Source organism: Gossypium hirsutum, chromosome D11, assembly GCF_007990345.1.
Source record: "Gossypium hirsutum isolate 1008001.06 chromosome D11, Gossypium_hirsutum_v2.1, whole genome shotgun sequence".
Classification (NCBI taxonomy): Eukaryota; Viridiplantae; Streptophyta; class Magnoliopsida; order Malvales; family Malvaceae; genus Gossypium; species Gossypium hirsutum.
This window is the reverse complement of record NC_053447.1, coordinates 10,572,507-10,643,510: the sequence shown is the minus strand read 5'-3', so window position 1 is coordinate 10,643,510 and position 71,004 is coordinate 10,572,507. Positions and strand designations below refer to the sequence as shown.

At 33.0% G+C, this 71,004-nt stretch overlaps 9 protein-coding genes across 14 annotated transcripts in view; 1 reads left to right on the top strand and 8 right to left on the bottom strand.

The window, feature by feature from the left end:
* The window catches only part of LOC107912314 (ATP-dependent Clp protease proteolytic subunit 5, chloroplastic), a 3,662-nt gene extending 228 nt beyond the window's left edge, over positions 1-3,434 (bottom strand). Inside the window, exons 1-9 of one of the 3 annotated variants that reach the window (XM_016840423.2) lie at positions 2,990-3,434; positions 2,586-2,705; positions 2,364-2,478; positions 2,178-2,270; positions 2,018-2,063; positions 1,848-1,920; positions 576-610; positions 383-471; positions 1-171 (exon numbers count right to left, since the gene is read on the bottom strand). The exon at positions 1-171 is cut by the window's left edge and continues 228 nt beyond it. In XM_016840423.2, coding sequence (XP_016695912.1) covers positions 1-171; positions 383-471; positions 576-610; positions 1,848-1,920; positions 2,018-2,063; positions 2,178-2,270; positions 2,364-2,478; positions 2,586-2,705; positions 2,990-3,117 — 870 coding nt within the window. In that variant the 5' untranslated portion in view covers positions 3,118-3,434. Of the gene's footprint in view, positions 235-382; positions 472-575; positions 611-1,847; positions 1,921-2,017; positions 2,064-2,177; positions 2,271-2,363; positions 2,479-2,585; positions 2,706-2,989 lie in introns of all 3 variants that reach the window. The other 2 variants (XM_016840424.2, XM_041106007.1) reach the window with 2 other exon arrangements.
* Positions 3,435-9,714: 6,280 nt separating this feature from the next.
* On the bottom strand, positions 9,715-10,392 carry LOC107910935 (uncharacterized). Its single transcript, XM_016838849.1, has one exon. The coding sequence runs from the start codon at positions 10,390-10,392 to the stop codon at positions 9,715-9,717; it is 678 nt and encodes a 225-aa protein (XP_016694338.1).
* An 8,645-nt stretch (positions 10,393-19,037) lies between these two features.
* LOC107911278 (uncharacterized) lies at positions 19,038-21,025 on the bottom strand. Its single transcript, XM_016839148.2, has 2 exons — positions 20,365-21,025; positions 19,038-19,168 (listed from the first exon to the last, which is right to left on the bottom strand). Exons 1-2 carry the CDS (start codon positions 21,023-21,025, stop codon positions 19,038-19,040), a joined length of 792 nt encoding a protein of 263 aa, XP_016694637.2.
* Positions 21,026-32,412: 11,387 nt separating this feature from the next.
* Positions 32,413-33,096, top strand: LOC107910934 (uncharacterized). The gene has a single exon (XM_016838848.1). It carries the CDS (start codon positions 32,413-32,415, stop codon positions 33,094-33,096), a length of 684 nt encoding a protein of 227 aa, XP_016694337.1.
* Positions 33,097-41,187: 8,091 nt separating this feature from the next.
* LOC107910933 (uncharacterized) lies at positions 41,188-42,006 on the bottom strand. The gene has a single exon (XM_016838847.1). It carries the CDS (start codon positions 42,004-42,006, stop codon positions 41,188-41,190), a length of 819 nt encoding a protein of 272 aa, XP_016694336.1.
* A 5,982-nt stretch (positions 42,007-47,988) lies between these two features.
* On the bottom strand, positions 47,989-48,939 carry LOC107911334 (uncharacterized). The gene has a single exon (XM_016839190.2). It carries the CDS (start codon positions 48,885-48,887, stop codon positions 48,045-48,047), a length of 843 nt encoding a protein of 280 aa, XP_016694679.2. The 5' UTR covers positions 48,888-48,939; the 3' UTR covers positions 47,989-48,044.
* Positions 48,940-56,286: 7,347 nt separating this feature from the next.
* On the bottom strand, positions 56,287-58,526 carry LOC107912312 (beta-carotene isomerase D27, chloroplastic). Of its 2 annotated transcripts, XM_016840418.2 has the most exons (9): positions 58,115-58,515; positions 57,954-58,040; positions 57,741-57,845; positions 57,561-57,660; positions 57,374-57,465; positions 57,210-57,290; positions 57,043-57,111; positions 56,809-56,934; positions 56,465-56,682 (listed from the first exon to the last, which is right to left on the bottom strand). In XM_016840418.2, exons 1-8 carry the CDS (start codon positions 58,256-58,258, stop codon positions 56,833-56,835), a joined length of 780 nt encoding a protein of 259 aa, XP_016695907.1. In that variant the 5' UTR covers positions 58,259-58,515; the 3' UTR covers positions 56,465-56,682; positions 56,809-56,832. The 2 variants fall into 2 exon arrangements, with proteins under 2 accessions (XP_016695906.1, XP_016695907.1); XM_016840417.2 differs by lacking the exon at positions 56,809-56,934 and having other exon boundaries at positions 56,287-56,682; positions 58,115-58,526.
* A 551-nt stretch (positions 58,527-59,077) lies between these two features.
* Positions 59,078-63,148, bottom strand: LOC107912313 (peptidyl-prolyl cis-trans isomerase CYP21-4). Of its 2 annotated transcripts, none has more exons than XM_041106006.1 (8): positions 62,966-63,148; positions 62,217-62,400; positions 61,969-62,008; positions 61,638-61,688; positions 60,837-60,922; positions 60,015-60,152; positions 59,735-59,885; positions 59,078-59,618 (listed from the first exon to the last, which is right to left on the bottom strand). In XM_041106006.1, the coding sequence occupies exons 2-8, from the start codon at positions 62,366-62,368 to the stop codon at positions 59,601-59,603; spliced, it is 636 nt and encodes a 211-aa protein (XP_040961940.1). In that variant the 5' UTR covers positions 62,369-62,400; positions 62,966-63,148; the 3' UTR covers positions 59,078-59,600. The 2 variants fall into 2 exon arrangements, with proteins under 2 accessions (XP_040961940.1, XP_016695910.1); XM_016840421.2 differs by having other exon boundaries at positions 59,078-59,544.
* Positions 63,149-65,630: 2,482 nt separating this feature from the next.
* LOC107912311 (ribonucleases P/MRP protein subunit POP1) lies at positions 65,631-70,312 on the bottom strand. Of its 2 annotated transcripts, XM_016840416.2 has the most exons (11): positions 69,659-70,312; positions 69,467-69,563; positions 69,244-69,351; positions 68,931-69,161; positions 68,632-68,750; positions 68,027-68,548; positions 67,353-67,461; positions 66,916-67,270; positions 66,684-66,776; positions 66,168-66,335; positions 65,631-66,043 (listed from the first exon to the last, which is right to left on the bottom strand). In XM_016840416.2, exons 1-11 carry the CDS (start codon positions 70,114-70,116, stop codon positions 65,991-65,993), a joined length of 2,313 nt encoding a protein of 770 aa, XP_016695905.1. In that variant the 5' UTR covers positions 70,117-70,312; the 3' UTR covers positions 65,631-65,990. The 2 variants fall into 2 exon arrangements, with proteins under 2 accessions (XP_016695905.1, XP_016695904.1); XM_016840415.2 differs by having other exon boundaries at positions 66,684-67,270.
* Between the last annotated feature and the right edge of the window lie 692 nt (positions 70,313-71,004).

Genomic DNA, 71,004 nt, shown 5'->3' with positions numbered 1-71,004 from the left:
TGCTTTCAAAGGATTCATGATAAGACCATCAATAAGTCCATACTCCTTTGCTTCTTTTGCGCTCATGAAAAAATCACGGTCTGTATCCTGGTTAATCTTCTCCAAACTTTGACCAGTGTGGTAAGCAAGATATCCGTTTAAATTTGCCTTATGGTGCAGCATTTCATTCGCCTGACAACTCGTGTGTAACAGTCAGGGTGTTGTACAACAACTGAACAAGATTGAAGCTACATGCTAAACAGTTCAACAAATCAAAACTGTTGATATCTAGCCATGAAGGCATACAGCATACCACTGCTGCATTGTTTTAATCTTTTCTACTCTTTTCTCCCCTTAAAAACAAAGTTTAAAAAACATGAGGTTTGCCAAGACAAATGCGTACCTGGATATCAATATCAGTTTGACCTCCTTGAGCTCCACCAAGAGGCTGATGTATCATTATCCTCGAATTAGGTAAACTGTATCGTTTTCCTGGGGGTTTCAAGAAAAACAAAGGGTAAACTACACTTTGTAGACTGGAGGGAACCATACCAAACAACAGAGCTATGAATGTACAAATCACCAACGTTAGATACCTTTAGTTCCAGCACTAAGAAGAAAAGCTCCCATGCTGCTCATTTAAGAACAAAATACATCTTTTATCAAAAAAACAAACAAACAACAAAATACATCTCATTAATCATAGCAAACAACTGCATCCACATGCGCATAGAAAATATTACTCCCAAGAACATCCGCAGACATCTTACTCTAGAAATATATTTCATATCAAAGGATTTGCGATTTCTAACATTCATCATTAGGCTCTTGCACTAAACACATTACTTTCTCATATAACTAACAGAAGTCAAGCTACATCCCGATCCTTACTTCTAAGCATTTAGGAAGGATTACATAAAAAATATAAGACTATTTCGTCAGAATGTTGTCTGCGTGCCTATGCCAGAATTTAGATTAACAGGAGCAACTAAGAGATTTATAAAAGTCTTGAAACTGCCTTATATCATCCATCTCAAATTGACAGCAAGTAACCAATAATTACAATTAGAGCATTCCATCACAAAAAGGAAAGTCATTTCAATATTAATAAAAATGCTTTAAGCATTTCATTCACATAGAATTGAGTATCAGCTTATTTGAGGAATGTCAATCCACAACATGCAGGGTAGGGTTCTTTTCTGCAAAAAGAGCACACAGTTAAGAACCAGCCCATCCTCCAATCCTTCACCCATCCTTACCACCCTCATACCAATTGCTACTGCTTTTCCCTTTACCCATCTTGTGCCAAAGAATCAGTTTCCAACCCAGCCCCTAGTGCTCATAAAATCTGTTATCATGCATAATGATGTACAATCAAAACTGAGTGCAAGTCATCTGGCAAGATGCAGCCGTACAGGCTACTATGAAGATATAAATGCCAGAATTAGGCCTTACTCTATAACATTCTGGCACCTGGGACACCAACCAAATGCATATAACCTTTTCCAAAAGCAGTGAGTAAACTAAATGTGGCTTTGAAATGCAAAGCTCAGGTATCAAGTGGGGGAGACATTAAAAATAAAACAATCTCTATCACCATGCCCCTTCTATCTCAAACAAATTGGAGTATTACAACCAATTTGGCCAAAAATATATTTTACACGCATTAAGAAATATTCTCAGCAAGAATAGAATGTCAGAATGAACCAAACAACGTGGTTTAAGTTACAAAGTTAAGACCAATAAATAGTCCATAAATAATAGAAAAAGCAGCTATAGTTGCAAAACTAATGCTTTCTAATGTTCCATACTGAGATGTAAAAATAATTGCATCATAAATAGAAACAGTTGCATCAATGAATTTATACCTAGCAGCAAGTCCGACACACACAGTCGAGACATCAGGCCGGATATGCCTCATAGTGTCAAATATGGCCATACCTAAGAAAATTCAGAACAGGCAGGTAAAGAAAATGCCTATTGCTTGATATTTGAAACAAACCAGTACGATCACAAATACATTTGATAGGTACATTACCAGCTGTAACTGACCCTCCAGGGGAATTCACATACATGACAATGTCCTGTTGACGAGATAAAAAAGAAGAAGCTCAAGTATTAACTTTCACACTGGAATTCAAGCTTCCTTATTTTGTTAATGAAAACCAAAGAGACGGTAAGCACAGAACCAAACAGACCTTCTCAGGATCAACAGCATCAAGATAAAGAAGCTGAGCTACAATAATGTTTGCCATATCATCATCAACAGCTCCACCACAGCGAATTATTCTCTTAACAATCAAAGAAACAACCAATACAAGAAAATAATAAGAGAGAAAACTAAGTCTAGTGAAGCCAAATTCACAACCAAAACAAATCTGTACATATTGGAATAGCTGGGTAATAACACTCTGAAATCGCTCTTGCACCATTGGAGGGGCACCCTGCCCTTGTGCATATGCAGGGAAATAAGGTGACGACGGGATTTGCAAATCATCCCTGCATATTTACAAAATAACATCTCTGATGTTTTATCACATTTTTTTTATTAGAAAAAAAAAGTTAGACAACATAGGGTTGTATTTTCATTCCAGTTCTTTTTGTACCTTATTGACCAAATTCCATGTCGAGAGCTTTTCTCTGGAGCCCAAAACTCACCTGTGTAGACAGCCTTTGGCTGAGAACCCCTCGCATTCTTTTGATTACTAAATAGCTTCTTCAGTTTCCTGAAAGTAAAAAGAACAACAAAAAGAAGAGTACTTTTCAAACTTTAGCCAATTAGGTAAAAAGGAAAAAGGAAAAAAAAAAACACACATCAGGATTACAATCCGGCTTGCACCCTTTCTAAAGAAACAAACATTAATTCAAGACATGGGTTTTAATTAACGTTGGAAGAACAGAAAATCTACCTCCTTGATTCTAGAACCTCGAATCAAACGTTTAATTGAAATCTAAAACTTCATTACATTTTCCTAGTTTGGATAAGAGAAAGAGAAAGAAACGAAAATACCTGGGAGGAAGGGGATGGAAAGGAAGAGATAAGTTATGAGAGTCAAGATTGGTGCTTGATTTTGAAGAGAAGGGCAGGCTAGTCAACCGAAGAGACGATGCCGATGTCGAAATGCACGTGTGCGCCATTCTTATCTTTAACTAACCTGTCTGTCAGAACAACCAAGATGGGAGAACTTGTTTCAGCCAATTTTGGAGGCCTGTTCTTCTGGGTTTTTGGCAATGGCGAGGGAACGATAAGGGTAGCGTAGTGTGTAGCTCTCCGTGGAAGTGTAGTAGACCAAGGAACTAGTTTTTTCTTGGAACAGCGACTTCCTCAATATCTTTTCCCGGGCAGAGACGAGTGACAGCAGCAAATCTTGTTGTTTGACCCGATTTTTAATTACGGACGGGTACTGATTTCAACCCATTTAGTTTTTATTTTTTAAGTTTGACAAAATAGAATCAAAGGAAAAATACAAATATATGTGTATAATTATAAGTATCAAATTATTGTAACACTAATTTTTTAAGGAATCACAAAAATAAAATTAAATTAATACGGTTGTTTAAGAATTGGTATAGTCCAGATAAAACTCAACAAACTGAATTAATTAAGTTAAATCTACATATGAAAATTACACATAGTGTAACCTTAAGATTCACACATAAAATAAAAAATAAAAAATCTCAAACCTGAATACTCAAGAATATGCATCTATATGCTTAATCACTTATATATTACACTTTTTTTAGTAATAAAATTTCACTAATTTAAGGGGAGCAAAACTTGTGTATATCAAAAATTGGAATGAATACATAGTTTAACCAAGTTGAAAGTTATGCCATTATAGATATCATCTTGGGTGGATTTTGTTATGTTGTACATTAGCAGAAAGATTCAGCTTGCAACCGTAGACTACAAAGGGGAATCGTGATACTTGTATGGGTTAGTGGACGATCAGAATAAAGCAAAAACTGGAAATTGAATCAGTTTTATACCTACCTAGAGGCCGAGAGGGAAACCGTATGCCGTCCCTATAAGACCCATCACCATTCTAATGGTATTTAATGCAAGCATCTCATCTTTAACAGCCTTCTCCTGTATATAAATAAAACAAGGTTCGAGTAAATCAGCCAACATGATACTATCAAATATAATTAAAATACATAAATGTTCTAAAAAATAATTTTAAATCATTATTAAAGTAATTATAGAATATTTCATTTCCGAAAAGTGATTGTAATTATTAAATTGGCGCAAACATTGAATGTTGAATGTTGTACATCAACGGTTTTAACAATCTAATAATTAAAATAAATTTTTTAAATAGTTCAATGATCATTTTGTAACTTTTTGAAGTTGAGTGACCAAAACGTAATAGTTTAGTGACCTCGGGTATAATTTACCCAAAATTTTCTAGGATTTTGTGGATACCATATTTAGTTAATTGAGTTTTTTTTTAATTTCCATATTCTTTTAATTGTTAATAGAGATTTAATTATTTACTGATAATATTGTAATTAACTATTAATCTAACAAAACCTAAAAAAAAATTGAAAAATGACTTTACATTTTAGGTCTAGAATGAATAGGAATGAATAACTCTTGATCTACTTTAAATAAGTCAAGCTTTGATTTGTAATTAGGATAGGAATATACCTAATTAACATGGGTAGCCAAAATTTGAGTTTGTTTATAATCAATTTGGTCCAAATTATTGGCATAAGAATATAACTCAATAATTAAATTAAGTTAGTTCTTTAATTATTTGAAAGAAAATTAAGTAAATATAGTACCCAAGTGGTTAATAAACCCTGTTAGGATAATTTGAATGGAGATAAAATATTTAGCTAATGTATTGGATGAAAATGAAATCCTTGATTGTTTATTTAAAATGTATTGTCCATTTACTTGGATATATTATAGAATAATAGTTAGTAATTAGCATTATAATTAGTAATAATTTTTTTGTGAAAATTATGTTTTTATATCACTTGTTTTAATATATATATTTACGTGTGTGATATTCGACTAATACATATTATTATAAAGTGGAGCTTTTTTATTAGACAATATGATAATAAGAGTTTTCGCAAAAAAAGAAATGAAAAAAAAGTGATAAGATTTTCGTTGAAATCATTTTTTTATAAATTGAGGATATTTTGTAACACCCCCTACCTGTATCCGTTGTCGGAATAGGGCACGAGGCATTACCGGAGTTTACTGAACATTTTCAATAATTCTGAGTCATTTATTATTCATATTCTGAAAATAATCATAACGTCCCTCTATTGGGCCCTCGAAGCCCAAAACATTCATTAGGAACCTACTGAGATTAAATGGAATCATAGAGAATTTTTCGCAAAATCCTAAATATATATATATAGATTTTAGAATTTTTTTTTCCGAATTAGGTGCAGGACTCATACGGGCGTATCACATAACAAATCTTTTCATAAGAAATTGCATAACTGAAACCTTTCCACTCTTTCATAAGCTCAATTATATTTTCATCTAAGCACTTACCATTCCAATGTACCTTATAATTAAACATATTACCATTCAACAGTAATTTGGCTCTTGCCAAAACTTCAAGCAACAACATTGGTCAGCGTACTTTAATATTGACAAACTTATTTTCTCGCCATGTCTCACTTAAATTTATTACTCGTCTTAATACACATAATTTTCCTTGTATCAACGTATCAAAGATAATCTCATATTTACATGTCATGATACATATCATTTTCTTATTGTTTCTTCTTAAATATAAATCATTCAATTCATTATGACAATATTTCATGTACCATAATTTTTATAAGTTCAATGTATATTTATTCCAGTAGCAGTTCATAATCTTGAATATGCATAATTATCAGGCAAGTTTCACATACATGTATTTTCCATGTCATATTTCAGTATATCAAATAATTATCATTTCTATGTATTTCAAGTTTAATTTCATGATTTTAAGTACTTATCATTTTCTATTTTTATCCCATTGAATTTCTCAGAATTTTGATGGATTTTTAGGGGTACACTTTAGTGTACAAATTCGGGCCCGTCAATTCATATTCATGTGCGCACATTTTCCAATTCAGAGAGCACACTCTCGCAAACCTCATTTCTTACAGCGGGATTACCAGTCTAGGCTAAATCCCCTGTAAGAGAGCACACTCCCGCTAATCTCATTTCTTACAGTGGGATTACCAGTCCAGACTAAATCCCCTGTAATATAAATTCATAGAGTATTGTCGGGATTACCAGTCTAGGCTAAATCCCCTGCAATGACAATTACTCTAATGAGCTTGGATCTGAATTACCAGTTCAGGCTAAATTCAGACCCTAATTCGAATTACCCGTCTGGGCTAAATCTATTTTCCACATATTCTTCGGGAGGGCTATATCAAGATCACCCGTCCGGGCTAGATCTTTTTCACACATATTCTTTGGGAGGGCTATATCAGGATAGGATCACCCGTCCAAGCTAGATCCTTTTTACCGTCAATTCCTTTTCAAAGATCCATCGAATTTTCCATTCATTCAACCGAGATTTCTTCCCCTTTTTATCAATTATATCAATGTTTCAATGAACATTTAAATCATATTCACATCAATAACATACATTTCAAGCATTTAAGAATATAATTCAGGTTACACGAACTTACCTCGTTACTTGTTCGTGTTTACAATTTCACTAATCCGATATTTTTTCTTTTCCACGTTCAAGTCTCGTATTTGAGTCATTCAGATCTTTATAAATAAATTTAATCGTCATTTTCATTCATTTCATATTCTGATACATTCAATTAGTGCTCTAGGCAAGATTACCATTTTGCCCCTAAGCTTTTAATTAATGACGATTTTAATCCTTAGGATCAGAAAAATAAATTCTTGTAATTTTAATCCTTGGTTTAAGCCTAATTATTCCTATACATGTTGATAACAACCCATGAATTCTATAAAATATCAAAATTTTCATAATTTCAACACTTTTCAATTTAATCCCTAAAACATGTTTTCACCCGATCTTGTTCTAATTTCATTCAATTTTGTAATTTAAATAAATAAAAAATCCATTTCATGCAATTTGGTCATTTTTGAAATTTTTACAAAATTACCCATAAAGTTTTACTTTTATTCAATTTAGTCCTTGAGCCTAAAACGTGCAAATTATCCATGCTAGCTGAATATTCATTCATATATATATATATATTCCTCCTCCTCCTCTCCATTCCACATCCTTAATTTATATAACATGCTTATAAGTAACATTATCTATGATTTCATTATTTACTTGTAAATTTATTCAAAGCTGTCCATTTAAGTCATAGTCACTAAATTATTTTTATATTGAGATAAAAAATCCAAATTAGGATCCGCTAATTTTCCCTGAAACTAGACTCACATATCTTCTTACCATAAAATTTTCATAATTTTTGGTTTATCCAATAAGTACATTTTATTCTTTAAAGTCACCTCTGTTCTGCTGTCTGATAGTTCCGACCCTTCTTCACTAAAACTTAATTATCTCTTTTTACAGAATTTAGATGATGTTCCTGTTTGTTTTTATTGAAAATAGACTCATTTAGGATTTTAAACATATAAATTTAAGCCTCTAATTATTTTTATTAAATTTTTTATGATTTTTAAAATTCAAAATAGGGGAACCCGAATTCATTCTGACCTTGTCTCACAAAATTTATTATATCTCATGATTTACAATTCCATTACTTACAACGTTTCTTCTATGAGAAACTATACTTAATAAGATTTAATTCCATATTTTTTTCATCCTCTAATTTGATTCCCGTAATTTATGGTGATTTTTCAAATTTAACCTACTGTTGCTGTCCAAAATTGTTTTAGTGCAAGATGTTTATTACCATGTTTATAACACCCTTATTTTCCTTCTCTACACTATTTCTCATCACTTTCTCTTATTTTCTCTTAACTAACATATCAAGAACATAGGACCATATATACGAAAACTTTACATTAACATCATTTCCATACTTTTTCAATAATATCAAACTTAAAAATATATTAAAATCTTGATGTTCTTACCTTGTCATATTGATTTCAATCTTTAACTTGATTTTCTCTCTCCTCCAGCTTCTATTTCTTGAATCTAACTTGATATTCTAGCTCTCCATAGTCTCCTTGTTATCTTTCTCTCTTGATGGATATGGAAATTCTTTTGATTTCTAGATGAAAATGGTAATTTTTTGGTGAAAGGACCAAATTGTAAAGAAAAGAAAGTTTCTTTCTCTCTTTTCTGTTCATACGTTGGAATGCATGGGAGAAGATGATGATTCTTCATCTTTCCTTCCATATATATATACACTAAATAAAATAATAATAAATTAATAAAATATCATTTAAAAATCAAATTAAAATATTAATAAACTAATATTTATTTATTTAATTAATCTAAAATATCTCCAACATCATCATTATCTTCTAGATTTCTCTCTCTTCTAATTGACCATTTTGCCCTTTATGATCTTTTAAAATTTCATCCTTGAGTCATCACTTAATTTGGTAAAATTACGATTTAATCCCTCAAAATTCTTCACATTTTTCAATTTGGTCCTAATCCATCCATTTTCCTTAGTTTCTTGATCATTCCACCCTTAAAATATTTACATGATTGGTCCTTCAATTTTTTCATATTTACACTTTAACCCCTCAAATTTTGAGTATTTACTCTTGGGCAACAAAACTTTTCTCACTTTTGCAATTTAATCATTTCTTGAACTAATATGTTATAATATACTTCTCAATGTTGGCATAACTCCAAAATTTTCTCTTTTTTGTCGCTTTATTTTCTTATTTTACTATATCAAAGATAATATCTTACTGTAAAATTTTTTGGGGTATTACATATTTTTCTCTAATATTTCTTCAATTAAATTTTATAATTTAAGATACTTGAGATTTAGTCTTTATACTATCTAATTAATGAAATAATCAACTTACTTACTAACAAATTTTCATTTCTTAACCCCTATTTGACTCCAAGCAACCCATCTTATTATTTCAGTTCGAATTTGACTTTTCCAACACCGACGAGAATCGAATTGTTACAGAATTAGATTCATTAAAACACATTGCAAAAAAATATGTATAACATTTTGTATTTATGATAATTGTTAATCATTTTTGAATAACTAAATCAAATCAAATTTGATAATAATAAATTTAAAATCTTTATAAAGAAAAAACGACGACTTAAATAATTGATGAAATAAATGAATTAATTTTCAATTTCACTTGATTAATTCTGTTGACTCCAAATTGGAATAACATACATGCCAGAAAAGGTAAATAGATTAGTATGAGGAGTTGAATTCTTATGCTTGCACTAGTTGGGGTCTTTAGTTTTCAAATATGAAATCTCTTCTTAACAAAGCTTGATGATTAAGGGCATCATAGGAATTAATAATTAGGCTCTAGAATTTCAGCATCAGGTTTCGCTATTGAAGATGAAAGTTAGACGTTCAAAAGAAGATATTAATGTAGTTAATTTGATGATCCAATAGTGTAGAAGGTAACTAAATGGAGAAATTATAAACATGAAAAGTAATTCTTGAGCAAATTATATCTTCATTTAACAATAAGAAATAGTGACTAAGGTTCTTATATACTTCCTGCTTCTTTTCAAAGGATGAAACAATAAAATTATAATATCCCACTTAGGCTTCATGTGTTTGTAGTCGTCCTTTTAATCGTTTGTTCCTCTAAAAGTGGACCATGTCGACACCAATGGTCAAGGTGTTGCTAATGATATTTGCAAGCATTGCATCCATGTCCTTCATTGGAGATTCAAGCTTAGCCTGTTTGAAAGCATTGTCACAACCGAGTACATTTTCCACATTGGTGCCTAGCTCTGTGCTCAACTGAACAAGGTTATGGTTGGAGATGGCTTCAAGGGATTTTTGATCACTGTTAAGAATGCTATTGTAGACATCAATGCATGTTTGAAGGATGGGAACAATAGTTTTAGGGGTAGTGGGGTCCATTGAAAGCTTTGTAACCTCCGCCAATGCATTTTTGGTCTGGTTATCCATTGCTTTAATCCCAGCTTTAAGGATAGAAAGAGGCTCAATAGGAGCATTCTCATCTAGGAATGGCATAGTTGCTATGATACATTCGACGGGGTGATCGGTGTTCCCACAGATTTGCTGAAGGGCAGGGTCGACACCACCAGGTAGTATGCTCAATAAATCATCAATGCTTTCCAATGTTGTACCATCGAATGCAAATGGTGACGGTGATTCAGACATGACCTCGATCATATCATAAAGTTCTGAAGAAGCAGGGCTAGAAGCATTGGAAAAGGGTGGAGGGGCATTAGCAGAGACAGAGAAGAGACAAGAGAGAGAGATAAGGGCGAGGATGAAATGGTTGACCTCCATGGTCTCTTCTCTTATTTTGGATGAAACACAATAGGAAAATAAAATGAAAGAGGTGAATTAAGGAAGTGGAACTAGTGAAGCTTTTATAGTATTTTTTCGACCCTCATAAAAATAGTCTCACCGTAAGATATGTCCACACAATCTAATTTTAGCATATAATTAACTACTTTTTCTTTTATTTAATTTCCCTTCTTAGTTAGAGAAAAAATAGATATATGAAACAAGAAAATCCTAAAAAAATCCCAGCAAAAAATAATTTATTAATAAAATGGCAAAATTACCATGTTACAAGCAAAAGAAAAGTAAATTTGAAATTTGAAATCATTCAAAATTGTTAAGAAAATGAAAATAAAAATAAAAACCTATGAGGTTGAAATAATTTAGACATTGTTGAGAATCGTACTTGCTCAGGTGAAGTGGTGCTTAAGAAGGTGGGCACTCTTTAAACCACTAATTGTAAAATAGTGAACACGGGAAAACATGGAGTTGTTCACGCAGTTCGATTTTTCTATGTCTGTGGAGCCTAGATTAGAGAGAAATATCCACTCTCTTTAACAATTATACAAAGTGAACTTAATCAATCGCACCCTATAATAATTTCCCTTACGTTTGTATTTTTGAAGTCTCGATTGTAACAGCTCGATTTTTAGTGATGTCAGAAACAGTGGTTCAAGGCCACCAAATCTAGCGAGTAAGCCCGTAAATTTTATTATAACTCTCCCTCTTAGGAAATTTCGTCCTCGAAATTTATCACATTAGAATTCATATTAAAATTGATATCATTTCAGAACTTAACTGAACAACTATGATCTTCTCCCGTCATGTCTTTATCATCAGTAACACAATTATCGAGAAACTCCCAGTAATCGTCTAACGAAACATAACCAAGAAACCTTATTTATCAAAACTAATGCTTCTAGCATGTCTACATCAGTAACTCTCAACTTATATTTATTTCTCCTTATATGGAAAGTGTCAAGCAATATTGTTTAACACAAGCACAATAGCTTCACTATTGAAACGACTTTAGTCCATAATACCATTTCCTAATTAGAACTGATCTAATAGATAGATTTCTGTATCATGTCTACAAGAATATGAATCGCTTATTCTGACGGTTTGTCAATTTACCCGTGAATGTACAAAATTTAATCTCGGACCTGAAGATAAACTCAAATGTGTATAACTCAATTAACCTTTCAAATGAATAACCCACTCTGATTAGAATGACTGAGTCGATTATATCTATCAAAGAATAATTTTTTAGAATAATCTCTTCTTCTTATTGTTAAGACAATCCAGATATACCATATATTATAATTCTCTCGGAATACCAACCGAAAATCACCACAAACTACACTAACTCAAACGAATTATGACATCTCATTATTTACTTGTTGACATAATTCGAGATTACCTGAAGAATGAAAACCAATGTACAAATTTGAGCTCAATCTTCCACCATCTACACTTTTACCGATGTCAACCCTTGTCCCGAAAACTAGAGAGGGATTATATATTATAGGGCTATTTCAATTATTAACATCGAAGCTTTGAGCTATACCAAAACCACAACCATCAGATAGATTACAAACCATAATACTATAATAGGACCAACGTTTCAACCATATAGATAGAATAATACCTCAATATCAATAATGCACTCTAAGATCTTTATACTCTGAGATCTACATTTCCATGCTTCCATGTTCAAACCAGAATTTATAATAGTAATATATGTAATTATCTACGGCCCATAAATATCTTTTATAGACGGACCATGTTTGATAGATAAGATTAAACCATAAGAATGATAAAAAAACTGAGATAATAAAATCCCAAATATGAAGCTATACTGAATTTTCGAGAATATAAACCACATTGAACAATAAAGAGATCAATAATATCCCAGAGAAAATCCAGAAGAAGAATATCGCTCATATGCACTGAAATCAATTGTGACAGGGACAACATAAATTACAAATATATATTTCAGAGCTTCAACCAATAGAAGAAATAAAATAACATTATATGTGTTTTATCATTAAATCTTCTACCAAACATAATAGAATAGAATGCCAAAGAAAATAGAGCAATGCCAATCATAAATCAACCAGACCAACAATACTTTCGTCCAACGTTATGATTAACTAGCCTTTCCATATGATAAGAATCACATCTGAAAATGAACAATTTCATATACCTCTAAAGATAAAAGAATATAGAATACCCAGAAGAGATCACTATAAGATACTCGAATATAACAGCTACATTGAGATATCTTTGAAATTTTAACACTATTCCTCTGACTACTAAAGTCATCAATATTCTTACATTATCCCAATCACAAAAGAAATCAATTCAAAAGAATTTTCCAGTTAACCCATTCTTTAGATACCATACCTAAATAAGTTGATTACTCGTGAATAACTTCTTCCTTAATAACAACATTATGTATCTCGAATAATCTTCAGAAAAATCTGATATCTCTTTTAAAACCGTCTTTACTTGTTAACCCATTCTCAGTTCTAACCGCATTATTAATCATTCAGCCATTTAACTCTTTGATTTCACACTTGTAAACTTAATCAATATAAATCTTGTGAATTTCCATTGTATAAGACGCACAAGTAAGGGGGTGAAGGTCGTAAAGCCTTAAATTTGACTCTCATATACACAAACATATAACATAATATTCATCATTGACATGTATTATAAAACATTTATTTCATACCTTTATAATTTCCGTCTCTACCCATCATAAACAACTTTTTAATCAAATACTTGAGTATCACTTTCAGCATTATCGAAATTAGCTCGGTTGGAAAGTATCTCTGTCTAAAAATAAAACAAATCTCATTATAGTCGGGAGATATCACACTATCATTTGTTATATAATGGCATGTATTTCTAAACTTATCATATGCTACGTTTAGTTCGAGACCCGACTAAACCATAGCTCTGGTACCAATAAATGTAACACCCTTAACCCTAATCCATCGCCAGAACAGGGTTACGGAGCATTACCAAAATTTACAAATTAATTATCAGACATTTCATTTCATCTAGCATTCATATTTGAAACCAATCAAAATAAAAAAAATATTAATGAGCCAACGTTGGCCAAATCAACTTATACATGCCATTATAACCAAAATCACATCATCCAAAATTACCAATAGAACCAATGGATAGTGTGATAAAACTCCGACAAGCTTCCAACCCAATCGAGCTTCTGATAATCTGAAAAGTAAAGAAAAACAAGTACGTAAGCTATAAATGCTTAGTAAGCTCGTATAAACTTTAATCATGACCATTCATTTCAAATATGAAATTTATAAATATCAAGAATAATTTAATATTGATACCACAATGCTCATGTGGCTATATTCATCAACTCACTAGGTAAATAAATCCACATCATCGCTTGTACATATTATCCCTAGTAATATAGGATTTTAAACAACTTTATACTCTTTCGAATTTCTTTATTTTCATTTGCATTTCTTTACTTTCTACACTTATTCCATATGCATAACACACCAGTCATAACCATATCATTCAACCATAGCCACAAGCTAATGCATTTAAACATAGCCTTTTTCGAATTAATCGTATAATAAGTCTTTTCTTAAGAAATTAGATAACTTTAAACTTACCACTCTTTCATGAACACAAGCATATTTTCATTTGAGCACTTACCATTTCAATGCATCTTATAATTAAACATATCACCATTCAATTAATAGCTTGGCATTTGCGTAAGCATTAAACAACAACACTTGTTAGCGTACTTGAACATATTTCATATAATTTCAACATCGATAACCTTACTATCTCAACATGTTACACTTGAGTTCATTACTTGTCTCCACTTACATAATTTCCATATATCAACATATCAAGATATTGATATAAATACATATTATAATACATATCATTCTCTTACCATTTCTTCATATACATATATATAATATTCAAGACAACTCCCGATATTTTACCTTTCGAAGAACGACTTACGGATATGAGTACCTCGTTTTTAGAGGCCCGAAGGCTGAACAGAAGCTCATGAGAGCTAAACAGATAGTAAACACGAAAGTTCACAACAAATGTTGAACCTCGGTTTACTTGGGTAATTTGCCGTCAATTCATCTTTTACATTTTCCGTTAATTCATTCTTTACATTCGTAGTGCCATAACTTAGTTATGGTCTTATCATCAGAATGCCATAGGCCAGCTATGGTCTTACATATAAACACTGTCATAATCCAACCATGATCTTACGTTCATAGTGCCATAACCCAGTTATGGTCTTATCATCAGAATGCCATAGTCCAGCTATAGTTTTATACGGATCACATATCACACTGATGCCATATCCCAGATATAGTCCTACACAGTAGCACATATCACACTAATGCCATATCCCAAATATAGTCTTATACGGAAACTCATAATCACATCACATCGATGCCATATCCCAATTATGGTCTTATACGAAAATCACATATCACATGTTGCCATGGTCCAACCATGGTCTTTTCCATCAATTCGTCTTGGCCTCTGAACGAAAGTACTCAAATCCATCGTTCCAACTAATTTGTACTTTTACTTAAGCATTATTTTACAATAATCAAAATTTTATAACATTTATATACAATAATATACCATAATATTCATGAAATTTTCATAACAAAATATTGAATTTAGCCATATGAACTTACCAGGCTAAACTGCAGAAATACCAAGATTTAGGGGCATTTTGGTAATTTTATATTTTTCTCGATTTTCCTCCAGATCTTAATCTGTAGCAAAAATATGAAAACCAGCTTGAGCACTCTCCCTTCCCTGTTTGAACCAAAAATATGAAGAAGAAATGTCTAGAAATTCTTTTAAATTCAATTTGTCTTATTTAATTTCAAATTATTTACCATTTTGCCATTTAATGGCTTTATTTTATTATTTTCTTCTCTTATGCTGTCTCATCCTTTTTCCTTTAGGCAAAATTGCTATTTAGATCATTCTTTATTTATTAATCATTCCATTTAATCATTTAGTTATTATAATTAGCAAATTTTGCATATTTTTCAATTTAGTCCTTTTTAATTATTTGACTACCAAAACAATAAAATTTTTCAACGAAATTTTAATACTACCTTATTGACACTCTGTAAATATTTATAAAAATATTTACGGCTCGGTTTATAGAAACAAGGTCCCGATACCTTATTTTCTAAAACCATTTAATCGAATAAATCATTATAAAGCACAAATTACTAATTCAAAAACCTTTCTAAAATCATATTTGACTCGTAAATATTAAATAATAAAATGTACGAGCTTAATCGCCAGATTTGGTGGCCTCGAACCACTATTTTTTACATCACTAAAAATCAGGATGTTACATCAATATTCTTACCACTAAATTCATAATGAATTTAGCAAGTAAAACCACGAGACAAGGTTTTATTAACAAAATAGCACGCACACATTAATATTATCACAAGAACAAATTAAGTGCCTAAAACTCTCAATACATTTACCTATGCAAGTCTCTTAAATGTATGAAATTAATATTGAGACTTGCTTACACACTAATATTATCATGTACTTCAATGTTGAGTGGTCCATATAGACATAAACTCAGTTTGACATCAGATACAATATGAATTTCTCACATGAAAATACAACTGCTAACATTTCTTTCTCCTTGGTAGTGTAATTGCATTGAGTTGGATTAAGTGTCTTACTTGCGTAATGAATAACGTGAAATACCTTGTTTTTGTCTTGTCCCAATACTACTCCAAATGCATGATCACTTGCATCGAACATAATAACAAAAGGCTTTGTCCAATTAGGGCTAGTTATGATGGTTGTGATGTCCACGAAACTAACTAAAAGTTTGAGTAAGGCAAGTGCACCTATCAATTAATAGTATAGCTACGGTGAACGATTCCCACGAGGACTATAAGTACTAGTAATTACCGTCTTTCTATTATTTAACTAAATAATTCGAGTGATCAATTAAAAATAGTACCCATGAAAGAATCCGCCTAGATTTCATCTGTCACTACTAATCTAAATTGCGCAATTCCTTTACTTAGTATCTTGATCCATAGAAATCCTTAAATTATGGATTCCTCAATTAGATTTGACTCTAATCTAGTAGATTTATGTCGTCCTATTTCTAGGATTCCATGCAACTTCAGTCAATTGCTCAAAATCTAATCTTAAACAGGTTTTATTCAACCACTGGTTGAAGAACATCAAACATGGATCAATAATTTAGAAATATCAAACAAAGAATTAAGTACACATAATTGAGAATAATATTTAAGTATTTATTGCGTAAAATAAAAATCAAAAGACAAAATTCATCATAGGGTTCATCTCCCCTAGGTATTTAGAAAATTAGTTCCTGCTTGAAAATAGAAACATCCAAGACACAATATAATCGAAAGAAATAAAGAACTCATGATAATCTCCTAAGAAATCAACTGGGAATCTTCAATCTTGACAAAAATTTGCTTCATGATCGGCTTCAATGGTGTTTTTCGAGTTGTTTTCTTGAATATTCTATGACGACTCCCTTCTATTTTCTTCTTTTTGTCATATATATACGTCTTAGAATGCTCGAAAAACCTAAAAATTATGTTTTTTTCTCTATTCAGTGTACAAATTCGCGCAATCAACATAGCCTAACACATGGCTGTGTGGTAGCCCGAGTGGGTCAAACGGTTGTGTGGAATGGGTCAGCCCATGTGGCTCTTGTAGCTTGCTCTGATTTTTTGATTTTTACACTTTTTTTGCTCTTTTTGCTCCCAAATTCTCTACTAGGCATAAAAACATGACTTTAAAGGATTAGAGGCATAAAATTCACAATTAACATTGAATAATCACCCAAAAAAGCCTTAAAAACAAGGTTAAAATATGTTACTTTTAGCACTTATCAGGGTGCGAAGACTAATTTCTAGTTTAGAATGTCGAAAGCCTCGATGCATTTTTCGTTGAAATCGAAAGGGACATCTTTCTACAATAGTTGGCTCAACGATTTTAAGACTTGTGCAAAGTCTTTTATGAATCGTCTATAAAAGTCGGCGTGTCTTAAGAAATTTCTCACTCTTCAAACATTTGTTGGGTATGTTAGCTTCTCCATCACTTCAATCTTGGCTTTATCAACCTTCAAACCTTTTTTGGAAATATGATGTCCGAGAACAATTCCTTATTTTACAATAAAACTTTATTTTCCTTATTGAGCACCAAATTAGTTTCTTCACATCTTTTTAGAACTCGTTCAAGATTGTGTAGACATTCTATGAATGAATCTCCATAAACAAAAAAAATCATCCATGAATATGTCTAATCCTTCTTCTAACATGTCTGCAAAAATTGCAGTCAGACAACACATGAATGTAGCTGGAGTGTTGCATAGTCCAAACGACATCCTTCGAAAAACATACATTCCAAAAGGACATGTAAACATATTCTTTTCCTGATTACCCGGATGGATAGGGATTTGATGATATCCATAGGAATTTCTTACCTACCCATCTGGTCAAGAATTTGGTCTATAAATGGCAGTGGAAAGTGATGCTTTTTAGTTGTGTTATTATTTTTCTTGTAGTCAAAACATACCCTCCATCTTGTAACTGTCCAAGTAGGAATCAATTCATTCTTCTCGTTTGTCACGATTGTCATTCCTCTCTTTTTTTTGGAACATTTTGTGTTGGCCTCACCCATTTGCTATCATAGATGAGGTAGACAATTCTTGCATCCCAACACTTTATCAGTTTCTTCTTGACCACCTTCTTCATTGTTGGATTAAGACATCACTGAATGTTGACCACTAGATTTTTTCCTTCATCCAATCTTATTTTATGCTGATATAAAATTGGATTGATTCCTTTAATGTTTGCAATTTTCCACCCAATAGATTTTTATGAGCATTGAGTACATCCAAGAGTGTTTTCTACTATTCCACCGATAAGCCTTGTGCAATGACTACTGGTAAAGTGTTATTATCACCCAAATACCCGCATTTTAAGTGTGCGAGAAAGGGGTTTTAATTCCAACACAGGTGGTTTGATAATTGACAGAGTCATCTTGGCTGAAAGATTATCTGATTGGTGTAGAGGTTTTTTATATTGTCTTTTCCAGTCCAGTTGATAGATGTGTTTTAATTGCTTTTCGAGCAGTTTCTCAAAAAATTCGTCTTCTAGGGTTTCTTCAAAATTTGAAGTGCAATCTTCATCTTCGCTCAATTGTTCTTCCATGTCTTCCTCGTTGTCTTCTTTCGTCTCATCAGTTCTCATTACTTCTTCTATCAATTCTATTTCTTTGATTTTTCTCCAAGTATAATCATTACTGCTTACTATTTCAAGGTGCATAACAATTTCCTAAGCAGTTTTTGACCAAACACTTCCTCTAACCATTACATCAAACTATTCTTTGCTCTTCTGATCTAAACCTACATAAAAGTGTTGTAATTGAATGACTGTATTAATTCCATCCTCTAGAGCATTTTGCACAATTATTTTGAATCTATCTCATGTTTGACCAAGCATTTCGATGGGACTTTGTTTAAATTGCAATAGCTCATCATTTGTCTTTAACATCACAAGCATGGGTATAATCCTTAGTAAGAATCATTGCAAAAAATCTTCCCATGTTGTAATAGTTCCCGGAGGCAACGCTTCTAACCATTCTTGAATCTGGCCTCCAAGGGCAAAAGGGATCAGCAGTAACTTGATTGCTTCTTCTGAAACTCCAACATAGCCTACCATGATACATATTTGTTCAAACTGTCTCGGAAAAGCTACATGGTCCATGGTTGAGTCGTCATTAAACTGCTTATTAGTTGTTAACCATGTCAATAAGGAGGGGTTAATCTCAAATAGAATTGTATTCATTACTGGTCGGGCAATACTAGGCTTTAACTATATTCAGAGTTCTTGTTAGGATGACAAAATCTAAATTGCTCTATAAATTTTGTAGTACTCTACTCTAAATAAGAGGGTTTTCTTTTAAATGGTAGGTCAGCAAAATTGAATAAGGAAGTTGTGGTAAATGTTTGCTCTGCTCTATCCATCTTTGACTCTTTAAATTACCATTTTACCCCTATAATATCTAATAAAAATGTTTCTAGACTAAAATTTTAAAATCTAATAAATAAAAGATAAATAACATGAGTTTTTGGTATGTTCTTATAATCTTTGTTTTATGATATTTTTTAATTATTGTTATAATTATAGTTTTATTGAAAAAAGAACTTCACTTTACCATATTAAGTTCTTATTATCTATTATGATCATTTTTAAATTATTTAAATAATTTAAATTCCAAAAGAATTTAATAAATACGTTGCAAATTAATCTAAATATATTAGGAAGGGATGAGTTGAATATAATTTAAGTAAAATGAAGTATATATTTATCTTATTTCTATTAATATTTTTATTATCTAGTGTATATAACATATATCATATATATATTTTTAATTTTCAAATATCTTAAGTACATAATTAAATGTTTTCAATAATAAATATATATTACATAATTTATTTATTGTTTTTAAATACATGTACCTTTTTTGCATTTCTAAACTAACAATTACATCTATGATATATATAAAAGCACGTGTTTTAAAAAAAATTTGGATTTACGAAAATATCATTTATTATATGATAATAATAAAATTAATATTAATTAATATGATAATATGTCAATGTGAAATTAATTAATATGGCCATATCTTTTAAAATTTCTACTAAAAAAATAGCATAATATATTAGAGTGATTCTATTTTAGTCACCAAACAAAAACAATTTTCAATTTCATCATTAATATTTTCAACAATTGGTTTTTTTAATCGCTTTTCCATTAAATAATTAAAGAACGCTGACATGGCCTATTTTATTGGCCTAATCACAAACTTTTAATAAGTTGTTCCTTTAAAAGTGGACCATGTCGAGACCAATGGTCAAGGTGTTGCTAATGATCTTTCCAAGCATTGCATCCATCTTTTTCATCGGCGATTCGAGCTTAGCCTGTTTGAATGCATTGTCACAGCCTAGTATGTTTTCCACATTAGCGCCTAGCTCTGTGCTCAACTGGACAAGGTTACGATTGGAGATAGCTTCAAAGGATTTCTGATCACTGTTAAGAATGTTATTGTAGACGTCGATGCATGTTTGAAGGATGGGAACAACATTCTTAGGTGTAGTAGGGTCCATTGAGAGCTTTGTAACCTCAGCTAATGCATCTTTGGTCTGGTTATCCATTGCTTCAATCCCAGCTTTAAGGACAGAAAGAGGCTCAATAGGAGTTTTCTCATCTAGGAATGGCATAGTTGCTATTATACATTCGACGGGGTGATCAGTGTTCCCACAAATTTGCTGAAGGGCAGGGTTGACACCGCTAGGTAGTATGCTTAATAAATTGTCAATACTTTCCAATGTTATACCATCAAATGCAAATGGAGATGGTGATTCAGACATAACCTCAATCATATCATAAAGTTCTGAAGAAGTAGGGCTAGAAGCGTCAGAAAGGGATGGAGGCGCATTGGTAGAGGTTGAGAAGGACAAGAGACAAGCGAAAGAGATAAGTGCAAGGATGAAATGGTTGATCCCCATGGCCCCTTCTCTTCTCCTCTCTTGGACCAAAGCAACACAATAAATTAAAGGTAAGAGGGTTTGGTGTGTTAGGGAGTTGAAATTAGTGCAAAATTTATAGTGTTTTCTAGGCATGTATTGTGGATGGTAATTATGCCACACAATCTAATTTTAGCATATAGTTAGTTTTACACCTATTTTAATGGTTGAAGTTCACTTTTATCAATTTTCCTTCACATAAATTAGAGAAATTGGAAGTATAAAACAAGAAATATATAAATTAATGGTAATATGTAGGTTTAGACATTTAAGAATATGAGACTTTATTTAAATTTGGAAATGTTGAAATTAGTGAATAAAATAAAAATAAAAATTCCAAGGTAATTACCTAAAATTACATCGTAGCAAGGCTAGTTGTCAAACATGAAAAAAATATTGTTTTCAAAAGTTTGACACAATACACTTAGCAATCAAGGTCATTAAGCCAAGAGTTAGTTATTGGTAATGAGGCAAACCAACAAAAAGTAGTTAGGCAGCCTAAGAACCAGGTAGAGACACCTATAGGGAGGAACATCACTAAAAGGCAACAGCCCTAAAAAACTATACCTGACACTCGCCAGGTTCGGGTATCGGATGATACAATAACCCAAAAAACTTAATGATATTTTTGATTTTGCTTTAATTACATACTTAAATAACTTAAATTTCAAAATCCAATTGTTATTAAAACTCATACATAATCAGTGATAAATTCTTACTACTTCGATCCCAAAAACTATTTAAAAATTGTAAATTAAGACTCAAATACATATATAAGAAACTTAAACCCTGAGGCATGACCTTTAGGGATGCCCCTCTGTTTATATGAACAACAACCCCGCCCATCACTAGTCTCTGGCAGTGTCTGGCTTAGTCCCTCCACTAAATTCTCGAGTCATCACCTACCCTGCATAAAATCAGTAAAAGTTATAAGTTCGGGAGAACTTAGCAAGATCCTATACAATGATATTCATAGAATATTTCTTTGAAATTAAGAAAAATGAATTTTTAAGCACAGATGAAAAATTCCCTGAAACTCGTAGGAAGATCCATAATTTCTCTAGCATAGCCATTGCCTTGTTTTTTTCAAAAAAATTGTCAGTGGACATTACCACTCGCCAAAACTATGTTCTAAAAATTATTTTCTTATAGGTCTTAACCATGTTTATCATTATTCCAAACTTCTCTTAAACCCGTCAAGATATGCCTCAACACGGATTTTCTGCATTTGCTATCATGGATGTGGCACAACCAACTGGCATTTTAACCTAAACCTCGCCATAGCAGCAAATCTCTTCCTTGATCCTTTTGATCTACCCTGATCTCCATGCAAATTTGTTGTACTATTTCAGCAGTAACCTTCTTTTTGACTTAACCTATACATGTATCCCTTTTTTATATAAAGTCTTTTTTTATCATTCTCATTCGTGGACTTGAATAAGATAATTGGTTGAATGAATCAGCACCTTCATTTCTTTCCCTAGCGGACTCGTACCCGCAATGTAACCCTAGAGTGCTTACTCTCTAGATCCCAATCTTCTTAAGATACTCCAATTTCTTGACAGTTCTTAATGGACTATTCCTACCAAACTTTACCTTTGGTAGTCCGACATAGTCTTCCCAATGCTATATAGTCTTGATGGACTTTTGTTTCTTACAATAGTTTTCAACGGATTCAAAATAGTCCTTCACAGACTTCTTTGATAAATGGTACCCATAGACTTTTTCACACTAACAAGTCTTAGCCTAACATCCTCTTTCTTTGAAGATCTCTGGTGGACTTGTCGATCAAATCATTTAGCTTAAAATCTATTTCATTGACTCACCCATTGTACCCATTGTTAGATTATTCGCCAATCGTTGGTGAACTAATAATGAAGGATATCCCATACCTTAAATAGGGTACCCCTTCTATTACCCTTGCCTTGATAATACCACACATATACCAAATTCCTTTTTCCATCACAATGTGGCGAATTCCCCTATTAACAGGCTTACCCGCATTCTTGGGCACATCTACTAGCTATTCTCCTCTTCATAGTTAGGCAGATTCTCTTACTATCCCATTTACCCGCATTCTTAGACACGTCGCATTCATCCAACTTTACTACTCTCTACATGAGTCATACAATAATCTCCCTTTTCCTGCCCTATTAGCTTATTGGTTCATCATCCTGGTAGACTTTATCTAACGTCATAGCCCAGCTATGGTCTTACACAACATACCTCTAATTTAATGTCCTAACGGACTTTTAAGAAATGTGCCCATATTGTAGTAAACATGTAGTTATTTTCTATGTATTTAAACGATGAATAAATAAATTTCAAATTTCACTATTATGTCTTTTATATTTCTATCTCTCATATTTTACATACATAGAAAAATTGTGACAAGCAAATATTAGCTCATTGATTATTTAAGTTCAAACTGATGATAAGTGGCATTGTAAGAACATTTACACTACAATAAAGATAACTTACTTCAGTAGATAATCTAAACGAGTCTGTAGTTCCGTAAAAGAATCAAAGTGAGCATTTGATTCAAATATTAAGAATGATTATTATGTCGTTTACAATTCCAATTGAGGAGATGGCTAGTCTTGGCTACCGGAGCAGTTGCCTCCACGGGTACAGACATAGATGTATTTATTGGCAGAATGATACACTGGACTAGACTCAAGATGAACTAATTCTAAATCCGTTTGCGAATGAATTCACTTGTGACATTCATGGTGTGATTTACCTAAATCCTGAGTTAGTCACTGACCATGCGTATGTAACTCATGTTCTTTTATATAAGTGGAGGCTTATGCTCTAAAGATGATCGAGCCGATAGCCGGTATGTTTGGTACATGACTTGTGTATGGCATGACTTTACTAGCAACAATTGTAACAACCCGTTTTCAATAAAACCAGAACAGTAGTTTCAGAACCACAAATCTGAAGTCAGAGAAAGAATTTATTTTATTATTATTTTATGGTCTACTGTATGATAGAAATACAGTATAAAAATTTCGTTAAGAAATGTTACCGTTTACATACCTAATTTGATAAAAAGGACTAAATTGCATTAAGTGCAAAAGTTGAGTTCTAATAGCTATTGGTATTAAATAGCTATAGAATTTTAAATTGGAGATCCTTATATAGTAAATAACCATTAAAATGCTTAATGGATAAGCATGACTTTAATGAATTATTAAAAGTAATTTTGGAAAGTAATGATTAAAGTTATATTAAATAAAAAAAATCTATTATCATTATCATCCACCAAAAATAAAAGAAAAAAAAAGAAACCTTAGCCATGGAAGCTTGAGATAGTAGCAAGCTTATTTTTCTCAATTAAGTATGTATCATTGTCACGTTTTTAATAATTTCTATGTTTCCGAGATCGTAGTAGCTTAATCCACCTAACTCGGGGATTAATTTGAAAAAATGTTAAAAGTATTAGGGTTTTTCCATTGATGAGTATGCTTTAATTATGAATTTTTATGATAGAAAATGAAAGGTTGTTGTTAGATAAACAACTTTTGTAAAGAGAATTTTGCTGAAATTATTAATTAGGGACTAAATTGAAAATATGATAAATTTATGGTAAAATTGTGAATTTTTATAAAATATATGGGCTGCTATTAATAGGTATAAAAATTGGTTAGGCTTGAGTAAGGATTAAATTGCATGAAAGTTATATTCCGAGCCTAAGGACTAAATTGCAATAAATTAACAGTATAAGGGGAAATAGTAATTTTGCCAAAAATATGTGCTGGACTAAATTGAATATGAATTATATTAAATTGAGTTAAATCCATTCGTATAGATCCTGTCAGACCTCGTACAGAGCTAAATCGAGGTAAAGAGAAAATATCAGATTAGTTGCCTCTGTATCTACGTACACTTATTGAGGTAAGTTCGTGTAATTAAATTGTACATTAACATGTGTTAAATTGATTTATTGTTTGTGAATTGTACAATTGTCATGTATAAGTACCGATCGCATATCCGATGATTATCAAGTCTAGTTTGAACTTTATGAAATTCGTAGGATACAAATGACATGTCATTAGGGTTACCGATTTTGGTTGGAGTCTTGCATGTGCTGCGGACACACCACAGCTCTTATGATCTTTCCGATAATTTTCTCAAATGAGCTTCTCGTTATTCAGCTCGCATGAGCTTCCTGTTATACAGCTCGCAAGAGCTTCCCGTTATTCAGCTCGAAGGAGCTTCCCGTTTATAGTTTGTATGAGCATACATGAATATATATTGACGAATTACAGTTCAGTACACCTTGTGTGTACTACCCGTGCATCCAACGATATTCTAAATGGTTCAACGGGCACAATCTGTTTTGAAATTATATGAGTCCGATATGAACTATTACCGGTATATACAAGAAATTCATGAAATGTGATTACTTGATGAATTCATCCATGTGAGATGAATCTTATATGTGAATTACATGGCTAACATGTTGAAGATATGTGTTTAGGCTTTTGGCCAAAATGGTTTGGATATGTTTATATTCTTACCTTAAATGTGATTAAATGGTAAGTTAAATTTTGTATTATACGAACTTACTATGCTTAAAAGCTTACTCTGTGTTATTTTCCGTGTCTTATAATAATTCAGAAGCTCGATCGAGTTGGAAGTATCGGAGCTATATCACACTATCCTCCGGCTCTTTTGGGTACTTTTAGTAAATTAATTCCGATTGTTAAGACTAGTCATTTGAATGACTTAAGTTTGGTATATTTTGATGCGTATATAAGTGGCCTTATCATATTTGAAGTGTGTTTGATATGGTAAAATGAAAGAAAGTAAAATGTGGTTTGAATACGCATATATGAATTTGGTCATTTAAGTAAATTTGAATATTTGGTTGACATGTTTTTAAGTTGTCATTTGAGGTGCCCAAGGGCACATTGGTTGTATGTGATTATAATTCATGTTTAAGACTTGAATTTGGTTTGTTTTGAATGCCTTGTTGTGGCTTGTTGATGTGCAAAAATATTGGGTTAAGTTGATGTCAAATTGGGTAAGAAATGTGACTTGGAAAATGACCTATTTTTATCCACACGTGTAGGGACACGGGCGTGTGTCTCAATCGTGCAACTTTGAAAATTTTAATGTTTTTTGAAAAATTCTTTGAGTACCCGATTTAGTCCCGACTTGATTTTAACGTGTATTTTGGGCCCCGAGGGCGCGTATATGGGACAATATGTATGATTTCGATTGATTTTTTATATGAATGTTATATTATGTGAAATTTCTGATTAATTGATCTATAAATTTTGGTAATGCTCCGTAATCCTGTTCCGGCGACGGATTCAGGTTAGGGGTGCTACAACAGTGGAATTCATAACTCAATTAAAGATTTAACGATATCCTCTCATTGGTATTCTGTGGATTGATAAATATGGATCGTGGTCACGAGTTGCTTGTTCTCGAATGAGCAATTTATCACAGTCATTTGTTGACAGTGATCATATTAATCATTAAAAAAATGGTGACAATGAGATAAAATAGGATTGTATTGAGTGAATATATTTAACTCAAAGGAATCAAGGATATCATATAAGGGTAACACATACATAACGAGGTCATTGGATAAAGTAATTGGATGAATTGCTTTCGTAAAGAGTATACAATAAGGAGTTTTCAATCATGGTACTTCTTGTGGATTGACTCCATGATTAAGTAATGACGAATTATCGAAACGATGCTTCCGGACAAAATTGCAATTACTAGAGCCTAATTGTATATGTCTGATTGGTCCCTCTACTAGCTCAACAAAAGCTCAATCGGACTGCTTTTGAATTAGAAGAAAATTCTACGACTTTGAAAATAATTTAATTGAGTCGATTTATTCGATGTGGAATTAAATTGGGCGGTCGTAAAAATTGTTCAACTAGAGAATTTGATTAAAGAATTTTCTTGAAAATTTAATATGGAAAATCTATGTGATTTTTGGGAAAATTAATTTTGGTCAAGTAAAATTAAATTAATCAAATTAATTAAAATTAATATGATATTTTTAGAAATTAATTTTCAAGTCAGACAATTGGCTTAATGGATAATTGAACTTGGAAATTGGACCTGACATTGTAAATTGGGCCCGAGAGCCCAAAACCGAGACCAAGACCCAAAAACTAGTTGAATCGAGTTTGATACATGAAATCGGGCCGATGGTCCAACCGGTGGCTAGACTGGACTGGTCGAGCTATCACTTGCTCGAATCGAACTGGCAGCAACTGAACCTACTCGGTGTGCCGGCTGCTACGACTGCGGCATTTCGGTGCCCGGCAAATGGTCGACGGCGAATGTTTTTCAGTGGTTGAGCAGTGGAAGAATTACACTCGTATTGGGACTCTACCAAAGAATTTTATTTCAGATTAACTATTCCAAAAATAATATTATTTTAATAGATTTAATATTAAATTTAATTTAATACGTATCTTAAAAATATTTTATTAATTTAATACTAAAGTGATTATCTTAATATTAAATTTAATTTAATATTTATCTTGTAGATAAATATTCTATTAATTTAATAAGATTTAATATTAAATTTAATCCAAGATAAATATTATATTAATCTAATATTAAAATGATTAAGTTTAATCATAGTTGAACTTTTTAAACTCTCCCTATATAAAGATAGTCTTGGGTCATTATTAACACACACTTGAATTCAAGAGAAAGTTGTAGAGAGAAAATTCTTTGAAGATATTATTTTTCTTATTTACAACTTGGCTCAAAAATTTAGAGAAATTGCAAAATTACCCCATTGGTAATTTTTGTGAAATATTTTCTAATTCGAAGCGAGTCCACACTTTATATGACAACCATATATCGATTGTGTAACAGCCCGATTTTAGCTAAATCATAAATTTGAAGTCGTAAAAATTATTTTAATATTATTTTTGATGTTTACAGTATGTGAATTAAAATGTGTGAAAATTTCGTGTGAAAATTTTATCGTTTGTATGCTCAATTTGATAAAAGGGTTTAATCGCATAAAATGCAAAAATTGCATGCTATTTGTTAAAGTGCTTAAATGATGATGGTTGAGTAATATGAAATCCTCATTATGCAATAAGACCTTGCTTGATGATGATGGACAATAATGACCTTATATAAGATTTTTGCATGTTATTTCATTAATGGCTTTTAAGTAATTTGGGAATTAAATTAATAAAACAAAACAAATTTTTTGTTCATATTTTTCATCACCATTGCCGAAAAACAAAAGAAAAAGAAATTTTTAAAGCTTCATTAAGTTAGGCACTTGTATAGCTAGATTAAAGTATGTTCTTTGCTCGGTTTTTTATAATTTTTACGTTTTTGAGATCGTTGCTTTGAATACTAGATAGCCCATGCTTGAATTTTTGAATTTGTTGTGGATTTTGTGATTTTCCATTGATGAGAGCTTGTTGTTTTTGTTGTTTGATGATGAAAAATAATTTCTTGTTGATAGATTATTATGTTTAATTAAGTGATTTTTAGTAAAAATGTGTATTAAGGATTAAATTGTGAATTTTGTAAATTGAAGGGTCAAAATGTAAAATAAATTAAATATATGGGCTTATATGAACCAATGGAATATTCGGCCAAGCTTAGGTGTGGTAAAATGTTGAATATTTTGTGTTTTGTGAATTAGGGACTAAATTGTGAAAAATGTGAAATATTAGGGGCTAAAATGCAATTTGCCCATTTATGTGTTTTTGGATGAATTTGAATAAATATATGATTAAACAAGTCAAATTTTTATTGAATTAGATCAAGAAAAGAAGAAATCAGATTTAGATCGGGGGAAATCAAAAGTTGTCGAATAGTCGCCCGGTTCCGTTCGTCTTCGTCCAAGGTAAGTTCGTAAGTGAATAAATGATGTTAAATTGAATGTATTTATTTTATACATAGCTGAATTGTATATAGGTATAACTATATTGTCGAATTAAATTTAGCATAGATTGATTAGTTACGAGCTTAATTCGATTGATTTACAACATCCAAAAGCTGTTCGAACCACAGGAAATCCGATATGTGATATCGTGTAAGACCACGTCTGGGACATTGGCATCTATTTTAGATTTACGTGTAAGATCATGTCTGGGACATTGGCATCGTATATGATTACGTGTAAGACCCTGTCTGGGACAGTGGCATCGTTATTTGATTACATGTAAGACCACATCTGGGATGTTGGCATTGTACGAGCTTTTTGAACTATCTGAGTATCCTTTTTTATTCTGAATGGTACAAAGGGAAATGATATGACAAAAACCGAATGTGAATTCAAATTAAATTATTCATGTATGTTTGAGTTATATGAAATTGGGAAGTAAAGGTAAGTAGTGTAGTATAACATAAAAGTATGAGCTAATCACTTGATTATGAATTATATATATTCTTTGAAAAGAAAATTATTTGCTTATGACTTACTAAGCTATTTAGCTTACTGTGTGTGTTTGTTTGTTCATTATTTTATAGATTTTGGAAGCTAGTTACGAGCTTGGGGATCGTCAAGAAAGTCAGTCACACTATCGATCTTTATTTCGGTATTTTAAAAGCTTGAAACTTTGAACATATGGCATGTATAGGCTAGTATTTGTTTTGGTTGGTCTTGAAACTTGTATATATTTAGCCATGCGAAAATGGCTCAATCTTTATGCTAAAGCTCTAATGTTTAAGTAATTTTTGATCATGAAACATGTGTGTGGAAATCTTGATATATAGATGTGTTTTGATTGTTAATGAAGTTTATGTTATGAATTTTCGGTAATGGTGTATATTATGTGGTGTGTTAGTATTTGATTTTGGTATGAAGTAATGATATATAGATATGTGACTTATGATTAGTTCACTTTGGTATTTGCTTATTACTTGAGTTTATTATAGAAAAATGTTCCATTGTATATATGCTTGTGTTGTTTTAAAGTATGATTCGGTAATGGATGATTACAACCTTGGTTTATGGAACATAGGTCAAGTAATGGTTAAGTCATTATTTTTTATTGGTTATTTAGATGCGAATGGTGATAGTAAATTATGGATATGTTTTATGGTGGTTTGGTTTGATCATAAGAGTTTGAATTTGTGGACCGAATATATGAAAAATGAAACGGTTGAACATATGTTATTTGGTTGGTTGTTTTAGTACGAATCTAAATGGTAAATGATGATTGTGAATTTGGTATGTTTTGGGTAGATTAAATGGATAGTTAAAAGTATCAAAATAATGTTAATATTATAATAGGTATGCACATATGTGTGCTTGTAAATTTATTTTAGATATATGGTTTATTTTGGTAAGCCTAAGATCTTTATAACAGTGTGATCGAATCAATGAACTAGTTTAAGTTATTAAGCTTATTTTTTAGTATATATGTCTATGATGTTTGTTATATGATTTGGTATGGAATAATGATAAGCATAATGTACATTCGACCAGGATGTTAACTTATTTTAAAATATGTTTGTGGCATATGATATGGGATGGAATGGTATGAAATTTTTGTTTATATTTGGTGATTGAATTTATGACCATTTAGATAGATAACAATATTAGTTAACGATTATAAACGACTAGTTATAAGTAAAATAAATGTGCTTGCTAACGTTAAGATCATGTGTATTTGGTTATAAATTCGGCTTGTGATGGCTAGAAATAATCATGATTTCTAATGACAAGGTTAGATTAATATTGAATGGTAAAATGGTTGTGTTGCTTTTAAGTTTAAATTTAATAGCCGTAATAGGTAATAAGTGAATTGGTTGTGTGAGTGCAAATTTTTGGCATCATAATTAGCATGCAAATGGGTGTATTACGATTGTATTTTGTGTTTTTATTATGGTTTATAGTGATAGGATAAAATGCGCATAATATATGTTACATTAGAAATATGTTCGGATATATGGTAATGACATTAAGGTTACATATATGTTTGAATGCCTTTATGTATGCACAGGGAAATTATCATCTATTAAGATCATTTAAAATTTGATTATTTGAATGATTAAAAGGAAATGTACTTATGATTTGTATAATTGGGTTTATATTACCTTAAACATGAATAGTAATGAATAACTCTCCTAAGCTGTGTACTGTTCGTAATGCCTTGTAATCCGACGACGGATAGGGTTAGGGGTGTTACAGGTTGTCCCAACGCCAACTGGTAATACAGAAACTCACCTTAAATCATTTCTCCTTGTTAGCTTAGCTTGTCCAAATATCAGAGTCTTCTTCGTCCTAGCAGTTGAGCATGACAATCATATATCGGTTAAATCGAAGACATTTAAACCTTAAAACCCATAACCTACTTTACAAAAACTTAATAGGAAATCTTTATTCTCTCCCTTCCTCGAATACTTGAGTATAGAAAGATAAGAAAACTTATCGGTTCCCCTATTTCTATACTTCCAGACTTAAATTCTTGCGACTTTCACTCCATGCAGGGTTCTCTTAGATCTTCCTCTTCTTCGGAACAATTGAAGAAGACGATATAAGGAAGAAGAAGGTTATAAACTGATTGAGGAGAATTCCTCACACACACACACACACACACACACACACACACACATAAACATATATATATCCTAATTTAACACAGTTTCCATAGTCCATCCAAGCCAACCATCGCTTATTATTCTGTCCACCACTAAGGAACCGGCCGATTCCAACCTAACCAAACTAGAATCGAAATCTAATTATTTGCCTGGTAGTTACAAAGCTTTCCAAATATTCCTAGTAAAGTTCGCCAACTCACTAATTTGCTCAATTAACTCCCAAGGTTCCTTTAAGTTCGAGTCCTAAAGGAAATCTGGGTGTGACAAATAGCTAACTCTTGGCTTGACAACCATTGATTACTAAATGTACTATGTCAAACTCTTGAAAACAATATTTATCATGTTTGACAACTAGCCTTCTTATTTTGACATAATAATTGTCAATCATATAAGCCATAACTTGTATTGAACAAACACAACAAAACGTTGCATATTTAGGTAATTACCTTAGAGTCTTTTATTTTATTCACTAATTTCAACATTTCCAAATATAAAGAACATCTCGTTTTCTTAAAGTTTTAGACATACATATTACCATTAATTTATAATTTTCTTGTTTTATATTTCCCATTTCTCCTCCAATTTATGTGAAGGAAAATTGAAGAAGTGAAATTCAACCATTAAAATATATGTAAAACCAACTATATGCTAAAATTAGATTGTGCGGACATAATTACCTTGCACAATACATGCTTAGAAAACACTATAAAATTTGCACTAATTCCAATTCCCTAACACATCAAACCACTTTACCCTTTATCTCTTATTGTGTCACTTTTGTCCAAGAGTGGAGAAGAGAAAAGACCATGGGAATCAACCATTTCATCATTGCACTTATCTCCCTCACTTGTCTCTTCTCCTTCTCAGCCTCTACCAATGCACCTCTACCCCTTTCCGACGCTTCTAGCCCTACTTCTTCAAAACTTCATGATATAATTGAGGTCATGTTTGAATCACCATCTCCATTTGCATTTGATGGTACAACGTTGGAAAGTATTGATGATGTATTAAGCATACTACCTGGCAGCGTCGACCCTGCCCTTCAGAAAATCTGTGGGAACACTGATCACCCCGTTGAATGTATAAAAGCAACTATGCCGTTCCTAGATGAGAAAACTCCTATTGAGCCTCTTTCTGTCCTTAAAGCTGGGATTGAAGCAATGGATAACCAGACCAAATATGCTTTGGCTGAGGTTACAAAGCTCTCTATGGACCCTACTACCCTTAAAAATGTTGTTCCTATCCTTCAAAAATGCATCGATATCTACAATAACATTCTTAATAGTGATCAAAAATCCCTTGAAGCCATCTCCAATCGTAACCTTGTCCAATTGAGCATAGAGCTAGGCGCTAATGTGGAAAACGTACTTGGCTGTGACAATGCATTCAAACAGGCTAAGCTCGAATCGCCGATAAAGAAGATGGATGCAATGCTTGCAAAGATTGTTAGCAACACCTTGACCATCGGTGTCGACATGGTCCACTTTTAAAGGAAGAACTTATTAAAAGTTTGTTATTAAGCCAATAAAGAAGGCCATATCAACATTCTTTTAGCAAATTAATGGAACAAGAAAAAAAATTCAAATGTGACACTGAAAATTTGTTTTTGTTTGGTGACCAAAATAGAAGCACTCTAATATTTGGATGATAGTTTTTGTAATTTACCCTATATAAATATTGATAATAATATTACAAAAATTGTTCTTGCTTCAACCATTGCTTTAGGTTAGGTTTGAAGAAGAGTAAAAGAATAACATTATCTTGAACTTTCATGTAAATATTTCAAAGATTAAACTTTAAAAAATTAATTAAGTATTTTGAGATAAGATCAAAGTTTATTATGTACACCAACAATATATAAAATTAATTATGATTTTTAAATATTAAGAATTCGAGGCTAACTATTAACGTTTAAATTTAATATCATTAAATTTAATCCGCTATTGATGTATTTAAGCTTAAAACATAATTGGTAACACTTCATTAAATTTTGAGAATAAATTAAAAACAAATTAAATAAATCCAACCACCTAAAACAATTAAAAAAATTATTTTTAGATAAAATAAAAAAATCCAACTTCCTAAAATTAGTTTAAAATAAATATAATTAATATTACAAAAATATTTAAATATTATAATTCTTGATTTTTTTCCTCAATCATCTCCGATGAATAAGGATTCCTGCTTGTCAAGTTGTTGAATTTGTAATGCAATTTCTTCGTTTAACTTCATAAGCAAAAAAGTCATTTTTCTTTACAAAGAATCAATAAATTAACTTGCTTTTCTTTGCATCATAGTTATCTTAAAATAAATAACAAATTTTAAGTATTTTAATGTTCTAATCAGATAGTTTATCTCGTCAACCAAAATCACATATAAGCTCTATTATTATTTAGAATATTTACTTTTTTTCATTAATATTATAAATTTCTAATCACATTAGTCATTTTGGCCTTCTTTTTTAATCAATTGAGCCCTACATCTTTCAAGTTTGGTTAAATTGATCAAATTTGGACGTAAAATGTCTGACTTATTTGTTTATGTCGCACTAAATGCAATTAATTTTAAAAGAAAAAATTTTAAAATTGTGAATATTTTATAAAAATTAGAAAATATTAAGATTAAAAAAATAGAAATTAAATGAAATTTTGGAAGGAAAAAGAAAAACTTGAAAAAAGTTATATTTTTTACATCATGTGATAAACTCAATTGAGTACATATGTAATCGATTTTCAATTACATGTATAAACTCAACTAATTTCAATTCCATCCTTCTATAACCCTATATTATAAAAAAAATTTATAGAAATATTATACCAATTTCAAAACTCATGCATTTTTGTCCTGATTTTCAAAACTAACAATTAAACTTTACAAACTTGTCATTTTTCACTTCTAAGCTTAAAATCTAACAATTTAGCACCAAAAACTTCAAAAAATCAAAAATAAAAACTTTAACAGTTTTACAAATTGGTACACAGATTAGCTAAATCAAGCTTCCGGAACCTAAAAAATATAAAATTTACAAGAAACGGATTTAAAATCACTTTCCAATTTAGGGACCAAAGTTTGAAAGCTTTGAAACCCTTTTTTTTCTTCTTAGCTACAGTGGGGAGAATATGAACATGGAAAATGACCATTTTTTCTTTAATTTATCTTTTATACTAAAAATTAAACTTTAATTAATTATAATTAACTTAATTAATTAACAATTAATAATGTTAGCCTTAATTAGCGAATTAGGTGGATGATAGTTGTACACCATCACCATTCACTATATCAAAAAGGGGCCCAATTGGTCATTTGCTCCTTCAATTAATTAAAAATTTATAGCGATAATTTAGTCCTTATATCTTAATTAACTACTCAATTGACAAAATTAAGGGATCAAACTTTAAGTAAACTTTATACTAACCTCGTAAATATTAAATAATGATATTTAAGGACTCGAATATCGAAAATGGGGTTATGAAACCACTACTTCCGACACCACTGAAAAACGGGTTGTTACGGCTCTGTCGTCGGTTGCATGGTTTCACTTCTGTTCACCACCTCCCACAAGTCTTGGCTTTGCAAGTACGACGTTATACATGTATACCAAGTATTGTAGTTCTGATTATTGAGTTTCTTAACTCCATTGATGGCATGAAGGTTGCTCATTTTGCCAAGAGGAGGCACAACAAATGATATAGAAACCTGGCTCAGATACCATAATGAAGAACACGCAGCAGGTAACAGAGGAAAATAATAAAAATAAGGGAAGCTGAACTAAACTGATCAATAATTTCTGAAACCAACTGAATGTCTTATATAGGCTTACACCCCATGACACACCACTACCCTTAAAACTAGGGACACATCCCATGACAACCCACCATGCTAGAAAACAAGAACAACTGATTAAATTAAAATTGACTAAAGAATCAATTAACAAATCAGTAGAAGACAATTAATTAGACCAACAAACCAAACATAGACAACATAAACATTGTTGGTGTTGTTGCTTTAACACGATATAATGATTTAAAACCATCATTGTCAGGACACTCAGGATGATAAAATATGCAAATAGTGAAATCCATCATTGTCGGACCACTCAGGATGATAGAATGTAAATAGTGAAAGTCATCATTGTTGGGCCACCCATGTGGAATGTTGATGAAATTGCTATATTGTGATAGTTTGTTGTGTATAAGTTTACATCTAGAAGTAAAGTTCTTTTGATTTGTTTAAGTGTTTAGATCTTACTTAAATTTGATAAAATTTATGTCCCCTTTAGATTTATTTAGATTTTAAGTTTTAATAAGAATTTTAGGTCTATAGCAAATTTAGATTTAACTTTAGACTAAGTTTTGTATTTTTTTTATTTATTGATTTAGCATTTTAGGTCTTAACTTTTTTTTCATGTTTCTTTGATTCTAGAATTTTACAGTTTTAGGATTAGATGAGTTTAATTAGATTTTAAGTTAAGTTTAGTAAATCTTTGGTTTTAATAGATTAAATTATACTTTGATTTAGATTTTTTTTTCTTACTTGAATTGAGATCTCAATTGTTTTTAGATTTAATTTTATTGTTGTTTTAGATTTTAAATATTAGATTTTTAAAATTTTAAATTTTTTAGTGTTAATTCTCGGGTCTTATAATTTTAAGTTAGATTTAATTTTATACTTTTTATGTTAAATTTATTGATTTTTAATTTTTGGTATTAATTTCATAATTAAATTTTCTTTTAATATCCTATATTAATTATTAGATTTTAGTTTTAGCTTTCTTTTAGTTTTTGAAGGTAGGCGGTATATTTGAATTGGTGTTTAGAATTTTAATTTAGAAAATTTAAACACCAAACTTTATAGGATTATCTTTGAATAGGCATTGTAGGGGTTCTCAAACATTCCACGCACGTAATTGTACTCTCGAATCTAGATTTTGGTAACGAGACCGGGGAGTAGTATTTAAGTTTTTTTTTTCATAGATACATCTTAAGTTTAGTCTTCAAAATTTAAGCAATAGGTGGTTAGTAACGATACCAAACCAGTTTGAATTGGTTAGTAACGATACCACGTTTTTAGGTTTTCATGTCTAGCTTGTTAGGTTCTCGACTAGCACCTTATGACAGCTACGCGATTCTACTTGGAACTAGTTTTGAGAGTCGATTTACTTAGGTTTTGGTATTAGGGTTTCCACTTGTATATGTTGTGATATTCTTATTTTTTAGGGATTATGCATATTCTTGTAAAATGACCAAAATGCCCTTTTAGCAACATTTCTATTTTACCTTTTAGATCAATTTCTTCCCAACAAATAGTTATTTAGCCACTCAAATCCCATAACTCACATTCAACCTTTAATTTGAATCCATTAGGGTAAAAATTACATCGTTGCCCTTCTTCAGTAGAAATAAAAAATTTACCATTTAGTCACTATACTTATCATTTTTGAAGAAATCTAGTCTCTATAGGCTAGAAGATTATTAAATTAAAGAATTGTTGTGGTAACTGCTTCACCATGGTTCTATACATTTCAACAACAGTGCAACTCTTGCATTTTGCTACGCGATTCTACTCAGATGTATAAGGTGTTGTGAACTCTTTGTTGATGCTATTTGCTTCACAAAAAGTGTTGAATTCTATTGACATAAACTCACCTCCCCTATATATTTGGAGAGTCGTTTTATTTTTTTATTGTTCCTACTAGAATTCAACCATTTGGAAACAAGGGGCTTGCATGCTGTATGTGCATGTTTCACATGTTGCCAACAAATAGAAAAATGGGTGGAGTTTATTATATGATTATCTTGTTGCGGCGGAGGGAGGCAATATCTGCATGCAAGCTTAATAATTTCTACACATATTGCCTACAAATAAAAAAAAAGGTGGAGTTTAATGGTTGATATTTGGCAATAAGCTGGCCTCACCATTTTTCATCAATCGAAACGTGTGGTAAATATGAATTTGAGCTTGCTGTTATCACTATTAGTGCATGCATCCGAGTGAATGAATTAATAAAGGAATTTTAACAACCTCAAACTTGATAAATTAATTGCATCAAAGAAAGTAAAATACAAAAACCCAAGGTTAACTTTGTTTCAGTTGTAATAGCCCGAATTTAGGGCTAGTTAGAATAGTGGTTTCGGGACCACAAATTCGACGAGAAAAAAATTATTTTCATTATATTTTTATGGTCTACGATTTCACAAAATGATTTCGTAAAAATTTCGTTCAAAAATTTTGACGTTTGGGCACTCAATTTAGTCAAAAGGACTAAATTGTAAAAAGTGCAAAAGTTGAGTTCTATATGTTAGAGGTGTCCAATTGTAATGAAATTTTAAATTGGAGGTCTTTATATGGTAATTAGACCATTGGTTAAGTTGGTGGACAAAAATGGGTATGGTTAGGCATGTTTCCAAAGTTTTTCATTAAGGGCATTTTGGTCATTTAGTTATTAAAATGAATTAAAAACAAAATTAAAAGCCAATTTTTGTCCATCTTCAACCCCTAGGCCTAAAATTGCATGGAGAAACCATGGCTAGGGTTTTTCAAGCTTCCAAGCTCAATTGTAAGTCCATTCTATCCCCGTTTTTAATGATTTTTACGTTTTTGAAATCCTAGTAACAAGATTTACCTATTTTTACCATTGTTTTGAACTAGGGTTAGTGTTTAAAAATTTACCCATGAATGATATGCATGTATTTTGATGTTTTATGGAAGAATATGAATGTTTGGAGTGTGATAAACGATTTGTACTAAGTAATTTTCGATGAAAATACCTAAAATGATTAATTTGTAAAAGTTATAAAATATGTCACAAGTGTGTAAATAAGTGAGTATTGTGGACTGCTATATTTATGAAAATGGTTTAGCTAGGCCTAAAATGCAAGGAAATTGAATAAAAATTATTTTACGAGCCTAGGGGCAAAATTAAAATTTTGTGAAACTTTAGGGGCAAAAACATAATTTTTTCAAAGTATGATTTTTGGACTGGAATGAATAGTGTGAATGTTATATAAGTTAAATGTATTGTTATAAATCAAGAAAGACGAGAAATTGAAATTGATCGATAAAAAGAAAAGTGAGAAAAAGTGAAAAATTCTCGAATGAACCTTTGGAATAAAAAAGGATACGAATGAAGTGACAGAAATGATCACATGTGTGGCATGGATTGTGTGTAGGCCACTATGTAAAAGTGAAAGTGATGGTCACGTGTGTAGTACTATGTGCAGGCTACTATGCGTACCGGATAGTTTCGATCACGTGTGTAGTACTATGTGCAGGCTACTACGTGTATCGGATGGTAATGGTCACATGTATAGTACTATGTGCAGGCTACTATGTGAACCGAACATCATTAATTAGTAAGGTGGTTGTTATGTGCTGATTCCACCGGACATCATTGATTAATAAGGTGGTTGCTATGTGTTGAATCCACCGAGTATTTGTTATTATTTCGAAGTGTTCATCGGGAAATTGACTAAGTGTAATTGAATAATGAATATAGGTGTGGAATTAAATTGAATATCTACTTAGAAATGGAAAAGTGAATTTTGAATTGAATTGTGATTGAAAGTGAAATAGTGAAATAGTGAAATTATGAAAGAGTACATTTAGCAATAAAACAATTTAGACAGCAACAATTGTGTGATTTTGAAAAATCACCAAAAATGGTGGAGATTGAATTAGAGGCTGAATAATATATGAAATTGAAGTTGAATGAGTCTAACAGAGCAAGCAAAAGAGTTATATATTTTGAGATTTTTAAATTTTAGTTAGACAGAGTTAGAATGAGTTCGGAATCCCCTGTTCTGACTTTGGAAAATTGTAAAAAATTTTAAAAAAATAATTATGAGATAAAGTTTATATGTTTAGAATTCTCAGTGAACCTATTTTCAAGATAAACAAACAGAAACAATATCCGAATTCTGTACAATTAGATAATTAATTTTTAGTGAAGAGAGGTCAGAACTATCAAGCAATGAAATAGGGGAAACTTTAAAGAATAAACTGTACTATTTGGCTAAACCAAAAATTCTGAAAATTTTATGGTAGTAAGATATATGAATCTAGTTTTGGGGAAAATTTACAGATCTTAATTTAGAGTTCTATAGTTCTAGGTAAAAATAATTTAGTGACTCTGACCCGAATAGACAGCTTTGAATATACATGTGAGTGAATAGTGAAATTGTAGTTAATGTTGTTTAAGTGTGTTATGCACATTAAGGATGTGGAATGGAGAGGATGAGGAAAATTGGAAGAACATATAAATGATTTGTGTATAATTGGCCATATGCTCGATTATAATCAATAAACGATTGAAAAGAAATGATGTTTATAATTGTGCATTATTAGTTATAGTTAAAGTTCATGTGAGAAAATAAAGTTTCAAAGTATGTGTATGTGGTATACTTGGTATATGATTTAGTATGTAGCAATTTCAAAAATGGTTTATGAATTAACTCCTGTTGATAAGTTTGATACATAAATAAATGTGGTGCTTATCCATGCTTATAATGCTTATACTATATGTTTATTTGGCTAGCATGTTTGGTGTGTATGCTTAGGCTTTGGCCAAGTTGTGGCTGGGTTACGCCACATTAAATTTATAAAATTATGCATTGAGATGGTAAATGTCTAGATGGAAATATGCTTGTGATCATAAAAGGGTGGTAAGGTTTAAAGTTTGTAATCTTTATTAAAATGGTTTATCATGTGGTTAGTCTTCAAAAAGACTAGCTTGCGACTATGGTTGAGTGTAATGTTTATATCTTATGTGATATGCATAGGAAACGGGAGTGGAAAGGAAATGAAATACTAGGTTCATGCTTGAAGTGTAAAATGATGCAAAAATGGGACGTTAAGTTAAACGATAAATATGTATTAGTATTGAACTTAATGAAATTGAATTGTACGTGAATTAAATGGAAATTGCAAATGATATGATTTGAATTAAATGAATTATTGTGGTATTGAAATGTATATTGGATTGAGAAATTGAATTGAATCGTGAACATGAGAATCGTGAATTAAATGAAATGGAAATGAAGTATTGAATTGCATGAGTATGTATTGGGTCTCAGAAGCCCTATTTGTTACAAATATAGTATTTTGAAGTTATAACGTGAAGATTTATAAAAGCAAGTTAAAAATTTGAAGAGTTTAAATTTGAATGAAATTTTATAACTCAGTTTAACATGTTTATAAGTGTATATGTTCTGGTAATGCCTCGTACCCTATTCCGGCGTCGAATACGGGTAAGGGGTGTTACAATGTGACATCGCCAGATTTAGTCATAACGTTTAAACCGGATTTTGGGTGTTACATCAGTACTATCTAATTACTGTTTTACGAAACTTTTTTGTTTTCTCTGGATGAAAAGAAGGTAAAAACAAATGCTACTGAAGAGGAAAAATAACAGGCAATGATGGTAATAGTATTAGCAAAACAGGGAGCTTTTGTCGTATGGAAATGGAAAAGAGTATTTCATTTATATGTATGTATGTATGTATGTATGTATGTATGTATGTATGTATGTATGTATGTATAATTGATTTCTATACATGATGTAATACAAAATTTGGTTTGGTTTTTTACAGGGTAAGGATGTTAAGAAGCGAGACTCTTGCTTTGATCATACACCTGAAGAGGCACTCAAGTCCATCTTCAAGATCTTGAATAAACAGCTCCAAATCTTTTAGCTGGTTTTGCATCTCAAGATTTATGATCTCAGATTTGGTTGTTCCGAAGGATTTCAAAGCAACATCAACCTTTCCGAATTCATTCACGTTTCTTGAAGCATCTTCGCACGCTATTCTTCTTTGATGCAATAGTTTCGAAACTAATAACCAACTTCTAGGCTTTGGTCCGGAGATGAGAGATAACAAATCCTCAAACATAGAACATGTCACTGCTTCAATCTCCTTCAGCATGCTAACAGTCTCTGAAGGTGAGACTGTGTTTTTCCTTTGTACGACCTTCAAGTTCCCCAATGCCTTGTGGATAGTCTTTTTGGAAACTTTCCTGGAGCTTATGTATTTCCTCACTTCACTTGCAATCTCGGATTCACCGATTTTCCTTCGACGCAAAGCCGATTGAAGTTCATTTGTGCTTTCTTTTGTTTGCAGCACAATATCTTTATTAGTGCTGCAAAGGTCGAGGAGTCTAAAAGAACCATCCAACAACTCATCAGCGCATTCATAGGTTAAAGCATGGTGGGACAGAGGCAGCTGAAGAAACTTAACAACACAATCATACAAATCTTGAAAGCCATTTAGTTTATGGCTTATTGATGATGATGAAGTAGATGCCTCTATAGAAGTCCTCAATCTATTCAAATGCTCATTAACTTCTGTTGCTAGTGGATGTTGTCTAGATGAGCGGGGGAAACTGTTGGATCGAGTGGCTGCCATTGTTTTTCTTCTGAGCAAAGAAGCCTATTTGTCGAATCAATGTTTCTTGCAATTTTCACTGAAATACTAGGCATCTGCTCCCAAGTTATATATATGTATATGCATATCAATCCATGGAGACAAAGGGAATCTCAAATGCTTCTTCTATATGCTAATGTTAACATGATTAAGATCTCGATCAAACGGAGACAGCAATGTTCATGTATGTTGGAACAATGACAGCAGCAAACATCAAAACAAAGTTGCAACTCAGTGTTTGCAAGACTGAAGCAAGAAGAATCGAGGCAAAGCAAAGCAAAAATTTGGTCAAAAATCAAATTACTCAGCAATGTTGTGACTGAACATACATCATTTTTCATTCAACTTGAAATATATAAAAGAGTTACATTGTACATTGACAGTTACCTAATGTATTTAACTGCCCCAACTAATACAAACCTAATCACTAGCCAAAAAATAATCAAACATAGCTGACCAATCAGCCATTACATCAAAAGATCTTGTCACTAACTTAAGTTTAACTAGCATTACAAACAAACTAAAGTTGAACTGAACCAAATTACATCAAAACAAAGCAGCAAAGTTGGTTGCTTCATTCAGTTCAAAAACCATTCGTGCGCACCAAGCAAAACGAGCTGAGCTCGATAGCTGCTGGTCTCGACAGTAGCAAGCTTTTGGCTCCATGTTGCATTGCAGTCCAGCTTTCAACACTCCTCCTTGGACTGTATGCAACACATTCCAATTGCACTTCTCAAAGATTCAAATCGAGCAACCCCTAAGGGCTTGGTCATTATGTCAGCCAATTGTGCTCCTGAGCTGCAATGCACAAGGCTGACTTCCTTTGCTTGTTCAGCCTCTCTAACAAAATGCAATTTGATCTTAAAATGCTTAGTCTTGCCATGGAACACAGGGTTCTTGGCTATTGCAACTGCAGACTGATTGTCCACCCAAATTTCAGTTGCTTCATCTTGAGTTTCATTAAGGTCATAAAGCAGCTTTCTTAGCCAAATGGCCTGATTAACTGCTCCTGCTGCAGCAATGTACTCTGCTTCAGCTGTGGACTGAGCAACAGTTTGTTGCTTCTTAGAACTCCAGCAAAACATGCCCGATCCAAGTGTGAAGAAGTATCCAGAGGTACTCTTCATGTCATCGAGAGATCCTGCCCAGTCGCTGTCAGAGTAGCCTTCTAGTTTCAGTTGGTTCTGACTTTCAAACATTACACCAAAACTAGCAGTGCCCTTGATGTATCTAAGGATCCTCTTTGCTGCCTTCAAATGTGCCTCATTGCAACAATGCATAAATCTCGATAACAGGCTGACACCAAACATGATATCTGGCCTGGTTGCTGTTAGATACAACAGACAACCAACTAGGCTTCGATAGTGCCTCTCATCAACCCTCTGCTGATCACCACTGCTAGTCAGCTTTTCTCCTTGAGCCACAGGTGTGCTGACTGCTTTACAGTTATGCATGCAAAATTTGTCTAGAATCTTCAAAGCAAATGAGTGTTGGCTGATGAAGATACCTCGATCAGATTGGTGCACTTCCATGCCAAGGAAGTAAGTCATGATCCCCAAATCTGTCATCTCAAACACTTGCTGCATTTGGACCTTGAACTGATCAATGAGCTCGATTTTGCTCCCTGTCACAAGCAAATCATCCACATACAAGGAGACTATCAGCAAGGTTTCATGTTCTGACCTTTTAACATATAGAGTAGGCTCACTAAGGCTCTTTACAAATCCAAGTTTGGTCAGGTAGGCATCTACTCTGTCATACCAGGCCCTTGGTGCCTGTTTCAGGCCATAGAGGGCCTTTCTCAACTTATACACTTTGTCTTCATGTCCAACAACTTCAAAACCTTCAGGTTGCTCGATGAAGATCTCCTCCTTGAGAAAACCATTCAGGAATGCTGATTTGACATCCAATTGGTGAACTCTCCACTGCTTCTGAGCTGCTAAAGCAAACAGCAGCTTAATTGTATCCAGTCTTGCCACTGGAGCAAAAGTTTCTAGGTAGTCAACACCATACTGCTGACTGTAGCCCTTCACCACAAGCCTGGCCTTGTGCTTGTTCAGTGAGCCATCAGCATTGTACTTGGCCCGATACACCCATTTAACTCCTATGACCCTCTTGTGTTCTGGTCTGCTCACCAACTCCCAAGTCTGATTTTTGTTGATCATTTCCAACTCAGCTTCCATAGCTTTCATCCAGCTTCTGTTTTTAGCAGCCTCTTCAAAGTCTGAGGGCTCAATCACAGCAACATTGCACCTCTGATAAACATCAACCAAAGTTCTGGTGCCCCTCACTGGTATATCATCGACAGCATCATTACTTGGTCCTTCTTCTGCAGGTTCAGCAACCAAGTCTAACTGGTCCAATTCAGACAAGTCAGCCACAACACCATTCCAATTCCACACCTTTTCCTCATCAAACTTAACATCCCTGCTGACTAAAACCTTCTTTGCTGTAGGATCATACACTCTATAGCCCTTCTTGTTGCTGCTGTAGCCAACAAAGATTCCTGGAGTTGCTCTGCTCTCAAGCTTGGTCCTTTTCTCTACTGGAATAAGTGCATAACATACACAGCCAAACACTTTTAAGTGTGTTACTACAGGTTTGACTCCATGCCAAGCCTCAAAATGAGTCTTATCCTTGACTGCTCTAGTTGGCAGTCTATTGAGCAGATACACTGAGGTGTTGACTGCCTCAGCCCAAAACTGACTTGGAAGCTTGCCTTGAAACAAGAGGCACCTGGCCATGTTCAGTACAGTCCTATTCTTTCTCTCACAGACTCCATTCTGTTGAGGAGTATAGACTGTTGTGAGCTGATGGTGAATCCCAGCACTGTCACAAAGCTTCTGAAATCTCTCAGACACATATTCAGATCCATTATCAGTCCTCAAGGCTCTAATTTTGCAGCCTGACTGATTTTCAGCATAAGCCTTGAATTTACAGAAGGCTTCAAACACTTCTGACTTTTGCTTCAAGAAGTAGACCCAGCACAACCTTGTTAAATCATCTATAAACAAGGCAAAGTACCTGTTCTCACTGATTGAAGGTGTTCTCATAGGGCCACAAACATCAGAGTGCACTAATTCGAGCTTGTCTAGAGCTCTCCAAGCACTGTCAGCAGGAAAAGGCAGTCTAGCCTGCTTACCAAGCTGACAAACCTCACAAACATTCCCACTAGCTTCAATTTTTGAAATGTCATCAACCAGATTCAGCCTATGTAACAGATCGATGGATCTAAAATTTGCATGGCCTAGTCTCCTATGCCACAAGTCAGTGCTTTCAACAAGGCTGGTGTATGCCTTTCTTTCTATTTGGCTAACATCCAGCATGAAGCACCTATCAGTCATAGAGACTGTGACTAACTCCAGACCATTCATGTCTTGAACAATACAGCAACCATCCTTAAAAACCAATGTATAGCCCTTTTCAACTAATTGGCCTACACTAAGCAAATTCTGGTCTAAGTCAGGTACAAAAAACACATCTGAGATCAGCTTGTTACCTGAACCAGTGCTAATCAACACACTGCCCTTGCCTTTAGCCTCAATCAGCCTACCATCTCCAATTCTAATCCTCGAGTGGAAGCTTCTGTCTAGGCTTTTGAACAGCTTCTCATCTGCTGCCATATGGTGTGAGCAGCCACTGTCTAGTAGCCAATCATTGCTGGCCTTGGTTGTGCCAACAAAACAAGTTGATGTGAACACTTGCTCCTCCTGAGCTTGAATGTCCTCAGCAGGTCTAGCTTGTTGCAGAGTAGCCTCCCTTGGTTTGCCCTTGCACACCTTCTCCACATGGCCAAACTGTTTGCATTTTCTACACTGAATATCTGGCCTAAACCAGCAATACTTTTCTGAATGTGTTGTCTTCTTGCAATGAACACATGGTGGGAACACCCTTTTTGCTTCATCTCTTCCTGACTTGACCCTTCTATTGTGCCAAGGCTTCTTGCCTTTTGCACTCACACTCGAGCCTTCACTGGCTTTAGCCTGGAAAGCAGCTTCAGGATTCTCCTCCTGCCTATTTGCCCTCCTTTGCTCAAGTGCATATAGGGAATTTATCAGCTCAGACAGTGAAATGGCTGATAAGTCCCTCGAGTCCTCAAGTGAAGAGATTTTAGACTCAAATTTCTCAGGGAGAGTTGTAATAACCTTTTCAACAACTCTGCTCTCTGTGAAGTCCACTCCCAGGAGCCTAATGCTGTTGACAATGGCCATTATCCTGTCTGAGTACTGCTTGATGGTCTCAGACTCCTTCATCCTCAAATTTTCAAAGTCTCTCCTGAGGTTGATTACTTGCTGTTGCCTTGTCTTATCAGTCCCCATGAACTCCTCCTTCAGCTTCTCCCAAGCCTGCTTAGGTGAGTCACAGGCCATGATGCGAGTAAATATCACATCAGAGACTCCATTTTGCAAGCAGGCCATAGCCTTATGCTTCTTGGCTCGCTCCTCAGTATGTTGCCTCATCTGTGCAATGGTGGGATTGGCTCTCAATGGAGGTGGTTCAGCATCATTCTCGATCACACTCCAAAGATCATGTGCCTGGAGATAAGTCTTCATTTTAACTATCCAAATGTGATAGTTTTCTCCAGTGAACACTGGTGGAGGTGGTGGAGTGAAACTCATTCTGCTAAACTGATTTTAAATGCTTCAATCTTACCAAATTTTGAACTTGCTGTTGGTTTTGATTCGAACACAACAGATTGCATACAAAGGCCCCTCAAAGACTCGGGCTCATGATACCATTTGTTGGAACAATGACAGCAGCAAACATCAAAACAAAGTTGCAACTCAGTGTTTGCAAGACTGAAGCAAGAAGAATCGAGGCAAAGCAAAGCAAAAATTTGGTCAAAAATCAAATTACTCAGTAATGTTGTGACTGAACATACATCATTTTTCATTCAACTTGAAATATATAAAAGAGTTACATTGTACATTGACAGTTACCTAATGTATTTAACTGCCCCAACTAATACAAACCTAATCACTAGCCAAAAAATAATCAAACATAGCTGACCAATCAGCCATTACATCAAAAGATCTTGTCACTAACTTAAGTTTAACTAGCATTACAAACAAACTAAAGTTGAACTGAACCAAATTACATCAAAACAAAGCAGCAAAGTTGGTTGCTTCATTCAGTTCAAAAACCATTCGTGCGCACCAAGCAAAACGAGCTGAGCTCGATAGCTGCTGGTCTCGACAGTAGCAAGCTTTTGGCTCCATGTTGCATTGCAGTCCAGCTTTCAACAATGCAATGTCTCCCCTTTACCATCTCTCCAGCTCACTATCCAAGCACTTCAATATATATATATATATCCTTTCCATTTCTTTGCACACGTTGAAACCATCCTAGTTGCCAATGCACGGGAGTTGGTGACATTTTTCAAATATATTAAGGAAAAACAGACAACCAATCCATCTTTTCCACGTGTGTGTTAGCACTTACATTATTTTTCATGCAATTTGATAAGCAAGTAAAGAAGGGTTTGAAGTTGAACAAGATCCACTTATGATCCTTGCTTCCTTTTCCCCTAACATAAGAAAATTTTATGATTAACATAATATCAAATTAGCATCTTTTCATTGCCATTTTCCATGTAATAAATTAATGGGCATCGAGCTTTTAGTTTTTAGCAAGTCTTCCATTGTCTTCAGTGGGACAAGAGGAATCCTGGCAGCTCACATATTCATAGAAATGTTTCATGAGATATTCCAAGATACCAATTGTGATGATGAGGCTCTATAATTCCACTTGGTAAAATTAAAGGTAGGTCTAAGTTACTCAGGTTCAGGTGTAAGTTTTGGATATTAGCATGTGCTGGATAAAAGTATGTTTCAAGTTTTTTCTTGTTCGTTGTTGAATATGCTTGAAGTAAAAAATTCCTGCAACCATTTTGGAAATATAACTAAATGATTTCACAAGAGGTAGAATTTTGAGAATGAAGATTGTATAATCTTTGTATTTCTTTTCTATTGTATAACCTCTGTAAAATTACAGTATATGTACAACTGCGATGCCAATATTTAACAGCTGATGATATTAAGAACAGTAACTCTAGTTTTGATCATACGCCTGGAGAGGGTTTCAAGGCCTTCTTCAAGATCTTGGATGCTCAACTCTGAGCTTTGAAGCTCCTTTTGTACGTTCTCGACATTCTTCATGTTTTCGGATTTAATGCAGGAACGCACTGCAGCTTCAGCACTCAAAATTTCATTTGCTTTCTGTTCTTCCTCGCACATTACTTTCTTCTGGTGCATTAGCTTCGAAACCAGCGACCAACGGCTCGATTTTGATTCTGCCTCTGACGCTGAAATAAAGGACAATACGGATTCTAGCACGCTGATGGTAACTGCTTCTACATCTCTTAAGATGCTAATCACAGCTCCATTCTCGCCAGGAGTACTGAGTTTATTCTGTATATGCTTCAAGTTCGCTAAGGCCTTCCAGATTTCCTTTTTCATGGCTTTCCTAGATGTTAAGTAGTTCCTAAACTCATTAGCAAGCCTTTCGGCTCCACGTCTTCTGCGCAAAATTGATTGAAGCTCTTGTGTGCATTCCTTTGTCTGCAACAAGGCATCCTTAGCAGTGGTACATACAACCAAGAGCATGAGAGATCCATCCAAAAGCTCTTCAACCATTTCCCCTTGCTTCTCTTGGGCTAGAGCATGTTGAGTGAGTGGAAATTGAAGCAATACATCAACACATTCATGCAAATCCTGAAGACCATTTAGATTGTGGCCTATCGATGATGATGTAGAGGCTGATTGAGATGCCCTCAATCGGTTCAAGTTGTCGTCTATTTGTGAAGCGATGGGGTGTTGCCTTGAGGGCAAGCTGTTTGATCGAGCATGGTAAGAGGCTGCCATTTTCTTGTTTTGCAAAAGCGATTTGTGTTTTCAACTCTGCTTAGCTATTTGCTGTAGCCCCTTAACATCTGCTCAACATATATATTACATGTTGAGGGCAGACATGAGGAATCTCAATCATTTTAAATATCAATTGGAAGCAAGCAACATGAACTAACTGGATCTCGATCCCCACAACTATCGCCAAAATGTTTCTGCTGTGTCTCCTCTCCACAATCACAACAACTCATCACCCTTCGGTAGCAACAAACACTACTAGTTTTCAATGCCATAATATCCATATATACAAATATCATATAATAATGCGCACCGTGGTACTACATTCAATGCCTTGTATTAATGAATCATTTGCTTTTAACTTGTCTCGTCTTCTTGTTGTTATTGCTGTATTGTCGATCAGGTTCTGCAAGGAGGCAAGATCCGGTTGCTTCTAACAAATTATTATTTTTTATGCAGCAACACATGTATGTATGTGAATGAAATTAATTCTTTAATATTATTACTGGTTTTTAGCCAATACGAGTCCTTTAGCTGGTTTTGCATCTCGACATGATGTGTTCATCTCCTGCCCCACAACCGGCATCAACAGTTTCAAACTCATTAATGTCTCTTCCTGTTTACTATTCGATTCTGGAAACTAACAACCAGCTGATCAAATATATTTTCATTAACTCAGTCGAATTAATCAAGTTTTATTCACTCTACCCTTACTATAATCATTAAATAAATATTCAAATTGAAAATCACAAGTAAAAAAAAAATCGTCTATAAAGATACACAATATTTTATAATGACTAAAATATTGTATTTTAGATGATACAATCATTTTTCGCATAATTAAATCTCAATTTAATTAAAATAATCAAAGAATTGAATTAATTTCGTGTTAACATAAAACTTAAAACGCATAGCAATATATATTTATAACATTTTGTATTGATGATAATTTTATTTATTTTCGAATAACCAAATCAAATTAATTTTGATTCACAAATTGACGTTTTTTGTAATATTATATTTCTTAGACATGGTAACTCATTTTTTGTAACATATGGTGGAAAAACTCCCAGAAAGTTCAGAGAAATTAATGTAACATATGACTTTAAACATAAATATGGTGAAAAAACAAAATTTAACATTGTTCAAGCTGAAGATTGACGCATTAAGCAGTTGAGCCATGGATTTTGCTCATTCCCTACTAAAGATGATCAGTGTTGATGCAGTTTCTAATGGATTAGGTAGGAGAGTGATCTTTGATGGAGGTGGGATGGACTTAAATATTCTAAGACTCTTGCAATACATGGGAGAGCTAAGGGGCAACGAAGCCCTGTCGTGAGATGCTTTTCAATGCTTAAATTAGTATAGTGAATCAAGAAAAAAATAATATAGCGAGAACAAAGGGTTGAGATGAAAGAGAAGCCCTTTATTATGGAATACCCATAGCCAAAAAAAAAGATTATGGGGACCAAAATTAAGCATATTAGTTTAAAATTTTTCTAGAATGATTAAACTATAAATTTTTTATTTTTGGAAGGTTAGAATCAAATTATAAAATTTGAAGGGTGAAAAATACGTTTTTACCATTGTATTAGTTAAAATAATTTAATTTTTAAAAAGACTAAAACAAAAATTTCCATTTTGGGGAGCTTTGGAGAAGATGATGAAACAAATCTTACCTTCACTAAAGGTTTTTATTCTTGAGAAAAAGTTAGAAAATGTAAAAATAAAGTTGAATTGATGGAATTCAATATGAATATTTGATTTCTATTTCTCTTTTTCTCATCTTTACTTCTGAACTTTTTTCTTTCCTAAGATTGCAGTCGATTCCATATTTAGTTAATTAAAATTTTCTATCTGTACTAGAGATTTGATTATTTATTGGCATAATAATAGAATTTGTCTTTTAACGTTTACATCTTTGTCAATTTGGTTCTTTTTTTTTCTTGAGTTAAATTTGACTCTCAACATTTTAAAAAGAGTCAAATTTGACCATTAACATTTAAAAAAAGTGAAATTAGTTTTTTTTATTAGAAATCAAGACTAAAACGTTAAAGTTTTAAACATATCAATCTATATCGCAATTTACATCTACTTCATGCTAATTGTTTCTTTTTTTTTGAACTTTTATATATTTTTTGAATTTCAATTTTTTAGTATCATGTCAGTATGGAGTATACGTGAATTGCCATATTGGTTTCCACACCAAAATCGTTAAAAAAATAATGTTTTACTTAGCATTTTCTTTTAAAAAACAATTTGACACTTTTTGAAAGGTTAATCATCAAATTTAGTTCAAAAAATTTTGTTAAATTGACAGAAAAAATAGATGTTGAAAGTTAAATTTATGATCATGGCTTATAAATACCTAAAAGCATATCTCAAAACAACACCTCTATATCTCACATTCATCCTATAATATCTCTAAAAAATTTGGGGTAAAACAATTCATCAACAAAATGAGCTGCTCATTTGATTATTTTTTATCAAGTATTTAAAATATATATTTTAATGATCAAAGTATTTTCATTAATTTAGTCGAACTAATCCGGGGGCGAATCTAGGGGGCCAGGAAGGGTCCCAGTCCCTTAAAATAGAAAATTTTTAACTTTGGTCCTTTAAAAATTTTAAAATTTTAAATTAGTAAAGGTAAAATTACATTTTGACCCCCTAAAAATGATAAAATTTTGATTTAATCATTTAACAATTATATTTTTACAATCGTAAAAATTATAATTTAATTTCAGCCGCCTAAAAATGATAAATTTTTTAGTTAATACTTTAATAATTATATTTTTACAATCATAAAAATTATAATTTAATTCCGACCCCCTAAAAAATTTCGCCCCTCAACTAAATCAAGTTAAAGTTTTATTTAGTCTACTGTTATTAGTATTTAAAAACTTAAAATCATATATCAAACTTTTATATTTTATTTTTTTTTCAAAATTTAAATAGATATAATCCTTAAATAAAAATTCAAAATGAAAATCACAAGTAAAAAATGCAACTATAAATATGCAAAACATGACTAAAATATAATATTTTATGTATTTTGGATAATACAATTATTTTTGGCATAATTAAATTTCAAAATAGTTAAAATAATCGAAGAATTAAATTAATCTCATATTATGTGACACCTTCTACTCGAACCAATTGTTGGATCCGAATATAAAATGTCACATTCCATTGCCGAAACAACTTACTTTTCTATCTTACTTTTTCGAAATGGAAACGTAGTGATAAAATTATTTTATAAAAATTTTGGCAACATATTTGTTTATTTTACGTAAAAAAAACCTGCAAAATTTAGATTTCACAATATATCCACATTCAAATCATCTCTTAAATCAATTTTTCGCACTTCTATTTATTGAAACATACCAATAAACTAGAATTCTACGTTTTACTAATTCATCGAAACATTAGTTATAACATACTAACAAAGAAAACATAACAAAAATATTTAAATTCAGTTTACGACACGGCATTATATATATATTTATATACAAGTCTAGGTATCTACCATTTATATCAACTATAAAGTAATTTTTTTATCAACATTATTTGAGTTGATCTTCGATTCTTCGGATGCTGTTGGAATGACCTATCGAATCTAACTACCTACACACGAAAATTTAGATAAACTGTATGCGAAAATTTAGATAAGTATTGAACATGAATTAATTGATAGAAATAAATTAAAACTTAGATTGTAAATAGCATTAATAACATCACACTAAAATGAAATTCTAATATTAATAAATTTTAATATTACAATATTGACAAACCGAATAAAAAATAAGTTTTTTAATCAAATTCAAAATCGCGTAATTAATTTAATTCGCAAAATATGAAATTTCAAATAAATTTAACTTTTGTTTTTGCTTTTCTTTTTCAATTTAGACCCCGCTCTAAGGTTTAGACTCATAACCAGAAATATGAATCCGTCACCCCAAGTTGTTCGACAACAATGGCTATCAGAATAGTCCATGACCCTCTAGGGATTGGGGCTAATAATAATAATAAGTAACCAATTTGGCCTTTTCTCCCTCGATCCTCTGGGAATTGGAGAGTTCTAAATCATCTAATATAAAGATTCTATGGCATGCCAACTATATTTGATTTAGCCTAACTTAGTGTAACAAGGTAAAAACCAAATTTCATGATCCGTTTCAATTCAACTCCATTTTCATATTATTCTCATTTCAGTTTCATTTCATGTTCAAATCATATATTGCCAAGTGTAAAATTAGGCTTCCAATGCAAAACATACCATACATTTACTTGTTCAGCCATTTGAAATCTTAATATTTATAAATTTACTAATTTTATCGTTGAAGTCATAGTTTTCAATTTAAAACATGATCTTAATACTAATTAAATCATTGAAAAATCATAAAAATAAAATTTAGAAAGCTAATCATAGTAAAATAAATATTAAAAGTATTATGTAATGAAAATAAGATATTAGCACAAACCGAAATTTCAATCGCTTTACTCCTTTTCTTCGTCTTTCTCTTTCAAGATCTCGTTTAGTTTTTAGCTATAATAGGAGCAATTCAATGAAACAACGTCATTTATTCATTTTAATACTAAAACTAATAATAACAAACTTAAATATGCATGATTCATCTAGTTAACAACTTAAGTTTCTTAGTCTAAAATTTACATATCTTTCGACTCGATTATTCTTTTCTAATTCCGTCTTCACCAGAATACTCATTGCTTCATAAACTATCATTTAACACCAATATTACACAAAGTGGCCAAAATTAACTACATCCCCTTCACCATGGCCGAATATGGAAAAGTGGTTTTCTATCCACTTTTATTTCATTTTCACACTTCCAAGAAGTTAAAAATTATCTCCTAACCATTTTCCATTTTTTTTAAAAAAAATTGACTTATTTCTCCAATATTTCATAAACTTCCGTCAATATCTTTTAATAATAATTTTTAAAATACTTAATAAAATCAAAATCTGTTGGTACATCTATGTAGAACAAGCTTCAAAACTTCAAAATCAATGAAATTTTTGAAAAAAAACCATACATTATACTTGAATTTAACGGAAAATAATGAAAGAAATTTTTGTCTAGCTTTGGTAAAAAGAAAGAAAATGAGAAAGATGTCCATCTTTCTCTCTTTTTATGTATTATAATATTAATTAATAAAATATTATTATTTAATAAAAATATCATTTAAAAGTCATCATGCTATTGATTTTTTTAAGTAATGGTAAAATTGTCATCAAGTCCTTTCCATCAAAATAAAAATGAAATACTTGCATTTTAATTTCTATACTTTCTCAATTTAATTAATTTAGTCCATGAACTCGAAACCGAGTTTTCAACTTAATCACGTACTCCTACTAATAATTCTCTATGTTTTCATGTATGACAGTTTTCTCTACAAACGACTACAATTTTTTATACTACTATTTATTTATAAATCACTTATTCAAAGAAATTGGATGTTACATGTTAAGTTTACACATAGATTTGGTATTTATGATCATTTTTAATTATTTTTTAATATCACAAATTGACGTTTTTGTAAGATTGTATTTCTTAAACATGGTAAGTTTTTTGTTCTGGAATGTGTTGATACATTTAAAAATATTTTGAAAAACAACCAAGTTGAACAATTTTAAATTGAAAAACTAGATTGACAAAGAAAAAAAGTGAAACATTTACCATTATGTTTGATAAATATCAAACTTGAGCTCATTGCTTCTCGTAGGGCTGGAGCAAAAACATTGATTAATTAAAATTATAATATCAACAAGATCCATAAACCAACAAATCAATTAAATATTTAACTCCAAAAACAAAATGAAGAATAAAGCATTCTTAGTCTCATAACTCCAGTCAAATAACTCTCAAAATGCTTAAAAACCTTCTGAAGTTGGTTTGCAGACGATACATCCTTCCACTTAACCAAATTAATAGCTCTTTGAGTATTCGAATATCCCCAAATGAAGCTTCTAATCATCTTTTCCAGCAGACACCTGCGCGTATAAGTGGGGATCGAAGCCAATACAGACATGATTAAAATGAAGGCCCTGAAAACGATGAAAGCAACTTTATTGGTGCTTGCTTGATGAAGCTAGTCGAATGTTTGACCTTCAGCAAATAAGGTCCATTGTTACAGTGGCCCAGACAGAGTTACAGTTGGAGAAGTGGGAATGACTAATGAGGATATTACCCAGGTTGTTCATGTAATTCCGAGAAGTTACCCTGTCTTGTAGAGAAGCTACCCGGTACTATTGATGAGGGTGATGTTTTGCTTCTATTCCAAGAAAGCTTGTGTTGTTGAGATTGAATCACGGCTCTCTCACAGGGGTTTTTAGGTTGCCGCCTTTATCAGGCTTCACTAATGGAAATTCTACAAAAGTTTAAATATGGCATCTACCATGTTCTTGTAGCGACTGATGTTGCTGCCCGTCATCTTGACATCAACTCAATTGTGAACTTTGATATTGCAAAAGAGACCTATTGGTGGGACAGGTTGTGCTGGTGATAAAGATGGCACTGCATATACTCTGATAACTCAAAAGGAGGCGCGGTTAACAGTTTGATTGCCGCTGGTCAGAAGTCCCAATGGAACTCATGGATCTTGCTATGAAGCTAATTCAATTACTTCATTTAATATTTGCTTTGTAGTCAATGGCATTCATTAAAGTTGTTAAAAAGCAAAATGGGGTACGCTTTTTGCTCTTCATTTCTAGATTGCTTGCCAACAACAATACCTGTGATTGATGGAACTCTCTTAATTACTTCCCTAGCTTTCTTTCATTCTTGAAATTGTGGCCACTGGATATGATTTACATGTCCTTTAAAGTTGTCGGGTTTGCCGTGTCCATAAATAGGATAGGATGCAAGAAAAGGAGGTATGATTCTATTATGACATACCAATGCAGCTGTATACATATGCTTGTTTATATGCAGCTACAATTCTGTTTAAGCTTTTGTGAAATGAAATGTGAAGCAACTAAGAAAGAGTTTCGATAACCAGTTTGTTTTATATGTTTTCCCTAAAAAACTAATGGCTGATGCTATTTACATAAACAAGAAATTTTTTCTTCAAATCTTGAATTAGCCTTGTCTGTATAATTATCAAGCTTAGTTAGTCCCCTTGTTGCTTTCTGTTTAATCATAAATTCAGTTAAATTTCATATTTATGGTCTTGAATTTTCACTTTCTGCATTTTTATTTGCTCTCTATCTTTCCTTGGTCGTGTGTTCTTATTTGAAGAGAATCTTTAGTTTGCTGATAGAGGCAACAAATAATTTTTAAGAGCAGCAAAATCTTTAGGGGAAAAAGGTCAAATAGTGCGTCATTCACTGCGGTAAACTACAAGAACCATTCCATTACACATAGCAAACAAGAAGCAATGGCTGGGAAATGCTCAATTCATCTTTGCTTCAATTGTAAAGGTACAGCACACTGGTGAGGCTGTTATTGGCTGTCAAATAAGCCGGCAAATATTGATAAGTACATGGTAACTTGTCCTAGCAATAAGATTTTGATTTTATCCCATAAACGATTAAGGGAGAGATAGTTGCAGGGGAGTTCAGCTATAGAGAAATCTTTATATATCAACAATTCGTACACACCCACAGTAGGGTAGGTTGGAAGCCTAAATCAAGATGTTACGCGTTTGGACATTTCATCGCATCCACGTTTCTTCGAATTTCACGTCGTTTATTAGCAATTGGGCATACATCCAGGCAGGACTCTTTTAGGGTGTTATCATCCTCCGGCAATGGTGGGCTAACCCCAAATTTGAACTGCCATAGCAAAGTTAAAACAACTTAAAACAGCCAATTGGTGACCCTTGAAATCAGCAGTTGCAGAGATAACAAGAATATAATAGTGCATCATTAGAGGTACTTTGGCTTTAATGAAAACCTAACCACTTTTTTGAGGTAAAAATCTAGTTAATAGATTTTTACTTCTTCTGCAGAAAAGGAGGCTTGCCGATGATAAACAAATGAAAGTGAACGGGTGAAATTACATGTCACCGGCTCAATCTGATTTTGCTGACAATGTTACTCCCCATAACCAAAATGAGTTTCAGAAGATTGAACGCACTTCAATGTACCAAAATTTTATGAAGAAAGAGATGGGGCTCGAGTCCTTGGAGTTACCTGACAGCTATAATCGCTGAAGTTAGGCTCCATCAGCAGAGGGACCCCCATGTAGTCCTTGAAGAAACTCTGCAAAACCAGTAATGCAACAACTCTCAAGGTAAAAATGCACTTAGATTGCAGGTACGCTGAAAAATTTCATGCATATAAATATAATAATTACTAACCTGTGTTGGAAGCTTACAAGTATTGATACAAATCCCTACGCACTTACTTTCCTCTAAGTACTTGCATCTCTCTACAAAAACCTGCAAGAAATTGAAGTGCTCCGATCATGAAAATGAACCTCATTTTGCTCACATTATCATGTGAATCTTAAATCAAAGTTTACCCCGCTATTGCAAGAGGTTCCATCAGGAAGATCCACAGAATTAACCTTGCATGTGCCCATAAGCCACTGACAGGTAAGCACAGTCACCCTTGCTTAACAACACACACAGAGTCATAGCCATTTAATTTAACATCAAGTACCATCTGAGAGAAAACTGTCCTATGTTATGAATGAAGATTCAACTCACCAACCATCATTGCAGCGACCTTCCCTCCATCTATAGGAGCTATAAGGATTTTGTAAAGCTCTAACAATAATGGCGGAAACAGTGACTTCAATATTCGAACCTGTCATGTCCAAAGCAACAACCACCAATAAGATATATAATGAGCAAAACAGGGAGAAGAAAGAGTTCAGATTGGAACACCGCAGCATCTTTGGTGTGAGAATTGCTTCTGTTGTTCATCATGAGGGCTTTCGCCAATTCAATAAGTCCACCATATCCAGGCTTCTCCGAATCCCATCCAACTTCCTGTAACAGCCCTTAAAACAAAAAAAAAACACCGAATAAATGTTTCTTATTTGACTTGTCATACAACAAATTGAGTGGCTGGACTGAAACAATTTCCCCCAAACTAACCTTTACCAATTTGTCACGAAAGGAATTCAGGAAAAAATGGTCCAAGATTCCTGGCTTATACTCAGCCTTTGAACCTTCACTGTGTATCTGAAAAACAAATAGGAGAAGTAGTAAATGAAAGATTTCAAATTACAGAGTAGAGTAGATGAATGGAAACCCACCGTTTCGGGAGAGACAGAGGAGCAAAAGGCGCGGAAAGATGTTCGATTTTGCAGTGAAGATGTTGGAAGAAGGTAAATAGGAGATGAAGATACCATCACAGTTTGCGGAGCAGGAAGAGTCAGAGCCAGAGGCATCATTTTCATTTCACTTGCCAAACTAATTATCACTCTTTTCCCCTTTATTTTGGCGTTTTAAACTTGAGATGGACAGAGACGAGTGCCAAGGCAAATAAAAGATTGCGGGTAGAGTGAGTCATTAGAGTTTTCGTTTCTGCATCACCAACTATAAATTTTACATTTCCTCCTGATTGGATAAAATAAGACATCACGGATCAATATAGGTAGTTCCTCATTCTTGGTGATGGCTATGGAATTCAACTCAATCAGTTTCTTTCTTAAGAATATTTTTGCATATACAAGAATTCTTGGCGATGCCTTCATTATTTAATCATGTAGAATATTTTGTATTCTTGTTATCGCTATCATCTTATTATTATTCCACTCTCATAGTTTAATAACATTTTTTACCCTCATTTGTGATCAATAGCAATTAATAAAGTACACTTTTAAATCATCTTTACCTGCAAAATATCACTTAATATAAAGTTGTATAAAATAAAATCCAGCGATCAAATGTTATAAAAAATTGTTTGATCATTCTTCGGATCTCTCCAAATGTTTCCGAATCCCCACAACCGACAAACATGTGGATGTTTTGGAGTTTCCATTTCTTAATTCTTACCGTAGTTTTATTTTACCCGAAAATACAAAAGCTACAGCATTTAAGTATTTCTGCTGTAATGCTTTAGCCGCTTCACTAATGTTCCAACTTCCAAATAGCTCTCTATGAATGGATCAACTTTGGGATACGATTGTGAAAGAGGCAACTAAAGTTCTGCGCACACACTCACGGACCCAAAAACTTGCATATCAAAATCGAGTCTAAAAGGAACACTAATGATATCACTCTCCGAAATTACAGACACCTTTCTCAATTTATCTATTTGGAGTTGGACTTGTAAATTACATCTCATCCAATTTTATTAAACTACAAATACAGTGTCCATATCGAAACAGACTTGCAAACCCCACCCCCGCCAGAAAAAAAAAACAAAGAAAATGCTAGAAGGTTAGTAAAACAAAAAAGGACAACCCAAAAAAGAGCCAGAACAATACCAAGGACACTGACCTATAGACCTTGACTTTGAGTAAATACCACTACCATCCCCCATGAAGTATGAAGTTCAAAAAAGGATGCACCATTGATTCTTATGATGGTGCTGAAACTTAGTTTGGAATAACAGAACATACATGTAGAATACTTATTTGCTTATGTTTTGATTTTAGATGCTTTGTTTCAGATTCACACTGCGGATCCCTATAGAAGATTTAGGTCGATAATGCTCATCTGTGTCCACCTCTTCAATTTCCTGGGCAAAATATTGTACCAACACAATAGATATAACTTCAACCGCAGCTTCTAGGTTTATGAAGCATATGGTATCTGAAAATGATAACCATATGAAAGAAATCTGGAAACATTTTAAATGCCTCCAACCAATTTTGAAAAAAGTAATGCACAAACAATTCAATGGAAATAAACAATAGCTTGCTTGTTACCTGAACAATGTCTTCTCCCTTAATGACCTTCCCAAAGACAATAAGCTTCTCATTTAGATCTGGGATTGGTGCAGTTGTGATGAAAAGCTCAAATTCTTTCTTATCATGCTTTACCTTAGAAGTTCCAAGCATGAATGCTTCATGCTTCAAACTGGTTGAACATCAGAGGATGTAAGTTACAACAAGAAGTATGCACGTCTGGCCTTAGTTAGGATGGTCAATCAACGAAGAAGTAAAGAGGACAATATGAGTGATTGAATTCAATCATCAATGTACTAACCTTGTATCAAGTTGGCTGTATTGCTTTCCTTTCAAAGTCCAGTCCTCTACAGCTCCCAGCTTATCACTATCACCAGCCTGAATCACATAGTGCTTTATCACATGGCGAAAAAGCATTCCATTGAAGTGTCCTCTCTGACTGCATATCAATCACATGATTCGTGAGGATGACTTTGGAAGACACGGGTCTTCCTTTGAACCGGCTAATGAAATTCAGTAGCACACCATGTTCAACAGGAAAAAAGGGAAAATAATATATTTTTAAACATAAAAAGAAAGAAATTCTTGCACTGCACTTCCTAGAAGTGTTTGGCTGCCCACCTATCCCATGATTCAACAAACCATGCATTTGCACATCCCACCTAGACCAACTACTTGAAAGTACAAAAGAAATGGATCTGTTTTTATTCCAAAAGATGCTAGATTAGAATATAAAAATATGGCTAAACATGATTTAGCACTAAACCTAAATTAGATGGAGCTTACATCAATTCCATTAAACAAATTTGCCAGTTTACACCAAACTCTGAGAATGAATCTTAAGAATTAAAACTATAGTGATAAATTCCATGCATTCTTGATAGATAGACAGATGCATAACGCTCAACCAACAAAAACAACACCATGATGCCCAAATAGACGGCAATGCTACAAGATTAGAGCCTAACAATTTAGAAAATAAAACTGAAATTTGATCTAGAAAAATAATTTAAAACTATTGCTCACTGTTTCACAAGCAAGTATGAACTGCTCAGCTCTACCAACATCATTTTTCTTCAATTCAAATATTGATCACATAGACTTTACTGATTCCAGTACTTACCATAAATCAAGGAATTGATCAACAACTTCAGGAGAACTGTCCTTGAAGAGCTCCACTGTTATAGAGCCTTTCGCAGTATCTAAAATCTAGTCATAAGAAGGGGTAAAACAGAGTTAATTCAGTGGATAAAACTCATTCTGAATAAGATTTCGATATAAAAGCCTAAAAGTAAAACAAAGTAATAAATGAACAACTCAGCTAAATTTCATTCATCACAAAAAGCCAACCTGTCAAGATTGTAGGATACAATATAAAAACCTCAAAAGAATACCAAAAAAAGATGCTTTATTGAGAGACATGCTAATGAAATGTTTTCTTAATAGGTGATGCTACCGAGAACATGATAAAAGAATTTCTTTTGTAATGTCTTTAGATGAATTCATGTACTCACAAGACACGTGCCTGCAAGATGAAGGAAAAATTTACTTGTAGAAAGCTTGTTAAATAGATAAAAGAAATGCCTTATTGAGAGACATACTAAGGAAATATATGTTTCCTTAATAGGTGATGCAACCAAGAACATGATAAAAGAATTTCTTCTGTAATGTCTTTTGATGAATTCAAGTGCTCACAAGACACATGTGCAAGCTGAAAAAAATATTAGTCGCTGAAAGCTGGTTAAATAGATAAATATATATATGCATTGGATAAAAAAACACATTGTAAGTTAATCACCTAGGTCAATATTGTTTCTCAGAACTAGGCACAGCACGTTGCAGGCCAGTATTACAAGAAAAAAGACATTATTCACACAGGCACCAAATATTAATTAGGAAAGAGCTTAGCAAGTAAGGAACCTACAGCATATCCTGGAAGATCAGACTTCTTTGAATCCATGAAAGAGTTGTCACCCTACCAAATACAAGCCACAATCATTAGAGAGGATATAAAGTTAGACATAATAATAACAAACAGGCAAAATGCCTCATCATAGAAAGCCTCATAAACAAGGATACATTCACAAAAGAACAGAGAAAAATTGCCTTCAAAAATCCTGAAAGGATGATACGTTGATACAGGGCACTGAGTAAAGAGTTCTACCGTAATTGATGAAACAAAGACTTAAAACAAATATGAGACCATGAGGATCAAGAAAACCATTTAGAATAAATAAGGTTCTTAAAGAGTGTACCTCAATAACTGATTCCCTGTTTTCAATATGAATTCTTGACCTAAAGACAAGAAAATTGAGTCAAATTCCACTGACTACTAAATATAAACCATAATTTATTCTCCACAAGCAGTTTTATTTTTAAATGCACTGCTGTGCAATTTGCAAGTCATACAGTAAATTACATAAATAAACAAAGTATGCACATAATCAAGTTTAAAAGCATTGCAGCACTAAATCCCATGGCCAACAGCCGAATTGCAACAAACCTTTGAGTCCAGTGTCTGTAGGTGGCATACACAAAAAACAGAATCAAAACGACAATCAAAGTCAACATTATAATTGTTGTAAGACTTATTCGAGCTGGCCCTTTCTTCCTTTTGCTCTGTTGTAGCAGAGCTTGTGGTTTGATCCTCGCCATCACCTTAAAACTTCAGTTCCAACAATAAAATCCTGAATTTAGAAACAAAAATTCGTGTCAAATCCTGGAGGTAATAAATGCATTACTAGCTATGAAGCAGTAAATAAACCACGAACTCTTTTAGTTCAAATATGTACCGGAAAAAAAGGATTTATTGAGCGTAGGAAAAATAAACTCATAATTGGCCAGTGTGCCATATAATTCGGATATAAGTGCAGGTCATGATCTTCCAAATATATAAAAAGGCTTAGGAAAATTATAGTATTCTCGTGAAACTCATCCTCCGGTCCGCGTAACATAGATTAAAACTAAATTTTTCAAAGCTACAATAATTTTTCAAAGTTTACAGTATCAAGAATCAAGGGTGAAGTTGAACATCCTAAGATCTAAGAGTTGAAAATTGAAATATATGGAAACTTAAGAAAGGAAAAAAATATAAAATAATAACTCCTGACTTGAATTTTTCATCCAGTTGGAAATAAAAACCCTAGAAAAGAGAATCTTCTGGGACGAAAAAGCAGAAATTGGAGGAAAACAATTATAAGACATCAAAGTTCAAATCGGTTAACTTCAAATCAATGGAGAGAGAGAAAGTACCTGTAATTTAGCGTTAGTCCCGTCGAAATGAAAAAGGAAAAAAGTGAGAGTATTTGTTACTTTTTTCTGGTGTCTGGAGTTGTTGATCCCTTCGTATAGGTACCGCAACGAGAAGATCCAGCCAAAGCGTTTTACGATTCTTCCAGTGTTCTACCAGTTAATCCTCATTATTCACAAAAATAGATAACGGGAATTTTAGAGAGTTGGGTCCATAACCTTGGGTAAATAACCAAAAAAGGCCGTTTTTTTTTAAAATTTACCAAAATGGGCCGGTTTTTTAATTATTTACCGGAATAGGCCATTTTCCGCGAAATCGCGTCCACGTCAGCGCGATGTCAGGGTACGCACAGGAAATCGCGTCCACATCAGCGCGATTTGCTGACGTGGAAGGAAATCGCGCCCTCTAGGACGCGATTTGCTGACGTGGCATGAACAATGTGTTTTTAGCTTGGAAAACTTTGAAAGGCCATAACTTTTGGCTCGGTTGTCCGATTGAGACAAATTTTTTTTTGATTTCGAATAAATTTTCGAGATCTACGCGCTGGAAAACTGCTTAGAGATGAATAGGGACTAATTTGTAAAGCATAATTTGTTAGTTACGAGTATAGGGACTAAAGTGTAATTATTTCAAAATTAGCACGAAATTTTTGTATTTAAGAATATTTGAATTTTATGGAAGGATGAAATTGAATTTGAATTGAAAAACGAAGCTTAGATTTGAAAATATGACTATTTAGGTTTTAGGAACTAAATTGAATAAAATGGAAAATTTTAGGGAACTTCTCAAAAGTGGAATGAGCTGACTTATACCTATAACAGGATGATATAAGACAATTCTGTAAAAAAAGATCCGGTGTTTACTTCAAATAAATGAGGAAAATAACGATTTGAATGTTTCAAAATTCAATTTTAAATCGAAAAATCAAAATTTAGGGGCAAAAAAGGATCTTTTTCGACAAAAACTTCGCCAACGCGTAGATCTCGAAAATTTATTCGAAATCAAAAAAAAATTCGTCTCAATCGGACAACCGAGCCAAAAGTTATGGCCTTTCAAAGTTTTCCAAGCTAAAAACACACTGTTCATGCCACGTCAGCAAATCACGTCCTAGAGGGAGCGATTTCCTTCCACGTCAGCAAATCGCGCTGACGTGGAAGCGATTTCCTGCGCGTACCCTGACATCGCGCTGACGTGGACGCGATTTCGAGGAAAATGGCCCATTCCGGTAAATAATTAAAAAATCGGCCCATTTCGGTAAATTTTGAAAAAAACCAGCCTTTTTTGGTTATTTGCCCCATAACCTTTTCTATTAATGGACCTTTTATCCTTTTTTTTTTTTTAACTTCACAATATATTAACTTTATGCTTTTAAGTCACCATTTACCCTCTAATTATTTTGATACTTAATTTTTTAGGGTGACTCTTTTGGCCGAAAAATTATTCTTTTAATTTTTCATTTAAGTTTTTTAGCTTTTTAGTTCTTTAACTCACATTTTCTATTAAATCAACTCAAAATTAATAGAAATTTTAATATTTGTTAACTTTGCTAACATGACATACCCATGAATTGTTATGTAGATGACATGTCAATATTTAATTAATTTTTTAATCTTTTAAAAATGTTTTAAAATATTTTTTTATGATTTTCAGAATTTTTAAATAATTTTAATGACTTCTAATTTTTAAAATTAGTTTTTATATTTTTTAAATTTTTAAATTTTAAAAATTAATTAAATGATGAAATAAAATCCACATAACAATTCACGTGCATGCAATGTCAGCAAAGTTAAAAAAATTTAACTTTTATATTTATTTTGAGTAATTTGACAAAAAAAAGTAAAATTAAGAACTAAAAAAAGTAAAAAGTTAAATAGAAGGCTAAAATCAACCTTTTCTGTTTGTAAAATTAGAATTAAGCTTTTTTTATTTCACTTTAATAAGCTAACTATCATTTTTGTTCTATTTTACTAAAGAAAAATACTGATAAGAACATAACACGTGGCACACTATTGGTATATTGGGGGGAGGGGTTAAAATAAGGTATAAACCTATTATTTCAAAGTTTTGGCTAAAAGAGAAAAAATTTGGTCATTTGTAGTAGAAGAAAGAAGAAAACAAAGCATAATTTGTAAAAATAACGATGAACCACCATCCAAAATGGTTCAACTCTCAGCGCACCAAGAATACTGGTAAATCAACAATGCCAAGGAATAAGGATTGAAGTGGATGAGGAAAATCAATGGTGAGTAAAGAAGAGTTGAACTAGATAAGGATTGAAGTAACGCTGAAAGATGTAAGAATAAGCAGGTACAGTCCCTTACTCAGACAAATATGAGAAGGTACAAGGTTTGAAAAACTTTGCAGCAATAGTAGAAGCCCCCACCCGAAGTTGAGTAAGGATCGTCCTACTCTTTGGTCATGTTATGGGTGATGAAAAGCACACTGTACCCCCCATGGATTTCTTCAATGCCAACTTGGCTTTCATGAAGTAGTTCTCTCCTCAAAACGGTTAAAGTTAATAACACCCTTAAAAAGATATCTCCAATCTAGCATTGTCTTTGCAGCTTTACCGGTTGATTTTGTTTCTCTCCGTAACTTCACTGAAATCTTTGTAGAAAATTAATTTTCGAGAACCATTAAGACTAAAAACAATTAATAAACAAACTATTCACCCAACGAAGCTGCTTATTATTATTATTTCAACAAAAATTATTTTCATACTAAATAATTTACCGAGAAAAATGATTCCTCGTCGCCAGGTTGCGTGGGAAACAAGACGTATATATGTCTTCATATAATCTCCCAATGGATTTTCCCACCATTTAGAAAGGAAAAACATGTTTTCTGAAATAATGTATTGGTCAAGCAAAGAGAAACAATGTCATAAGAATCTGACATCTTCTTCTTCTTCTTCCAGGATAATGGTGGCAAGAGCAAGTCTATATGCTGAAGACCTAAGGTTCCTAACAAGGACATATATCTCCTTCCTCCTACGATTCACTGTCATCTCCTTCCACTGCTCTTCTCTCAGACTAGCAAGCAAGACAGCCTCACAGAACGCCTCTGCCGTTGGCTTTTTGCTGTGTATATAAAAAGGGTAATCACTATATGCAAAGCCACATAGGTTTTAATAAAATTACTATACTGGATACTGAATAGAATCCAAGTTTTGCGGTGCTGATATTGGAAAAAGCCGGTACTAACCTCCCTCGAACAAATCCAGTTGTGACAAAACCAACTGGCCACCGATGATATTCTCTAGAAGCAGGGTCATCTGGTACATTGAGTTCCCACTTACCAGAAGGTTGTTCCTTGAAGTATGACCCCACAGCAGAATTAGGCATTTCGAGTCTACCTTCAATGCTGCCTGTGCTGCAATATATCCAAATTCAACATATTAATCTCACAAATAAAAGAAATTTATCAATCGTACGCAAAGAAGTGTCAAGGACAAAGCAAAAGTAAATCTTATTAGATTAAAAACGGGTGATACTTTCACCCAGAAAAAGGGATCAGAGCATGAACTCATATTATCCTTGCAAAGGCGCTCTAGATGTACCAAACATGTTGGAGTGAATACATTTCAGGTAGATAACTCCATTAGCAAAGCCCCAATAATTAGAAGACATACATGCAGGTTTATGCATTCACAACCAAGCAAGATAGCAGATTTCAAATTAAGTATCACTTGGAATATACACAATTTAATCGAATCACTACCTGCAAGTCCACATTGATATATCAGTGAGACGTGGAGCACATATAACAGCTCCATCTTCAAAAACACCCTCCTTGTATGCATGAAGATGAACCCTTACAAAACATAACTTGTGGTTATAGCTAATTTGAGTAATCCCATTTTGGCCTTTTTCCATCATGTTTTTGTCCTTCATAACCTTAACAAGACTTAATTTTCTATTTTGCAATTGAGGAAATAGAAGTAAATGTTCACCCTGAATGCCATTCAAGAATTCAGTCAGCAAACTAGATGTCCTCGCAACAATGCCACCAAATGAATCACGATGTCTCAATGATGTAACATCACTTCTTTCACAACTTGAATTACTCATCGAGTATTTCCGAACTATATTTTCTCCACTTGAAACTTGAGCTTCTTTAACCCTCCAGGACAGCTTGTCAAAAGCAGTATGGACAACATTCCAAGGTGATGGAATAGGAATTCTAAAAGGTCTTACAGCAGGAGGATGCTGCTCCGCATTTTTCCTAGAGGCAGTGGCTTCAATTTCATTTAAGGTTAAGTATGAATTGCAATCGGGGAAATCAGAAGGAAAATAAGGCAATCCAATCTGTAATAAAGAAAAAAAAATTAACATGCAGCGCTGGATAAGTGGGTATTCCAAGAGAGGATTCTTAGGACCAAACACTTACTTCACAAGCAATCCAGTGTTTTTCTCTCAGCCCAATCACATGGGCCCCTTTGGAGACAAGAAAATTCCAGAAGACCCTAGCCCAACTTATAGGTACTACAATAGACCATCTGCAACAAAGAATGAGGGAAAAAATTATTCATGAGTTGGCATTTCTGAATCAAGATTTTTCAAAGAAAATTGCCTCCATGGTGGCAGGCAAAACGAGATAATGTGTATAAGAAAATTGACAAATCCTGCTGGATCTATCATAAAGCAGCATAGAAAACTGTTGCGTTAAACATCCAAGCTCCAATTCTCATGCCTAAACTTAAAACAAAATAGGGCACAAGTGAGCTGAGCTTAGAGCTCTTGTCCTTGTGTGCACTAGACCTTTTGTCTCCATTGTGCTTGTGTCTAGAGTAAAGGCCTCCCCTCTCTCTCTTTTGTGGCACTGCTGCCTTTGGCTCAAGATAATTCTTTTTTGTGAAATAGAAGACATATCACAACACTACAGCAAAATGTTATGTAATGTAAGAATGAACTCAAACACTTTTGTCCTTATTTAAATTGGTATGATATATGGTTCTTAAATGCAAGGATAATGCAGAAACAAATTCTTGTGCATCAAAATTTTAGTGATCAATTTATTTCTAGAGATAATTAATATAAGGGGGGAAGGAACAAAGTAGTTACCCCATAGGAGAGCCCTTCTTGTTATTATTTTTTAGAAGCAAAATAGGGCAAGAACGCGAGCACTGCACCTTGTTTGAAGTCTTTGGGGGCCCTGGTTTTGGTTCATCAAGGCAAAAGAAACCCATCCGCTGCTGATGCTTTTCCATGCAAAGTTCGTTTTCTTCCTCTGGAGGATCTATTCTACTGCTAGAATCCCACAAATTCCTCCCACCAGATAAATTTTCAATTCCTTCAGGTTTTGGACATGAGGGTGAGGCTACCTCTTCGTTCTTATCTAAATTTCCAGTTAAAGTAATACGGTCACTGGCTCCAACTTCTTGCATATCAATTATAGAATCTGGCTCATGAAAATCTTTGGTCTCTTTTGTGGGCAATAGACGAGGATCCTTGACGGTAAAAGATAAAATTGCACAAGAAGGACTACATTCCTCATCTTCAAGTGTAAAAGAGTTTTTATTTTGAAAGTCATCCCTATCCCTCTGAAATGAACACTTTTGCAGTTGCCAAGAATTCTCCACGATGCTGGAAAGGCAACCAACTCAGTCAGCTCACTTTAAATTCTTATCTTAGTACAAAATGACCAGAATCTATCCTAAATAACTAACCAAGAGACAGGATGAACAGTCTTCTGAAGAAGTTGAAATGCCTTGGACCCAATTAATTCCAATTTTGCAAGTTGACCCTCATGTGAAAAACAATTAATGGTGATGCCTCTCTCAATCATCTGGAAAATAATTAGATGCAGAACTTAGCATCTAACCCAATAACGGCTTGTGATATATACAACTCTTTCTGTTTAATGTCTATGTAAGACCAAATGAAAGAGCTTGCTCACATTCATGAGTTCCATGAAATTGTACTATAATTTAAACATTCTTATAAAGTTCAAAGATGGGTGATTTACCAGTTTCTGACAAGCACATTTTAGAGCATCATATCCCTCATTAAAAGCTGAGGCATGGATCCAAACCCAAAGTTGGCGAAAGCAAGAACCAGAGTTGGTTCTACATTGCTCCTTACTTCCAACCACATCAAGGCAATTATTGTTGTCATCTTTTTTACTCCCCTGATGAGGACGCCACATATAAGTTACAGGTGCAATTGGCTGTGAAAGAGGTGCTCCAACATGATGAAGCTGAAAAAAAAAATCAAATAGCAAGTAAACGATTTAGTATTATTATTTCTTAATAATAAGAAAGGGTGCAAGAATGACCTACCATAGCAGTCCCATAAGTAACACCGGAAAGAACAGAATCAGAAACACCTTCAGATTTAACAGATGTAAAAGGGACTAAAACCATCTCTAATGTTGCCACTAAATAATCCTGGAAGCAAACAAAAATAATAAAGTAAAATGTATGATCCAATTATTACTAAAATCTACTAAAAGAAACACAAAGAGGAGTAAATTAGATTCAACAAGAAAAGGAAAGCGCCTGCCTCTGGACCTTCTAGTTGAACAGCAATGTTATAGCTCGCATCATGGAGAAGCACTCCCTGTTTGAACCACCTCAAAACCGCCCTCGACCCCCCTCCTCTATATCATATAAACACGGGAATTTCGAATAAGGATTTCTAAAAATTCGGGCTTTTTCTAGCCTATCAAAACGCTTAAACGATAAATTTAAGTACCTGCCATGCAATCCTAAGGGAAGGTAAAACCCCCACCGTTTAGCCATTGTGAACCGCTTCGCGTGCCAAACGTGCGTTCTCAACCGCTTGGTACCATCCCCTGAAGTAACGAAACCGCTTTGGGGATTGTTTTTAAGCTCCAATCTCCGACGAAGACGACGTGGAAGGGGAGATTCATTCTTCTTCTGCTCCGTCTCTAAACCTGAAACATTGCTTTTATCAACCTTAATTAATCTCTGCCTCTTTCTGTTTCTCTTCTTGGAAGCTTCATTGTCGAATGCTGTGGTTCTCCTCCTCTTGTTTCTACGAGACCTAAAATCGTTATTGAGCCGAGCGGACACAGTTGAGTGAAGCGACTCGAGCTCGGCAGCTCTGGATTCTGCGAATTTTTGTAAGTTGATTTTGCGCGGGGGTTGAGACGCTGAAGCTTGAGGTTTTTTACTTCCTTCAACAGCCATTGTAGGAAAGTTTTAAAAGATATAAATCATTGAGCAAGGATCTAGCCGAGAAATCAACACTGTTTTTTACTCTTTTGGGAACAGCCAGTAAATAAAACAGACCAGCTTTCGAGAGAAAAAAAAACACAAAGGGTTTAGGGTTTTTGCTTTTGGAGCGAATGTTTAGAGCGACTCCTTTCTATAACAAATTACGGAAGTGCCAAACTAAGACACTTTTTGTTTATATTTTTTAAAGTTACATTTTGTTTTAATCCTTCTCTCATTAGTTCTCCTTGGACGAGAGATAGAAAACTAACATGAGTTTTTTTTTTATTGATTTAATAATAAATTTAGTTTTATAATGTTTACCTATTTTATTAATTTGACTTTAAATTTAATAAATTTAACTGTTAATATTTATAAAATTTGTCATTTTAGTTCAAATTCTAAAAAATTAATAAATTTAACCCTCAACATTTATAAAATTTGTCAATTTAATTATAATTCTAAAAATTTCAAAAATATAAATATATATTTTTTTTAAATATTTTTTAGTCCTTTAGTTCACCTTTTGATTTTTTAACACTTACTTAAAAGTTTCAAAGCTCACTAGCAATAAAGATTTTCTTTTTCTCCTAATTCAAACATAAACATGTCCCAACTAGTTTGGGAATGATAATTCGAAAGTGTGTCTCCATTTTTGTATCAAAATCAACGCAATTTTCAAGCTCGCTTGTCATTTGGTCAATTGCATGTAAGTGCTAAGCTCGTTTTTAATGATTTTTATGTTTTTGTGATCAGTTTAGCTTAATTTAACTAATCTGGGGGGTCAATTCTTAAAATTGTTAACAATTTAGGGGTTTACCATGAATGAATTGGAAGTATTTGTGAATTTAATTGATAGATTAT

Excerpts from the sequence above, each read along its gene's own strand:
- LOC107910935 (XM_016838849.1), bottom strand. The coding sequence starts at position 10,392 with ATGGAGGTCAACCATTTCATCCTCGCCCTTATCTCTCTCTCTTGTCTC.
- LOC107911278 (XM_016839148.2), bottom strand. The coding sequence starts at position 21,025 with ATGGGGATCAACCATTTCATCCTTGCACTTATCTCTTTCGCTTGTCTC. Across the intron at positions 19,169-20,364 it reads TAGCAACACCTTGACCATTG|GCTATGTTGGAGTTTCAGAA; the intron begins GTCTCGACATGG and ends GTATCATGGTAG.
- LOC107910934 (XM_016838848.1), top strand. The coding sequence starts at position 32,413 with ATGGGAATCAACCATTTCATCATTGCACTTATCTCCCTCACTTGTCTC.
- LOC107910933 (XM_016838847.1), bottom strand. The coding sequence starts at position 42,006 with ATGGCAGCCACTCGATCCAACAGTTTCCCCCGCTCATCTAGACAACAT.
- LOC107911334 (XM_016839190.2), bottom strand. The coding sequence starts at position 48,887 with ATGGCAGCCTCTTACCATGCTCGATCAAACAGCTTGCCCTCAAGGCAA.
- LOC107912312 (XM_016840417.2), bottom strand. The coding sequence starts at position 58,258 with ATGAAAATGATGCCTCTGGCTCTGACTCTTCCTGCTCCGCAAACTGTG. Across the intron at positions 57,291-57,373 it reads GAACCTCTTGCAATAGCGGG|GTTTTTGTAGAGAGATGCAA; the intron begins GTAAACTTTGAT and ends AATTTCTTGCAG. Across the intron at positions 57,112-57,209 it reads CTTGTAAGCTTCCAACACAG|AGTTTCTTCAAGGACTACAT; the intron begins GTTAGTAATTAT and ends CTGGTTTTGCAG.
- LOC107912313 (XM_016840421.2), bottom strand. The coding sequence starts at position 62,368 with ATGGCGAGGATCAAACCACAAGCTCTGCTACAACAGAGCAAAAGGAAG. Across the intron at positions 60,153-60,836 it reads GATCAATTCCTTGATTTATG|TCAGAGAGGACACTTCAATG; the intron begins GTAAGTACTGGA and ends ATTGATATGCAG. Across the intron at positions 59,545-59,734 it reads AGGGAGAAGACATTGTTCAG|GAAATTGAAGAGGTGGACAC; the intron begins GTAACAAGCAAG and ends TATTTTGCCCAG.
- LOC107912311 (XM_016840415.2), bottom strand. The coding sequence starts at position 70,116 with ATGGCTGTTGAAGGAAGTAAAAAACCTCAAGCTTCAGCGTCTCAACCC. Across the intron at positions 69,162-69,243 it reads TTACTTATGGGACTGCTATG|CTTCATCATGTTGGAGCACC; the intron begins GTAGGTCATTCT and ends TTTTTTTTTCAG. Across the intron at positions 66,336-66,683 it reads ATATCAATGTGGACTTGCAG|CACAGGCAGCATTGAAGGTA; the intron begins GTAGTGATTCGA and ends GATATATTGCAG.